Source organism: Humulus lupulus, chromosome 3 (assembly GCF_963169125.1).
Source record: "Humulus lupulus chromosome 3, drHumLupu1.1, whole genome shotgun sequence".
In the NCBI taxonomy this organism is placed as follows: domain Eukaryota; kingdom Viridiplantae; phylum Streptophyta; class Magnoliopsida; order Rosales; family Cannabaceae; genus Humulus; species Humulus lupulus.
In genome coordinates this window covers 48,295,390-48,367,478 of record NC_084795.1, presented here as the reverse complement: position 1 = coordinate 48,367,478, position 72,089 = coordinate 48,295,390, and the positions used below count along the sequence as shown (strand labels likewise).

Genomic DNA, 72,089 nt, shown 5'->3' with positions numbered 1-72,089 from the left:
TGATATTCTAGGTATAGTTCTTTTCCAAAATATTTTACAGGGCTGAATTGATGAATCATACAAGTTGTTTTTCCTACTTTTTAATTATTGCAGCTAGTCATTATTTGTTAAATCTAATGTGTATGGTTATTGAAAAGATTATTAGTTTCAAACAATTGAATGTGAGATTTAAAATACAAATTAGTCTCGATCAATTTTGTTATTTGAAGTTTCGACCTGTATAATAGTATTTTAGTGTTACATACAGGAAGGTTTGGTCTCTCAAACTAGTTCCTCATAATATTGTACTTATTATTATATAAATATATATGGGAGAATATTATTTTGGCCTTATGTTTTTCCTTAATGCACGATTAATCCTTATATTTTGTTAAATAATAATTCAGATTTTGTATTTTACAAAATTATTCTCTATATTCAATATTTGTTAAAATATTTTTATTTATACGATAAATTCTTGAGTCGTTAGAGATGAAATGAATTTGCAGTAGGAAAGAAGATGGTCGATAAGCTAAAAATGAAAAGTTATATTTGAAAATATCTTAATTAAAATCAATTCTAGGGTACTATTTTGTAAAATATAAAATCTGAATTGTTATTTAATAAACACATAAGGCATATTCGAGAAAAACACAAATACCAAATTAATATTTTCGCTTTGTATTATTAAAAAAAACTAGTCTGAGTACAAGAAGTGAGATCATCACGTACAATTTTTAAATAGAATTGGTCTTGAATATCAAAACAGGACAGGAACATCATACATCATGTCAAAGTTGGACTTTGAGCTCCATGAAAAGAAATGGTCATAATACAATAGTTTAATCAAATAAAATATTAAATAATCATCTTCTAGATATTGAGTAATTTAATTATATAAAGGCTACATATATACTAAAGTACTATAGTAACTTAATTCCATCAATTATTAAAATTAAAATGGAAAACAATTTTTTTTTAAATACACCAAAGATGTTTTCGAGTGTCACAAAAGGACAGTTAAATATAACATCTGTTGAGTTTATTCGGAATTCGCTTTTAATATGTTGGGTAAAAAAAAAGGCAGAATACTTTAGAATTTTTATATTTTTAATTTTCACAATTTTGAAAATTTATTCATTATGTGAAAATTTCAACTTTGGCCTAAATCATTTTAAATACACCAAGTTACACTCTTCTAGTGTCAACCTTTGAATATGAAATTTCGTTATTTCACAATCAGTAATTTTAATTAAATTAATTTAACGCTGAATTTCGTTAACTCAAACTACAGAAAGTCAAACATAGCCAACTATGACACTAATAATTAATTAATAATTTAAGCAAGATCGACTAAGCTGACTCAAAGGTTACATCTTATTGACACAATGTAGTTGTTGTCATCCAAGATATCTGATAGAGAATCTAGGATTTATGGCCTTTTTTAGCTTTAAATTCAGTCATTAAACTATTGATTTGGGGTGCTCATAGCTTACACTACAAGAAAATTGAGCAAGCTTGTCCACCCAATTTCGGCGGGTCACCCATAAGACCGCTGAGATTGACCTAGATATTAAAAAAAAATCTATCTTGACGGGCCTATTGGGCTTGCCGAGATTGAGTATTTTTGGGGGCCTATCTCAACGGGCCCAATAAGTCCGTCGAGATAGGCCCCCAAAAAATTCAAAACACCAGACCCAAATCAACCCATCTCATTTCCCTATCATTTTTTCTATTCTTTCCCTATCTTTTTTCTTTATTATCCTTATCACCCCCTATACCAGCCTATAAAATCACTACTTTTGGATCTTTACTCTTTTTTTTTTTTTGAAGAATATGTAACTTTCATTAAAGTACAATAAGGAGCAAAATTACATAACAATGTTAATTTTGGAAGGAATATCATCATTCCAAACTATTTCATCATCTAACCTTAAAGTCTTCCTTGCAATATTAGGTGCTAATACATTATCTTGTCTAGGTACATGAGCAATGGTGACTGAAGGGAAATAAGATAATGAGATTTTAACATCTTTGATTACATCTGAGAAATAGGACAAATCAACATTTGTAGATAAATCATGTCCACTACAGTTTTAGCATCAATTTCAACAGTTGAGATTGGTAAAAATATCAAACAGCACCATTCAAGGGCCTGAAGTAAAGCTTGGCTTTCCATAAGGTAAGAACTTTGGTTACCAGTTTTCGGACAAGAGAAGCCAGCAACTACCTTACCATATGAATCTCTAATTACTGCATCGAATCCCATCCTATTTCTTTTCAGATCCACACCTGCATCCACATTTACCTTGAGTGGGCCTCTATAAGGGGGAACCCATTTAATATTTAGTCTTTGTATTTTAGAACTGGTTTGACGAGCATTGATCCTTTGAACAACTTTTTATTCGTGTAAGTATGCACTTGCCCAAGCCGCCACCTCTGTTAGGGGTATGTGCATATTTCCATGAAGCAAGGAATTCCTATTGTTCTAAGAAGCCCACAAAATACCAAGAAAAACCTCATATTGATCAAAAGTTAAAACATTAAAAGCATATATAAAGAGGTTAGCAATATCCCTCTTTTTACGGGATTGAATTAGATTATCAAAATTGGAATTTTTCCAATTTTTTTTCGAGCTCTAGAACAAGTCAGTTGGGCATGAAAATTTGAATTTGCATGGGTACCACAATGAAAACAGAGGGGTGATGGAAGAATTTTCCTAGAATGTAAATTTAAAGTAGTTGGGAGGAGATGATAATAAGATCTCCAAATAAAGTGTTTAATTTTAGGGGGGAAGTTTTGAATGCCATAACTTGGTCCACCATCTCTTAGTAATCAATGAGTTTGATGATGAAGGACTGGAGTTTAAGGATTGAGCTAAATGATAGGCACTTTTAACTGTTAAGCAACCAGAGGGATGCAAATTCCAAATTAAATAGTCTGGTTTACTTAGAGAAGTGAAAGGAATAGCAAGAATGACATAAATGACTTCATTATAGAAATATGATTTAAGCTTATCACAGTCCCAACTATCCTAGGGAGAAAAAAAAAAGAAAGAGACAGGAGGAGAGGGGAGATTGACATAAGAATTGTAAGAAATAAATCTAAAGTTAGGAATCCAATAATCTTGGAGGGCATTGACAGTGTTACCATTGCAAAGTTTCTAAATCAACTCTTTCTTCATAAGGTCCCTTCCCCATAAAATGCTTTGCCAAGTATACAATGGAGAGTGGCCTTTTTTAGCTTCTAAGAATTGGGTGTTGTTGAAGTATCTAGCCTTAAGCAGTCTAGCTAAAAGGAAATTAGGTGACTTAAGAATCCGCCAAGCTTGTTTAGATAATAAGGCATGATTAAAATCTATTATGGATCGAAATCCTAATCCCCCAAAGAATTTAAATGTCCAAAGGTTAGACCATTTTTTTTCCAATGAATGCTAGATTTGTTTCCCATAGAATTCCACCAAAACTTAGCTAAGAGGGATTCTATTCTTTGACACACAATAGCAAGTAGTCTAAAGCAAGGCATCACATAAGTAGGAATTGATTGAATAACAGATTTTAAAAGCATCTTCTTACCTGCTCTTAAAAAATAATTGCTATTCCAAGTGGTAAAAAAGAGATTTAACTTTATCTATAATAAAATCAAAGGAAAGTTTTTTAGACCTACCAAAACATTGAGGAAGACCTAAATATTTGCTAATGAAATGTTTATTATCTAATCCTAGCACTTTAAGGAAAGGTTCAGAATCTGAGATAGAAGTATTTGGGGAAAAGAGGACCGAGGACTTATTAAAGCTAAATAATTGACCTGACTCTCTATGATAAACTTGCAAAGCATTCTTAATGGCTTTAGAAGAAAAATTTTCCACTCTAGAGAAAAGAATACTATCTCGCCAGCAAAAAACAAATGAGAAATGGAAGGAGCATTTCTAGAAGTTTTTATGCAATGTAATATCCCTTCTTGCTCCGTAAGTTTTAAAATTAAGATAAACCTTTCAAACATAAAAGAAAAAGATAGGGCGAAAGGGGATCACCTTGATGAACACCTCTAGTGGGGGTAACTTTTCCAAAAACTTGGCCATTTAAGAAAAAATAAATAGAGACAGTAGACAAACATTTCATAATAAGGGATATAAATTTATGAGGAAAATTAAAAACATTCATTATTGATTCCAAGAACCTCACTCAACTTTATCAAAAGCTTTGAGCTTTAAGGCTGCCCAACTAGATTTTCCTAATTTCTTTTGATTTATGGCATGCAAGACTTTATGGGAAATTAACACAATATCAAAAATAATTCTATAAGACAAAAAACCACTCTGAGAAACAGAAATTATATTACATAGAATAGGTTTTAACCTATTGACTAATACTCTAGAAATTATTTTGTATAAAGTAGAACACAGACTAAGAGGCCTAAAACCCTTAAGAGACTTAGCACTGGACTTTTATTGATAAGAACTAAAATAGTAGAATTGATAGAAGAGATATCAATATTATTATTCAAAAAACCTAAAATAGCATTAGTTAAGTCTCGATCAATAACATTCCAATTTTTTTTGGTAAAAAATAAGCATTGTTTCTCTAAGAATTAACATGATGATGTGGCATAAACATAAGGCACGTGTAAGGCACATGATAAGACATTTATAGAGGATTGGTCGACCCTAGACCAGGCGGGAGAAGAAAACGTGCTATTAGACACATTCAAAATTTATGTAAAGCAGCAGGAAAATAAGTTGACAAAAGACATGCGACCAAAGTTGCTCGATGGAATGTAGTTAAAGCTCAAATCTAGTTAAATTTACATATATTTGTGAAATATTTGTTATTTCAAGTATAAAGTGTATTATTTACATATTATTTTATGATTACTTGTTACACAAGTTACGCAAGGCCCATGACCCATCTATGTATATTCTTGAGTCTATAAATAAAGGACTCAATGATTCATTATTTTTTACATTGTAATTCTTTATTTTCAGAAAATTCTAAGAATGTAGTGTTGTTATACACGTTCTTGTATCCTCTCTCTTAGGTTTGAAACTTGGTTGACTCTAGTCATCTTATTGTAGGTTTTGGGAATTTACATAAATAAAAGCACCAAGTGGACGTAGGTCATTACCGATCAGCGGGGCTGAACCACTATAAATTTGTGTTGTTTCGTTTATTTGACTCAGTGTTGTTGGCCGAATCTCGGGTCAACATTTTGGTGCTCTTATTGAGAGCCGAGCTCAGGAAGAAAAAAAAAGAAAGATGGCCAAGTCTATTAGGAAAACGCAGGGTCAGCAGGCTGGTCAGACGTCTGAGAATCCTTAGAACCCACCTCCTCCATCGGGAGTGACTGAAGGGGAGCTTCAAGTAGAACTAGAGGAAGAAAGCCAATAATTGGATGTTGAAACCCTGTGAACAGGCATGAGAATGTTGCAGGATGAGTTACCCACACTAAAGGCTAACCAGGAGAATGCTGCTAAGACTATGATCATGGAACAAATGGAAATTGACAGACAAAGGCGAGAGCTCAATGATAGGCAAGCCGAGATGGATCATCGTCAGAAGGATGCAACTGTGGCCTTGGAGGCGGCTATATAGTTAGCACAAGGAATTCGACCTAAATAAATACCTCAACCTGAACCATCACAGAATCCTCAATAGCCAGAACAACACTGGGCTGCCCAACCTGAAAAACAACCCCAGAATTCTGGTAGACATATCGACAGCGTCAACCTCTCCAGCCCGGTTGAGTCAGCAAACAACCACCTCAATATAATAGGGTTGAGCAACGCCCTTGAAGCCCAAGATGTCATGTAATTGATGAGCGCATCTTACTTGAAAGAGGACCACAAAATGTTCCCTTAAGAAATAGGAGGCAGCCAGACTTAGGTTCTGCAGTCAGAGATCCCCCATGACATAATAATGTCCCAGGTGCTAGTGACCAACACATACCTCATAGGCCTCTGGTTTATCGAGATAGTTTTGGACAAAGAGAAGTTGATAGTGCATACATCAGGTTGCGCACTCACGTCACAGGTTAGAGATGGGCATGATTACAACAAAGGGGATTCCAGATACAACAGTAATCCAAGAAGAAACGCTTGTCAACCTAATGAATAAAGGTTCAAGTAGCAGGACCTTCCACCTCCTCCACCAATGAATCATTGACCAGCAAGTCTGAATGCAGGGGGGCGGCCAAGGCGGCCTAATATCTTTGATCGAATGGGAGCATCAGAGCAAAGACGAAGAAATGAAGATCTTAGGGATATGCTGACCAACCAAAGGGAAAAGTATGATGAGCATATACCTGTTGTGGCTACTCCTGCCTCTGCAATACCAGCTGCTGTCCAGACCCAAATAGATACTTTGAACCAAGCAATTCAACAGCTGGTCGGCAACAAAACTTCTCACGTAAACTATGATCAGAGGAAAGGCACTCATTTCATTAATAGAATTGTCGTGGCTGAAATCCCTAGTAAATTCAAAATACATGTGCTACTCAGCTATACTGGAAGAGAAGACCCAATATCTCATGTGAACAAATTTGAGATACAAATGGATATTCAGAAGGTGTCCAAAGGTGCTCGGTGCAGAATTTTCTCGGCCACTATGTCTAATACTGCTCATGAGTGGTATTTTAAATTTTCACAGACCAACATAACTTCATGGGAAATGCTCTTCAAGGAGTTTTATAGACAATTTTATGATGGTCGCATACATCCAACTGAAGCAAATTAGCTGGTAGATATAAGGAAAAATGAAGGAGAGCCTCTCAAAGATTATATTAAGAGGTTCATGAGAGCGGCTGCTCGCGCCAAAATGGTGGGTGATGAAGGAAATATGATGGTCATTGCAGCTAGGGTACAATGCCAATACCTGCTATGGAGTAACTTAAGGAAGAATGATGTCAAAACCACCCAATTTTTTTTAGACTGAGCAGATAAGTACATTAAGTTAGAGGAGGCTATCCTTAATGAAGGAAAAGCTCCAAACACTAATCAGAACAAAAAAGAAGAGCAAACCAAAGTTATTGGCAACCCTAGTAAGTCAAACAACAGTGGTAAGAATAACAACAAAATGGTGGAAAACGGGCAAACACTGAGTCATCTACGTCCGATAATAAATGCCCTGAACATAATAAATATGGACCAAGGTTCACCAATTATACAGCCCTAGTCAACAGCAAGTGGAAGTGTACCAGGCCAGCCACACCACCGTACCATTCAGGCGACTAGCCCCCATCAGGAAGGACATTTCAAAAAGAGACACCACAAAGTTTTGTCGCTTCCATAATGATTATGACCATGATACAAATGAATGAAATCAGGTGAAAGATGAGATTGAGTTTCTAATAAGACAAGGAAGGAGATATATTTGAGCTAGGGATAATCCCCAACAAGAAGCTAACGGAGGCAACGAGCAGGCACGTGTATGCCAACGCTCACCTCCCCTATAGCCAGCCCCGGTCGCGGGCAGTTTGCTCACAATTTGTGGGAGAACACACTTAGCTGATGATAGTGGTAAGGCAAGAGAGAGGTATGCCAGAACCATATGTCACAAGCAAGACATTGAAATGATAACCGTCGAGGAGCAAACTCCCAAAAAAGCTTGAATAAGGGAAGATTGTATAACTTTCTCTGAGCTGGACGCACAACATGTTTGATTCCCCCATACAGATCCCATGGTCGAGGATGTCCAAATCGCTAATATGATGATAAAGAGAGTGTTGGTAGACACAGGAAGCTCAGTAAATATACTTTACAAGTCTTCATTGGAAAGAATGAAGTTATCAATACAAATTTTAGAACCATGCAACCAAACCATTTATGGTTTCTTTGGTGAAGGGCTCGCTCCAACAGGGTCGATCAGACTCCCGCTCACAACAGGAATTGTCCTTGCAAACAAGACATTACTCAATACTTTTATAGTAGTTGATTTTCATTCAACATATAATGTTGTGATTGGAAGACCCATCATGGTAGAGCTATGAGTAGTGACTTTGATGTGGCATCTAGCCATGAAATTCCCAACAGATGCAGGAATTAGGTGCATGTTCAAGAATCAAAGGGAGGCAAGGGAATGTTATAACTCCTCTATTACAAAGGCAAATAAATATAGAGAGGGGAGTGGGCTCAATGCCTTGAGTTGCTCCAACAGATTAGAGAAAAGGTTGCAAAGAATAAGTGAACCAAATGCCCAATCCAGTGAACAAGTCATCAAATAGGGTGTTTCCCATAGTGAGGACTGTTGGGAAAACTTATACATGATCTTTATTTATTTTAGTGTAGATCTAATATTAAACAAATTAATATGAGATAACCTAGAACATGTTTCTAAAATTAAATTCAAAGAGAAACAAAGACAAGAATACTTACAGTATACACAGCAGAATGAAAGAGTCCTTCCTTCAGTTTCTCTAACTCTTGTATCCTCTCAGTCACAGAGTATTATCAAGAAACTGAATCGATCTTCTATTTTCTTCACAGTCTTCCAATGTATCCTTAGAATCACCTAGACTAGTGTGGGCAATTCTCAACACATGAGATAGATATAGAGAGAAGAAGAGAAAATAACAAAGAGGCTTAGAAAAAGACTTGTGTTTAGAGAGAATCTAAAACTATCAAAAAACCAGTGATTAAACTTATCTGTCGTCTCAGAAATCTTAACTGATGACTTCTCTCTAAGCACTCCTTTTATAAACTCAATTAGGCCATTTAATTTAATTAAAAAATCAATAAAATAATATCCAATTTGAAGCCCTAGGTCGAAATTATCATGGTCTTTAGGCCCGTGAAATTTAACATTTGATTATAAGCCCATTGGACTTAAAATCAAGGCCTGCATTATTTTCTATTGATTTAATTATTTAAATCCTTTATCAAATTAATTATTTATAATTTGAACCTTGATTTAAACTTATTTATTAATTTAGATACCAATTTATCTTAATTAATAAATTTGCCCTATTTTATCTTTTCTTCTCAAAATTACATAACTCTATGAAACTATCCAAAATTGACCTGGTCAACTTTGATAATTCTAATTTATAATTTAATCAATTAATTGAGACTATATAGATGATTTTATCCAAGGTACAATTGGGACCATGGGGCTGTGAAATTAAGCTCTAATAAGTTATCATAAATCTAACAAATAAATTTACTAACTTATTAATTTCTCGAGACTCCACTATAGACTTGGAATTGTACTCTTGAATTCATAGAACGCTCTATAAAAATATAGATACACTATTAATTATCCATTATTACAACCATAATTGTCACTCAATCCTCTATAGATGGTCTACAATGAGATAGGACTAAAATATTGTTTTACCCCTCATTGTATTTTATCCTTAAAACACTTAGTTCATTGTAAATGATATTTTAGTAAACTAATTTAATTACTGAAATGAGATCTCTATCATTTAACACCTTGAACCAAACTAAAAGGAAACCATCGTTTCACTTCTTCATCAGAAGCTATAGATGTTCATATCTATGTTTAACACTCCCACTCAATTATACTACCGAGTTCCCAAGATGTAAGTATGGGCTAGTCCGTAAGGTAAGCTTGTAACGAACAAGTCAAAGAACTCAAATAATACAATCAGTTAGAATACTATTGAATTGACCTATGGTCAACTATATGATATGACTAGAATAGATAATAACGGTATGTTTACTTATCTTATCAACTGTTAATATCAGTCCAGTCCAACGTAACAAATACATCCGATCTTATCTACTTTGCTAATGTTCTGGAAAGAACATAACACCATAATGTGTAAGTAGATCATATCGTAGATTGACAAGTCAGTGTAAATCCTGTGCACTGACTAATCTTAGGACTAACTTATTTTGAACATATAATCATATTTATATTCCACTATGATTATGTTACTATAAATAAGATTAGTTATATGCTTGGGATTTAATAGAAGTTTATATTAAACAAATAATCATGAAAATAAAACATGTGAGCAAAGTGATTGACCAAGTCAAAAAAATGATTTCTATTCTTTTATTGATAATAAAATGAGATTACAAAGAATTTCCTTGCTTTGGGGAGTTTGAGGAAGAAGTTGGACCTGTGGAGGTTCTTGAGGAGATCCAAATAGAAGAGGAATAATCGACCAGAGTTGTGAAAGTCGGTAAAAACTTAAAAACAACAATAAAAAGAGAACTAGAGGAATTTTTAAGAGAGAATCAAGAAGTATTTACTTGGTCGCATAATGATATGATGGGAATAGAATCAACAGTTATTAATAATGTCCTAAACATCAACAAGAACCACCCACTAGTCCAACAAAAAAGAAGTTTGATCAACAAAGATAGGTCCAAAGCGCTAAAAGAAGAAGTTGAGAAGCTTAAGGAAAACAAGCTCATTAGGGTGAAATTTTATCCATCACGGGTCTCTGATCCCGTATTAGTCCCAAAGCCAAATGGCAAGTGGAGGACTTGCGTGGAATTTATAGACCTCAATAAAGTTTGCCCGAAGGATTGTTTTCCACTGCCAAGGATTGACCAACTAGTCGATGATACATCAAGGCATGAAATGTTATCGTTTATGGATGCATACTCTAGCTACAATAAAATAAGTATGCACCCACCGGACGAGGAACACACTAGCTTTCGAACAAATACCGGGCTATACTACTTAAAGGCAATGCCTTTCGATTTGAAAAACACCGGGGCGACTTACCAATGACTTGTAAATCACATGTTCAAGGATCAGATGAGAAATAACATGGAAGTATACATCAATGATTTGTTGCTCAAGTCAAAAAAAATTGGTGGGCACGTCAAGGATTTACAAGAGTGCTTCAACATCTTGAAAACATATCAGATGAAGCTTAACCCTCCCAAGTGTTCTTTTGGAGCCGGATCAGGGAAGTTTTTGGGGTTCATAGTGAACTCATGAGGAATAGAAGCTAACCCCGAAAAAATTCAAGCACTGATCAACATGAAATCGCCCACCAAGATCAAAGACGTACAAAGTCTAATAGGAAGAATCACTTCCCTAAGCAGATTTATCTCAAAATCTACAGACAAGTGTGTCCCATTTTTTAATCTACTCAGGGGAAACAAGAAGTTTGAATGCACATAAGAGTGCAATAAAGTCTTTCAAGCACTTAAGAAGCATATGGCTCAACCTCTTGTTCTATCCAAACCAGTTGAAGAAGAAACTTTGTACATCTACCTAGTAATAATAGAATATGCTGCTAGTGCTGTTTTGATCAAAGAAGAGAATAAAATCTAAAAAGCAGTATATTATATAAGTAAGAAGCTAGTAGGCGTAGAATCACGATATCTAGCTATTGAGAAGTTAGCTTATTTATTGGTACTGGCATCATGAAAGTTGGGACCCTATTTTCAAGCTCATCCCATAATAGTTTTCACCGACCAGCCATTACGGTAAGTCTTGCAAAAACCTGAAGTCGCTGGTCAACTATTAAAATGGGTTGTGGAGTTAGGAAAGTTCAAAATTGCTTACTTACCATGAACAACAATGAAGGGCCATGCATTGGAAGATTTTGTAGTTGAATTAACTAATCTCCCAACATGCGAGCAGACACCAGGAACACAGGTGCAAACATAAATTCCCAACTGGAAGCTGTTTGCTGGTGGGTCTTCCAACGAGCATAATTCCGAGGCAGGATTGATTCTTATAACACCAGAAGGGCATCGATTTCACTGTGCACTTATATTTGGTTGTTAATTGGATCCTAGGAGAATATCAGGCCAGAGGGTTGAAAATGGTCGCGTATCTAAACAAAGAAAAATACTTGTTGATGCAATTCTAAAAGTATACATTGCAATAAGTACCATGCGACCAGAATTTCAACGCTGACACATTGACCAAGTTGGCAAGTTCCAAAGATGCAAATATGCTAAACATAGTACCGGTCAAACATTTATCTGACCCCAGCATATAAGTAAATGACTCCACCCTGGTTATACATGCAGTTGATACTAGGATGACTCCCATTATCAAATACCTCGACCAGGGAATATTGCCAACAAAAAGGAATGAATCGAAGAAACTACGATAGTCCACCTGATTTATTCTAGTGGATGGAATTTTGTATTGACGAGGATATTCTATGCCCTTACTACGATGTATTCCCAAAGAAAAAGTTAAGGAACTATTACGAGAAGTACACAAAGGGTTTTGCAGAGACCACGCTAGGGGCAGAGTTTATCAAAGAAGATTCTACGACAAGGGTACTTTTGGCCTACAATGAATGAGGATGCAACCGAATTTGTGAATAAATGAGACAAGTGCCAATGATTTTCCAAGATACCACGAGTAGCCCCAAATGAGTTGAAACAGATGCAAAGATCTTAGCCATTTGCAATTTGGGGAATAGACCTGATCGGATCTTTACCAACAAGAAAATGGGGTGTGAAATACGCAGTAGTAGCTGTCGACTACTTCACCAAATGGGTAGAAGGAGAGAGGGGCGGTAGCTTTTCACAGAGAGAGCTCTCCATCTTCAATTGAGCCAAATAGCTAAAAGCTAAATACAAATGTAATCCATGGATTGCAAGATCAATGACAACGACTAAGTGGATGTAGGCCATCTTTTTGAGGCTGAACCACCATAAAATTCTATATCTATCCATTTTTCTGTGCACTAGAAGCATCTCATATGCTTTATTTAGCTCTCACAAATCTTCTCAATATTATTCTTTGGGTGTTAGACGAGTTAACAAAAAAATGAGTCAATGTTTTGGTGCTTTCATTGAGATTTGAACACAAGGATAGAGACATTGGTGTCACTGAAATTCACCCCAGAGACTAGCTTTCCCAAACAATCTCTCTTGGGCGATATCTCAGGCATATTGCTGCAGTAGCTGGTGGTTTGGCTCATCAGCTCCCCCACATTGGTGAATAACCTTAGATATGCACATCTGAGGTAGGTCGGATATGGGAACCCATTCCCAAAGGTGTGCTTAGGTACTAGAACCTGCCTAAGGCAAAATGTCACTCCCAAGAGCTACCGCATTCTAAGGCCGCTTGGGATTATCTGAAGGGAGGAGTTAACCTAGAGTATTTATCTTGCTCGTTTCCTAAAGGTCCTTGGAACCTGGAGTAGTAGACTTGCTTGGTTCCTGGAAAACCTCGGAACCTGGAGTATTCATCTTGCTCGATTCCTAGAGGTCCTCGGAACCTGGAGCACTAATCTTTCTTGGTTCCTAGAGAACCTCGGAACCTAGAGCATTTATCTTGCTCGGTTCCTAGAGGTCCTCAGAACTTGCTTGGTTCTTGGAGAACCTCGGAACCTGGAACAATCATCTTGCTCAGTTCCAAGAGGTTCTCAGAACCTGAAGCAATAAACTTGCTTGGTTCTTGGAGAACCTCGGAACCTAGAGTTATCATCTTGCTCGGTTCCTAGAGGTCATCAGAACCTGGAGCAATAGACTTGCTTGTTTCCTGAAGAACCTCGGAACTTGGACCAATCATCTTGCTCGGTTCCTAGAAGTACTTGAAACCTAGAGCAATAGTCTTGTTTTGTTGCTGGAGAAACTCAGAACCTGGACCAATCATCTTGCTCAGTTCCTAGAGGTCCTCGAAACATGGAGTAATTGTAATGCCCTGGTTACCCCAGAACAGTTACGGTGAACGGTGGACCAGAAATTTGACTCGCTACCCGAGTCCTTTGGTCAAAAACGTGTTCTAAGTGTAATTAACAGGTTAAGGTATAAAACTAATAAAAAGGAAATTGATATTCTCATTACAAACTGCTCTACAGAGCTAATCAAAACATTTACAAGTTGTTCTCAGTACAAAATGGTCATTACTATTTTAAATTTTACAATCCCGCCGACCTAAGCGGCAAAAATAGGGTAAACCCCCTAGTTCATCTAAGAACTCCTTGGCCGTGGTGGTCAAGCGGCCGCATATGTACACATCACCACCTAAGCTCTCCACTCAAGGCTAGGTGAGCTTTTCTTTTCCTTTACCTGCACCACATAGCACCCATGAGCCAAAGCCCAGCAAGAAAACATAACATTATATGTAAACATTATCAAATGATTATCATTATAATCACACTGAGCATAAAGCTTTCAAACAAATGAGTGAACATTACATGAGGTCCTGATAAACCATACCGAGTGACTGACAAGTAAGTCACTAATTCAAATGGAAGAGTGGCTGCTAGGTAAGCCACTAGCCTTCAACAGGTTCTGGTAAACCATACTGAGTGACTGACAAGCATGTCACTGTTTCAAGTGGGAGAGTGGCTGCTAGGTAAGCCACTAGCCTCCAAGCGCTTATTTCTTTCATCGACCTTGAGGTCGGTCTGGCATTAATGCTCTTTGAGTCATTCAATGCAGATAGTCGATTAGATCTAATCTTTGTTGGCTTGCGTTAACACACCAAGGCCGTTCTGACTAATGAGTTAGTGCAACGTGACCAGTGCCCAGTACCACTACCGAACCTGACTAATAAGTCACTGCTTCACAGTTGATACTAGCACCTTTGCCGAATCTAACTAATGAGTCAGCACCATGCACAACTGAGCAACATATGCTAAGTATTCCACAATCAATTCATGTCCATATTCATTCAACCAACATGCCTCAAGAATAACCATGCATGTCACATTTGGGGTGCAGTTTTCTTACCTCTGGTTCGAGCTAGAACGAATTAAAGAACGACCCCTGAGAACGATCAACCTTTTGGTCCTTTAGCAGTTACTTGGTCATAACCAATTATGGGATTCCATCAATAAAATGAATAATAAAAGGTTCCCAAACCAAAACCTAGCCTCCGAGACATCAAACACTACTCAATCGGGTAGTAGGTTCAACCCCGAGGCCTAAGGCTTGAATCCCCAAGCTAAAAACACCATTCTGGCCAAAATTTCCCTAAGGGTCGCGGCCCGCCCTAGCTGCGCCGCGCCGCGCCCCTCAAACAGAGGCTACCCTCTCTGCCAGACGCCATGAGCCGCGGCGCACCACAGCCATGCTGCGGCTCAATACCCAGACCAGCCAAAATGACAGCACGCACCAGCAAACTTTCCCCTGCGTTTTCCCTTGGAACCAAGCCCTCGAACCAGCTCCAAACCTCCTCCAACCACCCAATTTAACCTATATACATCACCCATAACTCACCCTCATCAAAACCCAAGCTAAACTTCAAGAAAAACCTCCACAAATCCAAACTATCATCAAGAAATCATAAACTGAAAAACTAAAGGAAAACAGAGTACAAACCAGAAACTTATGGCTGAACTCACCTCAAATTCGTGATTGAACCTCCTTCAATGGCTGAACCAAATCCACAAACCCAGCCCCTTGATTTCCTAGCTTGAAACCCTACTTTGAGCTCAAAAACTCCAAAGGAGAAATGGTGAAGGATGGTGTACGGGCTGGAGAAGAAAGACCCTGTTTTGGCTCTGTTTATTCTATATCCTTCTACAGCCAACTAAAGGGTTATATAAATCCATCCAAATGACCTAAATGCCCTTAGGTCACTTAAGGCTTCTAAAACCATTTCAAGGGTAAAATTGGTACTTTCCACTTATCTCGTTAATCATAATTAACGCTTCCCAATTCCCGCTAATCTCAATATTCTCAAACACCAATAATTCACATCCTATTACCCTTTAATGCCCGGTAACATTCTAATCATTAAAACACCCCGAGACTCACCCCGAGCCTCGAGCTTAAGCCTGTTATGACCAAACCGATATTTAACATACCATGATCGTCTCATGCCGAATGGCTCGAACAAACCCACATTATAATGTGGTCTCAAAATATATCACCAACATGCATCCAAGTAAACAATTTACCCTCAACGGGCCAAATTACCATCACACCCCTGTAATTAAAAATATGGACTCACATGCATGCATTTCACATCATATTATAATATAATCAACATATACATGCATTTTATCAATTAATAACATAATTAAGCAAGTATGGCCCTCTCGGCCTACTATTCACGTCGTTAAACCATATTAGGGAATCCGAGGCATTACAGTAATAGACTTGCTTGGTTCCTAGAGAACATCAGAACCTAAAGAAATCATCTTGCATGGTTCCTAGAAGTCCTTGAAACCTGGAGCAATAAACTTGTTTGGTTCCTGGAGAACCTCGAAACTTGGAGCAATAAACTTGCTTGGTTCCTGGAGAACCTCGAAACCTGGAGCATTCATCTTGCATGGTTCCTAGAGGTCCTCAGACTTGGAGCAGTAGTCTTGCTTGGTTCCTGGAGAACCTCAGAACCTAGAGCATTTATCTTGCTCGGTTCCTAGTGGTCCTCAGAACCTAGGCCAATGGCCTTGCTTGGTTCCTAGAGAACCTTGAAACCTGGAGCAATCATCTTGCTCGGTTCCTAGAGGTCCTCGAAACCTGGAGGAATAGCCTTGCTTGGTTCTTGGAGAACCTCGGAACCTGGAGTAATCATGTTCCTAGAGGTTTTTGAAACATGGAGCAATATACTTTCTTGGTTCCAGAGAACCTCGGAATCAGGAGCAATCATCTTGCTCGATTCCTAGAGGTCCCCAGAACTTGGAGCAATAGACTCGCTTGGTTCCTAGAGAACCTCGGAACCTAGAGCAATCATCTTGCTTAGTACCTAAAGGTCCTTGGAACCTGGAGCAATAGACTTGCTTGGTTCCTGGAGAACCTTGAAACCTTGAGAATTCATCTTGCTTAGTTCTTAGAGGTCCATGGAATCTAGAGCAGTAGTCTTACTTGGTTCCTAGAGAACCCCGGAACCTGGAGCATTCATTTTGTTGGCTCCTACATGTCCTCAGAACCTAAAGAAATAGCCTTGCTTGGTTCCTAGAGAACCTCAGAACCTGGAGCAATCATTTTGCTCGGTTCCCAGAGGTCCTCGATACCTAGAGCAATAGGCTTGCTTGGTTCCTGGAGAACCTCGGAACCTAGAGTGATCATCTTGCTTGGTTCCTAGAGGTCCTTGGAACCAGGAGCAATAGACTTGCTTAGTTCCTGGAGAACCTCGGAACCTGGAGAAATCATATTGCTAATTTCCTAGAGGTTCTCGGAACCTGGAGCAATAGACTAGCTTGGTTCCTGGAGAACCTCAGAACCTAGAGAATTCATCTTGCTCAGTTCCTAGAGGTCCTCGTGATAAACAAGTTTTAGACTCATTTATCTATGTGTTTTTCAGGTAAAGTATTAGGTGTTTGTTTTGTTTTGTTCTATTTTACGTTTGTTTTTGTATGTTTTCAGGTGTCGAATGGCTTAGGTGACTTAGGTGTGGAAACATGGTGGAAAAATTGACAAAATGACAAGAATTGGTGGAAAACGTGTTTCGGAGCACTTCCTGCGACCGCAGGAAGTGTGTCTTACGGCTACAACTCCAGAGAAGTTTTTGCATTTCTAGAGCATTCCTGCGATCGCAGGATACATCTACAAATGAGAAAGATGCAGATTTTTAATTAAGGGTGTTTTGGTCCTTTCATGTTTAAAAAATCGCTAATTAGGTTTAAATTACGATTAAGGAGAGAAAAGGAGGCACTTTTTGCAGACCTAGACTAGGAGAGGAGGCTGAGGAGTGGATCTATCATTTAGAGTTTCTTTTCTTCTCTTTTTATTTTTTAGTTTATGTTAATTTCAGGTTTATGGATTTCTTAGTGATGTTTATGAACTAAATTCTGTTTAGGTTTTCTAATTGACCCTCTTGAAACTCTGTTATGATTTAATGCATTTATCTATTTCTTCTTCATCTAAAATCTATTCAATTTGTGTTTATTGTGTATGTAATTGACTGCGCACCTTTTACATATGATTTATGAATTTGGATCAAAATCTGAAAAATGAGATTTGAATATGCTAAAATTGAATATACATAGATTTCAATTTAGAACGAGAGTATCAAATTGGTTTATGTGATTTAGGGCTATATTCATTGCTTCCTATTGCTTGAATTGGCCATAGAAATATAGGGAATTCACATTAGGTCGAGTTTTCTATTTCTTAACTCGAATAGTTAACACTTTTGTATGCCTATCATTTCAGTGAGAAGAGTTTCTGTAGTAATTGCATTAAAAATTAATAGAGTGGATAGTAGAGAAGATTAGGATTCCTAATTGTTTCATAGTGAATTTAATCCTTGTGTTCTTGTTATTATTTGATTTATGCAATTTTCATTTATTTATGCGATTTTCATTTATTTCTGTTTTCTTATTTTCAAATTTCACAAATCTAGTTTTTATTAGCCAAATAGAAACTAGAAATTAATTATTTGGTAATTGATAAATCAGTCTTCGTGGGACGATACTCGTTCTTATCGAGATTTATTACAAATTGCGATTACGTATACTTGCATAGCTATAAAATTCGCAACACCTCGGAACCTGGAGTAGTAATCTTGCTTGGTTCTTGGAGAACCCCAGAACCCAGATCATTTAACTTGCTTGGTTCCTAGAGGTCCTTGGAACTTTAAGCATTCATTTTGCTTGGTTCATAGAAGTCCTCAGAACCTTGATCATTCATCTTTCTTGGTTCCTAGAGAACCTCGGAACCCTGAGCATTCCTCTTGCTTGGTTCATAGAGGTCCTCAGAACATTCAACATTCATCTTGCTTGGTTCCTTGAGGTCCTCGAAACCTTGAGCATTCATTTTGCTTGGCTCCTAGAGGTCATCAAAACCTTGAGCATTAGTCTTGTTTCATTCCTTGAGGTCCTCGGAACCTTGAGCATTATTCTCATCTATCTCAGATCTTGGAGCTGCTCCCATAGCTCGAAAGTGGGGCATCTTGGACAAAGCTGGCCCAAATAGCATACAAGCAGCTCAAATATTTTTATAGTCACTATTTTCCATGCTCAGGCCTGAGGCATTTCACATTTCTTACAAGAAGACTCATGAGGCTATGCGCACCAGAATCACTATTTAAAGACCGGCGAAGTCAAGTAACGATACGTCCAAGGCCTGAAGATCTGGTCCTTATGAAGAAGAGAGTTCACATGATAAGCCAGCCTTATGCAAGCATGAAGACTGACTTAGGGGGTAATTGTTATACCCATTTTTGGAGTGTCACTACCCATTGGCTCAGATCATGCCTAAGGCCGAGTCACTTGTTACTTTGTCTAATTATTGGGCCAAGCCCAATAACTTAAGCTCACTCAAATGTAACCTTAACTCCTCAATATAAATAAGAGGAGTAGGGAGCAAAAAATAGTGGGGGGGGCGGGGGGGGGGGGGGTGGAGTAGGAGAGAGGGGTGACAAATTTTCACAAAGAGAGCTCTCCATCTTCAATGGAGCCAAATAGCTAAAATCTAAATACAAATGTAATCCATGGCTTGCCAGATCAATGACAGTGAATAAATGGATGTAGGCGATCTTCTTGGGGTTAAACCACTATAAAATACCATCTCTAACAATTTTTTCTGGGCACTGAAAAGCATCCCATATGCTTTATTTAGCTCTCACAAATTTTTTCAATAATATTCTATGAATGTTAGACGAGTTAACGAAAAAACGAGTCAACAAGTCTAAATCCTGAGTATTCTTAAGGATTTTTAGTATAATGGGGCTAATGACTTTTGTTTTGGAGATTCAATATCATGAGTGGTTGGGAACAAGATTTACAATAATGGAATCTATACTTTCCTAATAGATCGAATATTGGTTCCCTTAAGGGTTAACTATGGAACTGAATAGTTATTGAGCTCAATTCTATAACTTGATTATAGATTAATTATTCGCTAGTGAATTAATGGTACTTGACCAGTTCTAATTAACGAACCAATAAATGGAGGACAAAATTATATTTATTGATTATATCAATGGACTACAAGAGAAAACTCTGTAAATATATTTCTATAAATACTTAGAGTGCAATTCCATATTTATAGTGGAGTAATCATGGAATTAATAAATAAGATTATTATATTAAAGAGTTTAATTAATAATCGATATATTGGAGATTCGTATTATAGGCCTATAGTCCCTAGATCACTTTTATCCTACTCTGTCAAGGGTAAATATGTCAAAAGAAAGATTTGTAGAGAGAATGACTTAATTGCAAATGAAGTAATTTTCTGCGGAAAGAAAATAATTATGTGATAATTATGGGCAATTGATTAATTATGAATTAATTAATTATTTAACTATATAGTTTTTATTTTGAAAAACTATAGGTTATAATAAATATTAATTATGTTTGGATTAATATAAAGAAAAATAAATAATTATCTTATTTAGAATAAGATATTTGTTTATAAATATATTGTCTTAAATATTAATTAAATAAAAAAATGAGAAAATTAGGGATAAACATAATGGTGTGGTCGACACACTCACTGTACAGTGAATGTGGCGCCACACACAGGGATTTCCTATCCCTGGGATTTGAATTTTGAATTTCAAATAATTTTCATAAATTTACTAATTAAATAGATTATAACTGATCAATTTTATTTTAAATAAAATAAATATTAATTAAATTAGTTAATTATCCTTATAAACTTGAAAAGAATCGATACTTTTCAAGTAGTAGTTTTCATTGGCTGTCAGACTCTCTCTCTAAAAAGAACGCAATAGTTTTTTTCTAAACATGATAAATTATTCAATATATCTTCTCTCAATCAAACCTCTCTAGATCTCATGTGTTGAGTACATCTAGAGAGTCCTAAATCAACATTTTTAATCCTACGTGTCCACACACGTCCTTGTGTGTTTGAGGATGTGTCTGGAAGATCAAGGTGTGAGATTTCAAAATCTGGATTGTAAGATCATTGATTTATACAAAAAGATTCATGGATACTTGATAGACTTCAAGAAGTAATCTCTAATCTATTTATATGTGATTTTGTACGATCTTGGCTGGTATTAATAAATTTTTTAAAACCCAATTCTTTTGTGTATCTCTGATCTACACTTTTAATACCAACGTTCTCTTCTTGGGTTAGAGAGAGGAATTGGGAAAGGGATTGCATAGCTTCTTCAATGGGAGTGGCCATCAGGATTTCTATGGTTTCTTTATGCGAACTAAAAGCAGAGCAAGTGGGAAACAAATAACAGAGAAAGACAGAAACAAAGAAGGAGAATCCACATACCTGTGCCAACAAAGAAGAGTCGAGAATCGCAATGATAACTTACTGTCACCACCTTTCCAAGATACAAGCCTAACTTTAAATATAATAATCTTTAAATCTTGAGAAGTGTAATCAACAGCATTAGTCGTCATAGTAGTTTGAAAAGCAGATACAAACATAGAAGAAAATAAGAGAGAGAAAAGGAAAACAAGACCCAACTGAGACTTAAAATCTAAAGCAATAAGTGAATTACAAAGCAATTAATGTTAGAACCACCACACTACAACAGATCGGGGTGGAAAAATCCTCTGGATTGGTACTAGAACAAAGAGACATGATCAAAACCCTATAAAGGCTCCAGGGCCGGTGAAAGAGAGAGAGAGAGAGAGTTCGGTCTTTACTCAAGTTTTTTTTTTTTTGCCTCCATTTCATCATTATTTAATCAAACATCAAAGAGGGCTATGGGTATTCGAGATTGGTAAGTTATTTTTATGTTTTTTTCATAATTTCTTACTTTTTTTTACTTTGAAAAAAGTGAATGAAAATTAACAAATTTTAGTTTTTTTTTATCTTACAGGTTCAAAATAGTTTGGGAAGTTCATACAACACTAGAAAAACTTGGAACAATGTCTTGGACCTTTGTTTGGGTAACATTTCAATTATTTTTTTTAATTTCTTGGCCGAAAATTGTAATATAAAGTTAGATTGTGTGTTTTTTTTTTTTTGTATTCTTGAGTTATTATTATTGGGCAGTGTTAATAAATAATGTTTGAAACTTTTAAAATAATGTTGAACTTTTTTGACCATTTTTTTTTTCTTTTTTGGCCAAAAATTATTGAAAAAATAGATTTAATTTTTTTAAATATTGTAAATTTTGTATTGTGTTGATTAAACTTTTTTTTTTTTGAAGAAATTTATATGTTAAATTGGTTGTTGTGGTATAATTTTCATTTGAAAAGTTTCTATTTTCTTAGGTTATTAGTTATGAAGATATGGTTTTAGATTTTTTTTTTGTTGAATGGCGTTGATATCTTAAGAAATTTTTGTTATATTTGTAGGTGAATTTGGATAGTGTTAACGCTTGTTGATTGAAAGGAATGTTATCACAAACACAAACATATTGATATATTACAAATGAGAAAGTAGAATGAATTGTTGAGAAGAATTAAGATATGTGGAATTGTGTGTTGCAGAGAAATAATGAAGAAATTTATTGTGTGATATTGTTTGATTGTTTTGTAGATATGCTAAATTGTGGATAGTATGTAGAAAAAGGAGAAACTCTGCCCAATTTTTATTAAAAAAAATTGGCCGAAAATTGTAATATAAAGTTAGATTGTGTTTTTTTGTATTCTTTAGTTATTATTATTGGGTAGTATTAATAAATAATGTTTGGAACTTTTTAGAATAATGTAGAACTTTTTTGACCATTTATTTATTTATTTGGCCGAAAATTATAAAAAAATAGATTTAAGTTTTTTTTTAAATATTGTAAATTTTGTATTGTGTTGATTAAACTTTTTGTTAAAGAAATTTATAGATTAAATTGGTTGTTTTTCATTTGAAAAGTTTCTATTTTCTTAGGTTATTAGTTATGAAGATATGGTTTTAGAATTTTTTTTTTTGTTGAATGGCGTTAATATCTTAAAAAATTCATTTTATATTTGTAGGTGAATTTGGACAGTGTTAATGTTTGTTAATTGAAAGGTATGTTATCGCAAACACAAACATATTGATATATTGCAAATGAGAAAGTATAATGAATTATAGAAAAGAATTAAGATATGTGGAATTGTGTGCTGCGGAGAAATAATGATGAAGTTTATTGTGTGATATTGTTTGATTGTTTTGTTGATATGCTAAATTGTGGATAGTATGTAGAAAAATGGAAAACTCTGCCCAATTTTTTTTTTTTTACTATTTTTATGATTTTCATATACTTATTTCTAAAAATTAGTTAGTATGACCATATATATACTAACTTCTAATAGTATTGGATTGTTTTAAGTGGTTTTAGTTTTAGATGGATAAAGATTGAAAAGACCCAAAAGATTATCTTTCGAAGCATGTAAATACTTAACATGTCTGTATAATTTCAATTTTGAATTATCAAGATGCTACTAATGTATAGTTTCATATTGAATTTTATTTTGCAGTGTTATGCATAGTTTCATATTGAGTATATGCTGACATGATTATTGTATAGACTTTCAATTAGTTTAGTTTATAGGTTAACTACTAGCTATAGTTGTTAAACTTATTTTTATTGGATCCACAATCTATATACAATTTCTACAAGTTTTTGGCTAATATTTAGGTAGTATAATGTTATAATATATATACTCTATAATTTGTTTATCAGTTGTAAATTGTTTGAGTTTATTGTAAATATATGATACAATTAATGAAATATAAGAGGGGAAACAGAAAGAAAAAAAAAAAAGAAAATTTACTCATATTCAATATCGACTGGCCTAGCACGAGATTGAAGCCTATCTCGGCGGGCTCCAACAAACCCGTCGAGATGCTCCACAGATGATCGAAAAATGACCAAAGTGTTAGCTTAGCAAAATCCCCCTTCTATTGTGAGTTATTTCTTTGTGTTGTGTGTTCCTGTTTTTTTCCCTTAAAAAAAAATCGATATTTAAAGAGAGAGAGAGAGTATATCATTAGTTGACATGTTGATCTTTTTTTTTCTTTCACAATAACGTATTTTGTTACATTGTTAGAAAATGTACACGTGATATTGCTTATAAAAGAAATATATAGACATTAACATATATATTTTTTTAAAATAAATAAGAAAATAATTTATAATATTATGACAATATTATTAATGAGAATTGCTACGAAATAAAACATATAATAAAATACTGGTTTTGTATCAAACAAAGTCTATCACACTATGATCTTAAAACAATTATACCTTCTCACCAAATGTTAGAGGATCGCTACGATGTTGGTCTCTCAAGGTAAAACAATTTATGAGCAATAACTAAGCATCTTGTTTCTACTCCTAATGAACTGACCAACATCTAAGACCACCACTAAGATCTAACTGAGGACTAAGAGAGCCTCGACACAAGATAGACTGAACTCAAAAAGAGTTTCAACCAAATGACAGAGCAAAGGAACTTCGAACAAGAGAAGGAAGAGAGAATTTTGAAAATTGAAAGAATGATTTCCTAATGGTGTGTTGAAGAATGAGGAGAAGCCCTCTATATATATTCTTCAACGATAAATGCATTTAATTTCGTCATTAATGACAAAATCTACTTGGTCGTCAAGCAAATAATCACTTCTCACACAGTCACGAAATCTAAAAGATTATGCTTGTGCTTGTATTTGGTTGTTACAAAATCTGGATGATTAGCATGAAAGAATATTCTAGAGATTTTTACTGGAATATTCTCTAAGTTTTATATATGAAATATTAATCTTTGGGTTGCAAAGAAAACCCAACACATATTGGGCATTTTGGGCATGCATTCGTGCCCGCAAGACGCACTCAAGTTGCATGCGTTTTTGCTTTACCCACGATGATTTGTATCCATTGTGTGCGCAAGAGAGAGTCTTATTGCTTATCAACTTACCACAAATCCCACTATTTTTCCTTCTCATTTTGCCAACTTTAGATAACAATTTCTCATTCACCTTATAATCATTTTGAGCATATTTATCTTTTATTTTTATGTACTCATGGAGGAGAGCAGAAATCTCCAGATTCTTACTAATAAAAGTCATGCCTCAAAATAATATAATAAAGTTTGTAAATCCTATAATTGACATTTTTATAGAAATATTTTTTTCTTAAAAGATAAATTGCTGGATTTAGTTGTTTCCCTTTATTATAATATTCGGAAATGTTTGTTTCCCTTCATTATACTTTTCAGAAATGTTTGGTTTCCCTTATTATAATTTGCAGAAATATTTGTTTCCCTTTTTGTGAATTTTGGACAATAATGTGCTTCCTTATTTAGCCTATATTGTCTCATTTTGTTTATAAAGGAAACAAAGTATATTGTAAATATTCGGTACTTACCCAAATTTGTTTTTGATTATTTGTTGATATATTTTCGTGCAGCTCAAGGATTGCAATCAGGAAACTGGTTCTTAATGTCATTAATTGTTGTTTCCTTTTTGAGCTTGTTTTGATCCGACACAGGTCTGAGCTGTCCCCATCGATATCGCATCTGTCGGATCAGCATTTTCTAAATAAGGCAACTCTTCGACAATCAAGAATAACTTCTATGATTCTTGCCTTTATTAGAAGAATTCTTTCTCAGTCTTTGTGAGCACGAAAAATGACTCTATAAATAGGGCTCTAAAGGCAGTGAGAAAAGTGAACTTTTTGGTGCATTATTCGTGAGCTTTATTGTAATATTTGTGAGAGTTCCTCTTTGTATTCAAGATCATAAGTATTCACGTGATCTTGTAGAATTATGTGTGTTTAGTTTTTAGTGGTGAGTTTATACCATGTTCATGAGTGAATACACATTGTAATTTGAACATAACTTTTGAAGTCTTCGGGAGAAGATTTTTATAAGCCTTGCGTCGGGAGGATGCAAGCACTCGCTGGCCATTGAAGGGAGTTCAAGTGGTTGAGCGTTTCAATCAAGATCAGATTAGTGAAGAGAAGTACAACAAGTTGCGGCAAATCTCAAGAGTGAGTCTTGTTTTGTTTAAGTCAATGTTTTTGTACTTGTGATTCTTTATTAATTGGTTTTATTCTCTGGGCGTGGCCCCAAGGAGTTGGTTATCCGAAAGGGTTTCTGAACCTTGTAAAAATTCGTTATGTTATTTATTATTTTGCACTGTCTTTTTATTGTGTTCAGTATCTGTCATGACAAGTTTGGTTTCTATCCCGACAAAACTGTAATATGTGTAAGCAGTTAATTACCATTACGCACTTTAATTAATTCACATTGTTTAATTAATTTGGTAATTACTAAAAACGGAATTTCAAAGTTAAGCATTTATACATTTTGGACTCTTTATTTGATCTTATTACATGTTTCTTGGACCTTATGTTTTAATATATTACTTTTTGTACTCTATGTTTTGTAAAATAGTTTAAATGTACCTCTAAACTCAATTTTAATGAATAAAAAATTGAATATAACAACATAGTTGTTAGACAGAATGATTGTGTTTTTGTTATTATGAGTTGTTAGTTTGATGAATTATTTGTGAATCAAAATCGAGTTTAAAAGTCTATTTGACCATTTTACAAAATATAAGGTCCAAAAAGTATTTTGTCAAAACACAGAATCAAAATAGATAATGAGACAAAACAAATAATCCAAAATTGTATAATATCTAAAAATAAAATAACTGTCAAAATTAAGCAATTTTTTATTATTATTATTATTGAAAGCTCCTTTCGCTTTTTTTCCTTCTTTCTTTCACATCTACCCTTGCAAAATGATATTAAAAATTATATATGTTATATGAAAGAAAGAAAGAATGTTAAATTAATATATGTTTCGTTAGTGCTTATAGATATGGTATTAAAAAAATTGGAGAAAAAAAGAAGACAAAAAAATGTCATGAAGATAAGTTCGTATATCTCTTTCATATAATAAGTGTGTAGATAACGGAAATTTTTTGTTTTTATTTTTGTTTTGTTAACTTTAACGGAATATTCTTATATATAACAGAATATTCTTATATTTAACGGTAAATTGTAACACATAATTTATACTTAAATCAAATTAAATAAATAAATAGTTAAAAAAATTAAAATAAGATATTTTACAATGACAATTATTTAAAAATAATAAAAATCATATGTTTTATAACTTAAATAAAATTTAATTAAACTTAAACTTAAACTTTACGTATTAGAATAATATCATATTAAACATATAACATAATATAATATACTATCAACTAGAAACAAACTTTTTTTTTTAAAAAAAAAACTAGCAACAAACATAAATTTAGAATCCATGTATAATATTAATATTATATTAAACATATAATATATAATCTCTTGTTGTCATTGCCAAATTAAAAAACTAGAACAAACATAAACATAAACTTAAACAAAAATTAATTAATTAAAATATGATATTTTTAAATATTTTATGATAATTTTAATAATTAAATCAGATTTATTTAGAAATAATAAAGCCATATATATTCTTTTTTTTATCTTATAAATTTGTGTGATAATATATTTTTTTATCAAGTGATTAAAATTATTTTTCGTCATCAAATTCACCAAAGGACACTGCAAGTTATATTAAAAATTAAAAATAGTTGATACATGTATACTACTCTACACTATAACTTTTTCTATTTTTATATTATTCTATTATTAATTTTTTTTAAAATATTATTGTAATTTATATATATGTCAATGTTGTATTAAGATGTCATACATGTAGATATTATTGATATAAATATTTATATAAACTATAGAACTGTAATTTATTCTATTACATATTGAAAAAAATGAACCGGTTTTTATTAAAATTACAAACAATGTTTTGCCCTAATTTTTTAATACATTTATGTCATAATTTATATTAAACATATTTTATTTATTTTTATAATATTGTTTATTTATTTAAAATTTATATGATAATTAAAAAACAATAAAAATAAATACGTGCTTGAATAAGTATGTTTATAACTTTAAAACTAAGCAAACATACATTGCACGTTATTTTTATCTAGTATTATTTAGATAAGTATGTAAGTTTTGTTATTCTCCTATCATGCAATTTTTTTATTATTATTTTTAAATAACTTTTTCTTTTTAATAAAAACTAGCCTTAAAGAACAAAAAAAATAAATGAATGTTATGATGATAAAATTGTATATATTATGTAGATAAGAGCTTGATTAAAAAAAGTTTTGGATTATCATTTAGTTTTTTTATATATGATAGTGGAACTATATTTTCATAAAACCATATATATTTTCATAAATAGGGAAGAAATAGTATATGATGCGTTGAAATTGGTGTAAATAATTTATAATTTTTGTCGTATACAACTATTTTTGAATTAAAAATTTGAGTATATTTTATTTTGAAATAAAATTTGTCTATTTTATAACAAAAAGATACATGTACATTATATACTTTTTGTGTAATATGTTATACAATAACAATATATTTATATTGCAGCTACTCAGCAAATAATACATTTTTGTTGTAAATTTATGTGAAAATGATATATGCATTTTACAAATATTTATTAGTATATGTTTCAAAGATTTTAGTTATAATTATTTAGGAAACGATACATTACATATCCAGCCCTCGACAAGTGAGTTAGGCATGTGTCTAGGACCTCCACTTGAAAGAGTCTCAAATTTTATAAAAATGTCTTTTTTTTTTTCTTTACAGAAGACCCCTAAATTTTAAAAAATACTATTTTATATGCAATATTTTATAAATATATCATATTTTTTTATAGGCCTCTCAAAGTTGAGGACCGGCGCTGAATTTTAGTTGCAGTTATTCAAAAATGGTATATGCTATATTATATATTTTTTAAATAAATAATTTTCAAAGAAAAAATACATTATAAAACCATAGAATTGACCAAAAAAATAATTAAAAAAAAAACAAAGACCAAAACCCGATTCTGAATAATGAAAATCTAATAGTCACAAGCTGAAAACATAATATGACTCTAATTCAATACTCTATTATATATTTTTAAAAAAAAATCTTATGATACAATTTTACTTTTAAATTGAATTAGTATAATTTTCATACTATATTATTTTTATTTTACATATACTACACTAAAACATATATTTCTTGCAAAAATATAACATTAATTTTATGTAATAAAAATTGAACAAATTATTATTTATCAAGGAAGTTTTATCTATCTGTTTTTAAATGGGAAATTTCAATTTGTATGCTTGATCATTTTTATAATTATAAAAAAATGCTATGCATATTAAAAATGACAAAATAATGCTATTTTTTTGCACTTTACCCAAAATGCTTTTTCCACTTCCTCCTCACTTCTCACTTCTCATTTCTCTCTTCTCTCTTTCATCTCTCTCTATCTCCCTCTCTCTCTTATTTCACACTCTCTCACCTCACAACACCACCACCACACTAAATATTATATTTTGAACATATTTGGACATGATTTTTGGGTTTTTTTGCGATTTTTTTTCAGATCTGAAAACTTTGAAATTTGCAGAAAATCGACATTGCTCGATGGTGCTCGATGCCAGCTCGATGAGACATTCAAAATCATGATTTTTCATGAAAAAATGACTTTTCTCGATGGTGGTCGATGTAATTCTTGCAAGAGACATAATTTTTCACTTGGGTGTCCGTTTGTGGTGATTTTTTTTTATTTTGGGTATTTTTTTCAAGATCTACACGCTTGACATGTTCATATGCACATTTGTGAAGTTTAACACTTATAAAAAATACAAAAGTGCAAACATACCTCATGTTTAAGACATCTTTTGGTATATTTTTAAGTTTTAAACTTCCCAAATGTGCATATGAGTATGTTAAACGTGTAGATCTTGAAAAAATACTCAAAATCAAAAAAAAAAAATTCACCCCAAATGGACACCCGAGTGAAAAATTATGTCTCTTGCAAGAATTACATCGAGTACCATCGAAAACCATCGAGCCACTATCGAGCTACCATCGAATCACCATCGAGCAAAGTCATTTTTTCATGAAAAATCACGATTTTGAAGGTCTCATCGAGCTGGCATCGAGCACTATTGAGAAACCTTTCGCTGGGGCCTTCAAGATCGGGATTTTCATGAAAAAACGACTTTGCTCGATAGTGGTTCGATTATGGCTCGATGATGCTCGATGTGATTCTTGCAAGAGACATAATTTTTCACTCGGGTGTCCGTTTTGGGTGATTTTTTTTTATTTTGGGTCTTTTTTCAAGATCTACACGTTTAACATACTCGTATGCACATTTGAGAAGTTTAAAACTTAAAAATATACCAAAAGATGTCTTAAACATGAGGTATGTTTGCACTTTTGTATTTTTTTACAAGTGTTACACTTCACAAATGTGTATATAAACATGTCAAACGTGTAGATCTTGAAAAAAATACCCAAAATAAAAAAAAATCACCCCAAACGGACACCCGAGTGAAAAATTATGTCTCTTGCAAGAATTGCATCGAGCACCATCGAGCCCCTATCGAGCTACCATCGAACCACCATCGAGCAAAGTCATTTTTTCATGAAAAATCATGATTTCGAAGGTCTCATCGAGCTGGCATCGAGCTACCATCGAGAAAAGTCATTTTTTCATGAAAAATCATGATTTTGAAGGTCTCATCAAGCTGGCATCGAGCACCATCGAACAACCATTGAACAAGGTCGATTTTCTGCAGATTTCAGAGTTTCAGATCTGAAAAAAAATCGCAAAAAAAAAACTAAAAAATCATATCCAAATCTGTTCGAAATATAATATTTAGTGTGGTGGTAGTGTTGTGAGGTGAGAGAGAGTGAAATAAGAGAGAGAGAGAGAGAGGGAAGAGAGAAAAGAGAAGAGAGAAGAGAGAAATGAGAAGTAAGGAGGAAGTGGAAATGACATTTTGAGTAAAGTGCAAAAAAATAGCATTATTTTGTAATTTTTAATATGCATAGCATTATTTTGTAATTATAAAAATTATCAAGCATACAAATTGAAATTTCCCTTTTAAATTTTATCACATGATTATTAAGATGCAAATATAATAAATAAGGTAACTATGTTAAATCTCTACAGTACCCTACATGACAGGTAAGATGCTTGAAAATAGTACATATATCATTAGATTCCTCTGTTCTTTTAAGGAAAAAAAATATATATGCACATGCACTGGTCCCTGACTTATATTTATCCAATTGTTCAATCGTAATGCCGATTCATTTTACCATTGTGGTCAATATTCTAGCACAATTTATGTGCTTACGTTTGGATTTGCATAAAAATGGAATTGGATAAGATTAGATTAAAAAATATAAAAGAATTAATAAGTATGATTTGCCACAAAAATACAATCCAAATATATACCATTGAAAAATAGGTCCTAATGTTTGATAAAGAATGCTCTTTATTTTATGTGTGCAAAGAAAAAGAAAAGGTTGGATGTAATATAGTAATTTTTTATTTTATTTTTAACAAACAAATACATAGAGATGGAGATTGAATAGGATAAAATTATCCCTAGCTTTTTAATGGGATTAAGTTATCCCAAACTAGAGAATTATTTAGAATGTTGGATTAATTTTTTAAATATTATTCTCTCTAATCCAATAACAAAATTATATTATGAAAATTATCATCCAATAATCTGACTATCGAGACCTGTATGTATTCTAGCTTACAGTCTCATTCAGAGTTCTATTCTCTTGCAATTTCAGTGTCTCCAAGACAATTATCAGTACAGGAGAGGTTGAGCTAGCAAGCAGTCAACAGTGAATACCAAAACCCCAATTCTCACCTAACTAATACTGCTACATCTACAAGACATATGAGAAGGGTTTATTCTAAAAGTATATGCTTTTCTGGTTTGGCAGATAAAGAATATACCAAGCATATACTCATCCAAATTTAATAATCATGTGTCTATCAGAGAAGAGACCCGCACGTTTTGTATTGGTAAAGCTTTGCTTCTTTTGGCTGAAAATTGGTAAAGCTTTGTTGCTTTGCTGCCTTATATCTACATTTGGGCAGTGCATACTTTGGTTGTGTATAGGGTTGGTTTGGTTATTAGCTGCTGCTTCATATTTGCAGTCACAGGCATGGTGATGGATATGTTTGTTGATGGCCATGTAACTGAAGGTGAACAACAGCATCAACACTCAACATGTACACCTAATGGTTAGATGACCATCAACAAACACTTTCATGATACACAATGCAAACAATAATATCCCACTCTTCCTTTATTTACCATATTTATATTGACTGTTCTTATTTCTACCTCTCTTTCACTAGCTAGTATTGTTCACTTTTTCACTTTACAAATGTATATACTTTTGTGCTTGTGTGATATGTCCTCACTCCTGTGTGCAACCCATTAATATTTTAACTTTCTCATTTTCAGTTGCAAAAGCAGTAAGAACTGATCAGATCAGTTCAAGAATATATTATTTTGAGGAATTTTAACTTTTGTTTCGCAGTTTGTGCTCTCCAAAGAATATTGTTGTTTTGTTTTCTTCACTGTACGATTAACTCTCGTGACTGATTATTAAAAATGCTAAAGCTATGTGTCCCGTGTGTTAAGGCCACCTTTTGATATTAAAGCTTTTTTAGTTGTGGAAATTCGGTAGATATATATCACAATTTTTCCATACCTTTTTGCTTTTGATTTGAAATGTTCAGTGAATATTGTTTGGTCGTCTTTGCTACAAGAGTTGAATTTCATTTCGGAAGAAATACAATTGTACGGCGGAAACAATACTCTATATTTCCCTTTAATTAATTCCTTTCAAATTTCAATCTCTCTTTCTCTACTCCAAACAAATCATGATAAAAAATAAAAGCAAAGTAGAGACATTAAGAATAATTAAGCCAATAAATACATTTGATTTTTGGGCAGAAGTTGAAAACTTGAATGAGTTTAACCAATTTGACTGGTTTGGTTTTAAGAAAAAAAACTCAATCATTCAAGCAGTTCAAATAAATTACACAACAAAAAGAAGAGATAATAAAAGAATATATATATATATAAAAATATGTAGAGGTTGAATTAAGCTTGGCAGCCTACACAGGAGAAGATGAACGAGCGGTGACTTCTAAAGCGCACCAATCGAGCACCACTCGGAGGAGACGTTGCTGTGCCACGGCCACCTACCGAGTTATGGCGCCGCATCTTGTAGTGACCACTACTACTAAAATCTGATGAGATGTTGTACTTGCTCTGAGCCGCATCAGACGACAGATACTCGTATTGGCGCCTTGTCTTGTTCTTCCTGATTGACTTGTAAACCATTGGCAGCAGCCCCTCCATGCTACTACTATCTTCTATATAATCTAATTTATGGCTTTCTGTTAGTTATAGAGGTTTTGATGAAGATAAGAGAAAAAAATTGAATTGAAAGATACACCTAGTGAGTTTGAATTATATAGAGTTTTTTCAAGGTAGATATCTGCGGGGCATCACATGATATATCTCATTTTCGACCTATTCGGAACCTACCAGGGAACCAACTCAATTCAAAACACGTTTGTACTTGTTTACATATTATAATATGTTTTGAAAATATGGAGAGGGAGAGAATCCATATCTAATTTTTGTTGACTTATGATTTTGCCTGGTCAAAAACAATTAGTAGTATTGGTTCTAGTAGCGCTACTCAATTATATACTTGGTCAAGTTCGGCTCCTCTTTTTGGTGATCGAGCTGTCATATGAAGAACCAGCGAGCATATGTGGTCCCTTTAACTACTCTATTCTACTAAGTAATTATTATGTTTCAATTCAAAAAAAAAAAATTAAGAACTTATTTGAACTATAAATAATAATGAAATATACTACTTTGAACAAATATTATGTTAATTAAAAGCAACAAAAACAACTAATCTTCATTTATCTTAAAATATTAGTATAAAATAAAAAGAATCAAAAGTAATTATTTAAAATAAAAAATTGTTATTTATATATATAGAATGAAATTTTAAAATATTTAAATAAAAGTCTTTTTATTGTTTTTAAATTAATTGAAAAATAATTTTATTTTTAAACTATATGAAAATATTTTTTTTTAATAATTATAATTCTAAAAGAAAATTTTAAGTATACTAAACTATTGATTAAGTTGAAATTATATAGATTGTTTTAAAAAAAAATTGACTAAAAATATATTTAGGATACATTTTGACTGAATAATTGAAAAGTTGAGGGTAAATTTGAACTATTTAGAAATCTTGAGACAAATGAAATTTTACATAAATAGTCAAGATGATATACTCTCATTAATCATGTATACGTGGATTGTGAATAATTCAAAACTTTTTTTTTATATAATTTTTTCATCTAATTTACATTTGAGATTTTAATTTTAACAAATGATATTTTAGCCTTAAATAATTATGAATCAATGGTGACTTGAGTTAACTACTAAATTCAAATATAATTAGTGAATTATAATATTATAAATATTAGTATATTATCTAATTTAGCAAAGGGGTATAAGTTTTTGTAATTATCCTCATATGTTGTCAATTTGTCACACACGGACCAAAAAACAAACAAACAAACAATCGTATCCATTTCTTATGCTTATTTTTTTAGAGTAAATTTAGTTTTTAAAATTTTATTTGTTATTATTTTGACTTGTTATCGCTAGCTGTAAATTTCATAACCGATAGCTTTAAATTTTATTTTATATTAAAACAGTAAAAAAAACTTATTTTAATATAAAATTAAAAGAAATAGTCATAAAACTCCCTTACATTTTTTTATTCACAATTTGCCCTCCTAATTTTTTCTTCTCCGTCACTGTTTATAACACTAAAAGCTATTTTGCAATCAATGATTAAACAAATTTGGAGTAAAGAAAGAAATAAATAAGCAAAACACTTGCAGGATTAAAATATAGCTGTCTCAAATTCCCTATTCCTTTACTGTTTCACCAATAAAATTCTAACAGCTACTCATTTTTTTCTTCATTATACGTTTTGATATTTTTTTCATTAATTTATATATGTTAGTGTTGACGTCGTTTTTCGTCAACTTAAAAATGAGAACAATTAAACAAGAATATACCAGAAGTGAAATAAAGAGATGAAAACAAGGTGTTTTTACGTAGTTCAGCAGTTAAAAATCTCCTTAGTCCACGAGTCTATATTATTAGTTCTTCGGAGATTCTTGGAAAATTTCAGGAAATAGCTGACCAAAGTTTTCTCTCCAAATCACAATATTTCGGTCCCTTACAAATGGAGTTTCATTCTCTATTTATAGAGAAGGTTTTAGAATTCATTCCTACATATTTCGGAAAGATATTCTGTGAATCAAATGATATAATGTCAATTAATGCATTATTTGCTACGTGCATGATAATATCCCATAGAATGTGGGATTAGATAACTAATTATATTATATCCCTTAAACATATGGATTTTACAACAATAAACACCTTCGCACGTAACTGACTAGCTTAGATACTGGGTTCATTATGCCTTTGAGACTATTTGTCTATCACGAGCTTGTCATCTTGCTTCGCCTATGCTCCCAACAAGTAACCATTGACGAAGCCATCACCTTCGAGCTTACACTTTTTGAGGGCAATAGATGCATTAGGAAACTTATACAAGTGTCTAACCCCTGCGATCGTGAATTATAAATCCAACTTTAAACCCAGAGCACTTTCGAGGCTACATACCCCTCGAGCTCGCAAGTTCGTCGTTCACAGCGAAACCATCTGTAAATAGTAGATCAAATAATTGGCTGAGTTAATTTCGAGCTTACACCTAACGAGCCTAGATTTTGAGATCATAATTACCATGCTCGAAATCTGGGTGTAACATTTTGCCCCCACAAAAGTATCAGTTCTAATCCTATGAGAAGGAAACTTTTGAACTACCCTCCTTGGAAATTAAGTCGTCTAATATACTCAAGAGTGGACACATGTCAGCCAAGGGTTGCTCAACTAGAGTACTCGAGTACTCTTGTACCATGCCCACGTTTATTCACTTGCCAGCTTTATGCCGCCATCACCACGTTCATACCCGACTGTCTGATCAGATTTTGAATCTGGCCAATGGCCCATATCAATTCGACCTTTGATCTCCTTGCAAGACACATATATATAACCATGTCGTCCCCTTCTTCTTCATTTTAACTCTTTAAGTTTCAGAAAGAAAAACTAGAGCCAAAAAATCCTCTTTCTTTTTTGCATGTTCTCCAAACCGAGAAAACAAAAATCCCTCGGTATTTACGACTTTGTGAAAGCTTTCCTTCAACCACTCCTACGATCGTCAATTTCCCTATATCCACCAACCACTATGTGTAAGTCTCTGTTCTTGCTCTCATATGTTCATATGTATATTTTCGTGTTTCTGTTGCCTGTGAACATATTTGCTAGTTTTGTCCTAGGATATTTGTAGCAATTAGTAACTTCAACCATATAGTTTAGCTGATACTGCGCAGACTTTGGGTTCAAAAAATTTCTGGTAACATGGGTTTCAAGCCCAGATTTAGTGTAGAGGATGCAAAAGTAGCTTTTTGATTGTTATTTTTTTATTACGGGTAATGTACTGTGTAGACCAAGAAATGGGGTACTGATTTAAGGTTTTAAATTGCATATTTCCCAAATTATCACATTTTTTGAGTAACCGTCAATTTTTTCCTTGAAAATCTGGGATTCTTAAAATGAATCCACTTTCCCTTCTCAGCGTTAAATACACGCTCGAAGCCCGAGCCTTATAATGGCTCAGGGATTCTTTCGAATTCATCTCGTTCCTTCGAGATTTCAATCTCGATCGAGCTTGCCTTGCGATTTCGAGCCTTCGAGCTCAAATCATCTAGAATTTTATTTTGTATTCCTTGTGTGCCTGGCCCTCACCCTTTTATTTCTTGCTAGATGTCGTAGAATCTTGAAAAATGGTGGGGTCAGTGCTCGCAATTCCCTAATCTCCGACAACTCCAAGCCCTGAATCACCCTTCACCCGAAATCAGCGGCTAATTCATGAGCATGAAGAGAGGTGTGAACAAGAAGATATTCAAGCTCACTTCCGTCGTCTAATCGACAAGGTTGAGGAGCGGAAAAGGAAAAAACTTCGAGTCACTATCTACCCAGACCCAAACCCCGAGCTCAGACCGATCCCTCTCAACCCTACACTCAAAGTAACTGTTGCCTTCAAGCCTGGTGACCTTATATTCTCGCTAATGGAGGAGTGATCAAATATTCCATCTACTTCGCAACCTGCTACCGTCCCCACATCCAGGGGGAATATTTCGAGGCCGAACATTATTGGAGCTCAGTGTCTTGATTAGGAAAAATCTCCGACATCCTGGCTCGCCACGGCCTAGGATTATCAGGCTCGCAGAGGTGTCGAGCTCCTACCTCCAATGAACGAAGCTGCTTCGCTCTGGGCGATGGCCGCCCTGATAATAAACTTAAACTCGCGGCGTAGAGTCGTGAGCATATGAAGGCAGGGGCTCTATTGCCCTTGAAGTCCTTTTTTAAGGACTTTCTGGATTTTGTTGGGCTCACGCCCTTCTAGCTCTAGACCAATTCATATAGGGTTTTGTCAGCCCTAAGGTTGTTGTACCACGATTTGAAGTGGGAAGGACCTTTGCCAAGAGAGACCCAATATCTTTTTTGTCTGAAAAGCAACCCCTCCCGAGCTCGGGGAAGAGATGGCTTCTAATACTGGTCGAGTTATCCCAAGGAAAATAAGATTTTTGAGGACATGCCCAACCATCCTCCCAACTTCAAGCTCACCTTCTTTTGGATAGATGGCCTGGCTCCTTCGAAGTTCTATTCGTTTCAACGAATCCGTAAGTATAAATTCTTCTTTCTTTTTGTGCTCGATTAATGTTTAGGCTCGAGCTAATTGTAATATATTCGATTCTCCAACCAATTATTGTTATATTATTTTATAATATAATGTAATATTATATTATATTATATTATATTATATTATAATATAATGTTTTAGATTAAATAAGTGTGACAAAGAGTGTCACATATTGTAACATATAATAGAGAGTTACAATATTTAGATATATGAGATATATCTAAATAATGTAACATATTTGGTGTTACAACTTTGTAACTTCCAAATATTACACTTTATTGTGTAAATTTGGTGTTACACAATATTGAGATGAATTTCATAAAGCCATATGTGAAATGGCTGTTAGAGAAATGATTTTAACCTCAATAATGTGTTTTGGGAGTTACAAAATCATTTGGGAGGGTTTGGAATAGTTTGGAAAAAGAGCACATTTTTAAGTGTTGAAAATGGTCAGTGGCCGCGGCCAATGGGACAGAGAGTAGTGGCCGCAGCCATAGGCCAAAGCTGACCATTTTTTTCAGTTTTTTCAACCTTTGTTGAACGGCTCAAAAAACCCAAATAACTCCAAATTCTCATTTTTAATTCCATATTAATCAAATTAAACATTGGTAACAGCCATGGGGGTTGGTGGAATTTGAAATTCAAAGGGTGTCTCTAAACTCTATAAATAGGAGCCTATAGCTCACTTGAAAGACACAACATTTCTATCAATTATAGCACTTGGCTAGAAACACCTTGAGGCTTGATAATTCCAGAAAACATTTCCAAAATCTGAGAGAGATCCCTTAGTGCTTGAGTTAGGGGAAATAAGCTTTGGGACAAAGGTTTCACTGGCCTCCAAAGTGTGGGGGCAGTACCTTGAGAAGTTCAAGGCTCGGCTTCAACAAGAGTTGCTGTCTGAAATCGGGGAGACCTCTGCTGCTGGCAAGCAGGAGACCGAGGAGGTGACGTCCTTAGAGCAGCCTAGAGGGTCTTAGTTTTTATTTTATATGTTATTTTTTTGTAAACATTTGCTACGAGGTTATTTTCCTCGAGACAATTTATCTATAATTTCAGTATCTATTTTTTATCTATTCCTTGATTTCTTTCTTATGCTTCATGACATGTACATCTACATCTTTTTTTAGGAAATGACCCTTAGGTCGAGGTAGATACTTTAATTTTGGTCGTAACCAAAAATGATGATTTATATCCTACCTGTTAAGTATCAGGCCTTGGACCTGGTTGTATCCGGGGTTTTTAATTAAAAACTTAGTTCGCATTAGTTTTATCGACACCTCGTCTTTTTTTAGAAAAAACACTGGTTAATTAATTTTACCAACTTCTAAGTTTCGGAACCTGGTCGTATCCAGGATTTTTAATTAAAACTTAGTTCGTGTTAGTTTTATTGACACCTCGCATTTCTTATAAAAAACAATGGTTAATCAATTTTACCAACTTCTAAGTTTCAGAACCTGGTCGTTTCCAGGATTTTTAATTAAGACTTAGTTCGTGTTAGTTTTATTGACACCTTGCGTTTCTTAGAAAAAACACTAGTTAATCAATTTTATCAACTTCTAAGTTTCGGAACCTGGTTGTATATAGGATATTTGATTAAAACTTAGTTCGTGTTAGTTCATTTTTTAGAAAAAAACATTAGCTAGTCAATTTTACCAACTTCTAAGTTTCAGACTTAGTTGTATCCAGGATATTTAATTAAAACTTAGTTCGTGTTAGTTTTTTGACACCTCGTGCTTTTTAGAAAAAAATCACTTGGTTAATCAATTTTACCAACTCCCAAGTTTTGGACCTGGTTGTATCCAGGAATTTTATTTAAAACTTAGTTCGTGTTAGTTTTTTGACACCTCGTGCTTTTTAGAAAAAATACTTGGTTAATCAATTTTACCAACTCCCAAGATTTGGACCTAGTTGTATCCAGGATTTTTATTTTAAACTTAGTTCGTGGTAGTTTTTTGACACCTCGTGCTTTTTATATAAAACATGTTAATCAATTTTACCAACTCTCAAGTTTTAATCCCCTTCATGGGGTACATGACCCCCAAGCGATCAGAAAGTGAAATTTCCTGATTGCTTTGGACCAACGCTATCACCCGAACTAACACGTAGATGAAACCATATAAAAACACAAGAAATACACAAAGATTGTTCTATTTCTTAAATTAAATGGCTTTTATAACTAAGTCTTACATAGTCAGGTGGTACGATCATTGATAGTACTTTTTTAAGTGGATAGCATTACAGGTCCGTGGAACTATTTCTCCATTAAGTCGAGCCAATTTGAAAGTTCCCTCCTGTATGACTTCCACTATATGATAGGGCCCCAGCTCGGACCCAAAGCACCATCTTTGGGGTCCTTGCTTGCCAAAAACACCCTTCGGAGTACTAGGTCGCCTAAACCAAAGATACGCTTCTTGACCTTCGAATTAAAATAACGAGTGATTTTTTGCTAGTAATGTGCGAGTTGTAGTTGCGAATCTTCTCATTTTTCATCAATTAGGTCGAGGGATGCGCTGAGCAACTCATCATTCTGCTCCTGGCTGAAGGTCTGGAGCCTGTTCGTGGTTATCTTGGTTTCGACCGGAAGGACGGCCTCACTTCCGAAAGTTAGGGAGAATGGGGTGTGCCCTGTTGAAGTTCTGTGGGAGGTCCGGTACGCCCACAGTACCTGAGGTAGCTATCGGGCCAGACTCCCTTGGCCTCGTCCAACCTTTTCTTAAGGCTCGCTTTGAGTGTCTTGTTTACGGCCTCGACCTGCCTGTTGGCCTGTGGGTAGGCCACCGAAGAGAAACTCTTAATTATGCCATGCTTCTCACAAAATTCGGTGAAGAGATCGTTATCAAACTGAGTTCCATGGTCTGATACAATCTTTCTAGGCAGTCCAAATCGAAAAACAATATTCTTGACCACGAAGTCGAGGACTCTTTTTGAGGTGATCGTTGCTAGGGGCTCCGCTTCCGCCCACTTCGTAAAATAATCAATGGCCACCACTGCATAGCGAACTCCTCCTTTCCCCATAGGTAGGGCTCCAATTAAATTGATTCCCCGCACCATGAATGGCCATGGGGATGAAATCATTTTCAGCTCGACTGGTGGAGCTCGGGCGACTGTGGCAAATCGCTGGCACTTGTCACACTTTTGGATATAGGAGATGGAGTCCTTTGATAACGTGGGCCAAAAGTACCCCTTCCTTTATATTTTTAAGGCCACATTCCGCCCCCCCCCCCCCCCAGCGTGATCCCACAGAAGCCTTCATGCACCTCCTGCAAAATAGTTTTGGCCTCCTCTGGCCGAACACACCACAAAAGAGGCAATGAATGGCCACGTCGGTACATCGTTCCGTCTATGATTGTATATCTTGAAGCTTGATAGAGTATCCTCCTTGCGTCTTTTTGCTCATCACGTAACTTCCCTGTCGTAAGATACTCTATTATGGGAGTCATCCAGGTCGGCCTGGTATCGATCATCTCGACCTCCATCGTACTTTCTGCGATGCTTGAATTTTTCAAGAATTCCACTGGTACTATGTTCAAAGTCTCGGCTTCCTTGGAGGTAGCGAGTCTAGCCAAAGCGTCGGCATTGGCATTCTGGTCGCGAGGAATCTGCTCTACTAGGCCATATTCAAACTCGGACAACTCCTTCTTTACTTTGGCCAGGTAAGCCGCCATCTTCGTCCTCCGCACTTGATATTCTCCAGACACCTGGTTTACCACGAGCTGGGAATCACTGTAACATTGGACAACCTTGGCCTTCAACTCCTTCGCCACTCTAAGCTCAGCCAATAAGGCTTCGTACTCGGCTTCGTTGTTGGACGCCACAAAATCGAACCGCAGCACGGAGTGGAAATAATGCCCTTCTGGGGATATTAAGATGATCCCAGCTCCGGACCCGTTCTCGTTAGATGACCCGTCCATGAAGATTCTCCATTATTTCCTGCCCTGGTTCTCTCAAGGGCTCCTCCTGGAATCCAGTGCATTCAGCCATGAAATCAACTAGGGCTTGGCTTTTGATTGTAGTTCGGGGTACGTACAGTATCTCGAACTGGCTGAGCTCGACTGTCCATTTCAACAGACGTCCTGATGCCTCAAATTTCTGTAGCACCTGCCTTAAAAGATGATCGGTCATGACGTGGATTGAATGGGATTGGAAATACGACCTAAGCTTCATGGAGGCCATAATAAGGCAGAACGCCATCTTTTCCATTAAAGGATACCGAGATTCTTCTCTGAGAAGTCTTTTGCTTATATAATATACTGGCTTTTGAACTTGGTCCTCTTCCCGGACCAACGCGACGCTGGCCGCACTTTCCGCCACAGCTAAGTAAAGAAAAAGGGGCTCCTCTGCCATTAGTTTAGACAACACTGGTGGCTCGGCCAAATGTGTCTTTAGATCGAGGAAAGCATGCTCACACTCATTAGTCCATTCAAACTTTTTGTTTCCCCGGAGCAAGTTATAGAATGGCAAACACTTGTCAGTGGACTTAGAGATAAACCAATTAAGGGCTGCCACTCTTCCTGTCAGACTTTGGACATCTTTGTGCGACCTAGGCGAAGGAATTTCTAGCAGCGATCTGATTTTTTTAGGGTTCTCCTCTATCCCCCTGGTGTTGACTATGAATCCCATAAATTTTCCCGACGCCACTCCAACAGTACACTTATGGGGGTTTAACCTCATACTATACCTCCTTAGGACCCCAAAACATTCCTCTAGGTCAGAAACATGGTTATTGACAGTTTTTGACTTGACCAGCATATCATCAACATACACCTCCATGTTTTTCCCGATTTGATCAGTGAACATTCTGTTGACCAATCTCTGGTAGGTGGCCCCAGCGTTCTTCAGCCCGAAGGGCATGACTTTATAACAGTACACGTTGGTTGGAGTCATGAAGCTAGTATGCTCCTGGTCTGCGGGGTTCATAGCAATCTGGTTATATCCAGAGTATGCATCCATGAAGGACATGAGCTCGTGCCCCGCAGTGACATCCACCAATTGGTCAATCCTTGGCAAGGGGAAACAATCCTTGGGATAGGCTTTGTTCAAATCAGAAAAATCGACGCGGGTCTGCCATTTTCCATTTGGCTTTGGGACCAGAATGGGTTGGTGACCCAGATCGGGTATTTAGCCTCGCGAATAAAACCGTATTTTAAAAGTCGAGCTACTTCTTCTTCTAGGGCCTCAGCACGGGTTGTACCCAGACGCCTCTGTTTCTGGGATTTCGCAGGCATGCTTTTGTCCAAGTTAAGCGTATGCAAGATAACATTCGGGCTGATCCCTACCATGTCTTCATGGGATCAAGCAAAAACATCTAGATTTTCTTGTAAAAATTCTACCAGCTCCGTCTTTCTCTATGTGCCAAGATTTTTCCCAAGCTTAACCACCCTCGAAGCATCTTTGGGATCAATGTTTACTTCTTCGAGTTCTTCAATAGCTTGGAGCTTGGACCTATCTTCACCTATTCGAGGATCAATATCCTCACTCAGGGTGGTTCCCCTGCAACTAACTTGCTGAGGTTCTTCCATCCCAGGATCAGCTCTGACTTCCTGGGACTCCTCGCCTCCATCCTGCACGACCATCGTTTGTTGCCCAGGTTGTGATTTTCCCTTCATGGAAATGCTATAGCATTCCCTGGCAGCGAGCTGATTACCTCGGACAGTACATATTCCCGTGGATGAGGGGAATTTGATCACGAGGTGGCAGACAGAAGTTATGGCTTCGAATGCCATTAGCGTGGGTCTACCTAAGATTACATTGTACGCGGTCGAACAATCGACGACCACAAACTCGAGCAGCTTGGAAACAGTTCGTGGTCCCTCACCTAAGGTTATCACCAACTTGATCGTTCCGATAGCTGCCGAACCTTCGCCGAAAAACCCATACAGCATCATGGAGGTTGCCTTCAGCTCGGTCACAGACAATCCCATTTTCTCCTGTGTCGACCTGAATAGTAGGTTCAAAGAACTCCTGTTAACAACCAGTGTCCGCCTAACTCTTCAATTGGCGAGCTGGACGGTTATGACCAAAGGGTCGTTATGCGGGAACTGGACATGACTATCGTCTTCTTCAGTAAAACTGATTGTTTGTTTCTCCAATCGTTGTTGTTTAGACAAAGGCTGCTCTGGGACGAACTCAACTCCATTGTGAGACCTCAGCTCATTGACATACCTCTTCTAGGCATTTTTGCTCGTGCGTGCCAGATGAGGGCCTCCAGAGATGGTGGTTATCTCTCCTCCTATTATCGGAGGAGGGGTGTCCCGATCCACCTAGGCTCAGGTTTGATTTGCAGGGGCTTCCAGAGCTGATTGAATGTTTTGCCCAGCGAGCTGATTAGGAGTGATTCAATTCCGGGCATACTGAGCCAGGGGCCCAGCCTTGATGAGCGTCTCGATCTCATCCTTCAAATGCCTACAGTCGTTGGTGTTGTGACCAATGTCATTGTGGAATGGAAATTTTTTTGAAGGGTCTTTCTTCGCCCTTTGATTTTTTAGGGGCTCCGGCTTCTTCCACGGAAGGCGAGCAAAATTTTCCAAGAAAATGCGCTCTCTGGTATCCGTGAGGTTAGCGTAAGTTTCATAGGTTGGTTTGAACTTCTCCACAGGCATATTTTTCTTTGAACCATTTTGGTCGCCCTCGCCACTTCCCTTCCTCTTGCTTCCTCCCCCTTGGTTATTCTGGGTAACGGTTTGAGTCGTAGCTGCAACGTCCATTACCGCTCCAACGGGCTGGGCAGGGTCTTGGCTGGTTCCTGCGACCGAAGCTTGCGCCTCTTCCAGGTTGATCCATCTTTGAGCCCTGTTCAGGAACTCGTCCACGGTGTTGATGCCCTTTCTCTAGATCTCTTTCCACAGGTCGCCTCCAACAAGGATTCCTATTCCTAGCTCGCGCAGCGATGTTGGCAAACCTACTCAAGTAAGATTTCAGAGGCTCTCTAGGCTACTTCTTTACATTTACAAGGGAGTCTGCCTTTATCTGAGCCACTTGGGAAGCCTGGAACGCCCTCTTGAAGTCAGCGAAGAAGCTCTTCCATGAGCTGATAGAATGCTTTTTGTATTGCTTGAACCATTGCCTAGCCGGTCAGACCAGAGTCGAAGGGAATACCAAGCACCTTAACTCAGGTCCGATGTTATGGGCCATCATCAGGCTATTGAACATCCCCAAGTGGTCGGACGGATCTCCATCTCTGTCGAATTTTGATAAATGGGCATCCTGAAACTCGGCGGGTATGGTGTTGCTGCGATGTTGGGAATGAAGAGCTCGAGCTCATCCCCTGAATCATATTCATCTTTCTCCTTTTCTGATAGGAGTCTTTTCATCAGTTCCTCCATCTGGGCTAACCTCTCGAGGGTTGGGTCCTTGGTTCCTTGAGGCTATTCAACAGCTCCCATTCGACCATACGTGTTTTGCGGGTTATTGTCCCTCCAAGTTCGAGCTTGGTTTGGTGGGACATTCCCGTTATCGCGCACTTCAGAAGAACTTCCCTCGTGGTGAGTGCCACTGACTCCATCGCGAGCTGGATTGGTTCTTTTTGAGTTTAGGCGATCCCGTAGATTGGTATGTGGATCAACTCGAGGGTTCTGAGCTGAACTCAGCTGATTCCTCAAATCTGCGCTGGTCCTATCACTTCGACGACCCTCCATCCAACAGCTTCCATTACAGAAGCTCAGAGCTTGCGGTCGAGGATGAGGATCTAGGATATTCCCGCGTGCTCGCAGGGCATGAGCAGGGGCAGCTGGAGGAGGATTCCTCCTGCTGTTTCCGTAGGTAGGAACGTCTCGAGCCGAATGAGGTGGGGACGGATGCCTTATCAGGGATGAAGGATGTCTGATTGGTGAGGCGATTCTCGTCCCATCAGGTTGGACCAAGTTAGCTCTCGGTCGCTCTACTCCACCATCTCTGGTTCTCTGTGCCTGGCGATCTGACTGCGGTACAGGGACGTCGGTTGGGACATGCTGTCTTTGTGAGTTCGTCCTTTACCGTCTGTGTGGGTTGGCATGGGCATTTGACGGTGGCGCTGAACTCAAAGTCGAGGTTCTGACCGACCGGTTGACTCGTTGATGATCCCCGGGAAAGCCACCAAACGGGGTTTCTTGGTGATTGCGCGACACAGGAGTAGAAATTGGAGTTGAGGTTCTAACTGGTCGACTTGGCCTGGGTCGACTATCCCGGCGAGACTTACGAGTCCCGCCTTGCCTTTTTTCGACGTTAACGTCGGTTGCAAGAGGGGGTAGCCGAGCCAAGACCTCCTCGATTTGCTTGTTCGCTTTGGCTAGATGGATCCTCAACTGCATGTTTTCCATTTCCATTGCAGTCAAGTAATCTAGGTTCGGGTTCGGCGGCAGAGGCGCTGAACTTCCAGTGTTGTCGTGGCCCATCGGTTGCTTTCCTTAGTGCTGCTGAATCTCTGGGTTTTGTTCGTCGGAAACAGCAGTATAGTGAGCCTCCTGCCCTCCATGCTGATCCGTCTCATTACCGTGCCTTGAACGAGTGACCACCGTGACGGACTTTGTTCTGAATATTTTTCGATAGCACTAATTTGCAGCTCTCAATGAAAGCACCAAACTGTTGACACGGTTTTTCGCCAACAGTGTATTACATAATTAGCTAGAATAAATTAGTGCTTAAGGATAAATCGTAATAAGGATAATAACACTTAGGGATGTTAACAAGGAAATATTAAGAACACTCGTTCCTTTTTACGTGGTTCGGAGGCAAAAATCCCCCTAGTCCACGAGTCAATATTATTACTGTATTCTCTCTATATTTTGACAGAGTATTTGCATTACACCGAGAAAACTCAACCCCTTTTCTATCCAAGGTCCTGGTATTTATAGAAGAACCATCCCAGGATAGGTGTAGGGGTCATCACGTGAATACCCTCCTATTTGTGACCTGTCTTGCACAAATGATGAATATTACAATATATATTAAGGTATGGTCTAATCATTAGGTAAAATTGTTCATGGGTCGTCTGGCATAATTGGACATGTGATGTTCAATCATGCACGTTTATGTTACGTGTCCGAGAATTCAGGGATAACAGACATGTAATGTCTGACTACGCACGTTTATACATAACGTATCCAAGTTTATAAAGACTCCTGGATATGGCAGATTGTCAGAGTACCACGACCTGAACATAACGCCAGCTCACACCCAGGATGCTGTGCTTTATATCCATCTCCAGCTCGTGCCTTAATGCTTCGTATTCCTCAGCTCGTGTTATTACCTGGGAAGTCGCACTGCCTTCGTAGAAGAGATATCAATTTGTAGATCCTTTAGTACTGTTCTTAGCTAGCCAGCTGTACTCGAGCTACATAAAAGACCTGGGCTGAATATCAAGGTGTACACATACTATACATTAGGATACGATCAGCAATGTCAACATTACTAAGCACAAACATATATAGTACTACTATGCATGAAAACACTCATGATAATATAATATTGTTATCCGTGATGGTGCAGGTGTGAGACTTAAATTTTATATATATATATATATATATATATGAGATTAATTGTACTCGACTAATTAATGCATTACATATATAATAACATCACTAGTTTAGAGTTTAGATTGGTGACTATATTTATACATTAGGATACGGTAACGCAAGTTATTACATACTTTTTCTTATTGTGCAATCTGCATGACCAAGTATTACCGAAGTGGCTTTTTATCACTTTTTTGTTCCTTTTAAAATAAAATTTAAAATTTGAGAATTACTAAGGAGCACTAGTGGTGTCCAACACTACAAGAATGTGACATACTGTTATTGCTGAAATCATATATCGGGTCCCACACAATTCAATTTAATAATTATTATAAAGTATCGCTAACCAATTATAGGGTGACACATCTTGTAGTGTTGAACACCTTAAGGTGTCAAATAACAACACTCTTAAACTTTTAGTCTTTGATGTTTGCAAGGGAAATAAATGCTACAATGATTTTTTTCCATGGGTTAGGTAAGTGTTAGTAGTATGTATAGTGAGGGCTACCGTGAGTGAGGTGGGCGAGGGCTACCTTGAGTGAGGTGCGTGAAAGCCTCATTGAGTGAAGTAGGTGAGGGCCTCATTGCGAGTGAGTTGAACCAGGGCCTCATTATGTGAAGTGAGTGAAGGCCTCATTAAGTGAGGTGGGCAACAATCTCATCGAGTGAGGTGGGCGAGGGCCACCTTGAAGTGAAGTGGGGGAAGTGCCCAAGTAGATTTGGTCTGTATTGTATATTTTTGACATGTCATTTGCCATGTCACTTTGCTGAAAATTAGTAAAACATCAATTATTCAAAATTTTAAAATTTTTGCAAGATATTCCAAATAACCATAATATACACCCACATATATTTTTTTTTAAAACACTCCCCATGCCAAAAACAAAAACAGGAGTATGTTATAAGTACAACCCAATAAAAATATATTATACTAAAGATTATGTACTATACTGGAGACTCTCCCTTTTATATTTTATTATGGAACATAATTGAGCTCTTTAATATATTGTGTCTATTCCCCACTAGCCTCTCTTTCTTTCCAATCCATTGTCTAAGTAGTACGGTTTTCATTTTTCTAATAAAATAGTTATAATTTTATTTCAAAGAGAAATTTGATCTCTTTCCAAATCATTGTCTACATAGTGTTTTCAATTTTTTTTTTTAAAAAGAAGGAAAATGATTATCTTTTTCCAAATATAAATTATTCAAATAACATCAAATTAAAAAAGTCTCAATATTGAATTGAATTGAATCAAACAGTATTATGCTACAACTTTTTCTCTCAGCCGGCCCTAAAACCTCTAGGTGTTTTTTTTTTCTATATTTCTTGGCTGGTGTCATCAGTGTGTCTTTGTGCATGTCAATCTCACACCCTGCCTAAGTTTGCTTTTACTGTTTACAGTTGGTGGAGTGTTGCTTGGACCTTCAGGTGTGGGACAGATGCTAGGAGGTGGGCAGATATTCTTCGTGTTCACAGTATCTCAACTGATCTCCCCTCTTCATGTCTGGTAATTGGTGTGGTGAGAATGGCGATCTCTCTTGTCATGGCTCAATGGCTTCGTTTGTCCCTTTCCCTCGCTTGGCGACATCAACTCCATTGATGTGGTTGTGTTGGAGTTCAGAGGGAGGTCTGGACCCCCATGGTGGGTCAATTCTAGGTCATCCACGAATTGGGAGGTCGTATATACTTTTGGTAAAGCCTTTTCCTTCGATTTTTAATGTTTTTGTTTGTTTAGTTTTCTCAATATTGGTGTTTACCACCTTCAATCACTACCTTACCGGTGGGGCTAATGATTGTTTCCGTGATTTCTTAGTTCGTGGTATGTCGATCTTTGGCGTCAGCTAGCGCTATCATGGATCATGTGGATTGTATCTTTAGTTTTCATATTCTTAGTCTGAATATTGAAGTTGTTAAGATCATTAACTTTTCACCGTTGTTGGGTTGGTTTTTCATTTCTCTATTTCGAAAGAAAATTTAGTTTGCTCCACACTATTTAGAAGCTTGTCTTGGACCTAATTAGACTTTTAGTTGGAGTATTCTATATGGATTTCTTTTTGTTGAGCATTGTAACAATTTGGGTAGCCTATGTTGGTTGGAGTTGCTTTATAAGCATTTATTTGCTTGTAATAGACTATATTTAATGAGTAAATACTCATTTGGTATCTGGTGTTTTATTGAAGTGCATACTTGGTACCCTATGTTTATAATAATGATCATTTGATACTCTCTATGTAACGCCCTGGATAGCCAGGACCACTACACTGTGTACTTATAAAGGTGCAAGACTTGCTAACCAAGTCATTAATTTAAAAACGTGTCACTAAACATATATAAACTAGGGTTAAAAAAGGTTTTGGTCTTAAAAGTTTCATTTTATATAATTAAACAGTTATATACATGGGATCCCAAAAGTAACAGACTTTAAAAGTTGGATTACAGACTCCAAAAAATACAGACAATAGTCAGCCATACTAAGGCAAAATGGACAATTTTTGGGTTTCGCGTCCCTATCTAAATCTCAATCGTGGCGGCTGAGCAGTTGGCCATGTACATTCTGCTCGCAGAGCTCTCGTAATCAAGACTGATCAAGCTTGCCCTTGCCTTTACCTGCACCACGTAGCACCCGTGAGCCAAGGCCCAGCAAGAAAACATATGCAACACAAACAGTAATAACAGATAACAAATTCACTAGCATGAACTCTCATCATATAACCCACATTAATCATTCAGCATAAATTCAGAATCATGGATGCAATCAAACACTTATAACATTCATATCACATAATAATCAGGGTCGACAACTTAGGCTGTACCCTTTGTTTATCCCACTGACTCCGGCCTGCTTAAACCGAGCTCAATGCATATTAAGCTGTCTTCGGCTACCAGTGGCCAAGCTGTGCCCTGTGCGCTAGTGTAACCCTTGGCACCCTTAGGTCGTTGGTTTCCTAAATAGCTTGCATGGCATAATACCATATTTTCAAGCATACACGATAGGGAACCCTTAGTCCCATTACATATATTCAACCAGGTGCAGTTTTCTTACCTTTAATCTTTGCGGTTACTGATTACGAGCAACGCTCCACAAGCACGATCCATCCCGAGCCTAAGCTTTTATCACCTAGTCACAACCAAGGTATAGGGTTCCATTAATATTCAAATAAGGGTTTCCGGATACAGAACTAACTTCCGGGAATCCGAATTCCACCAAGCACGGTGGTGAAATCGATCCCGAGCATTCTAGACCACATCCCCATGCCTAAGATCCCCAAATGTTCAAGTGTGCACCCAAGGGCTGCGGCCCTACCCTCAAAATAGAACCAAGGGCAAGCCTGAAAGAAGACACGCACCGCGACCCTTGCTTTGGGCGCCGCGGCGCTCACTCTTGGCCGAGCCTTCCTGGCTCATCTTCATCCTAGGGCCGCAGCGCTCTAGAACAGAGTCGTGGCCCTTCCCTTCGTGCCCAGAAAACCCACATTATCAACATCTACACCTCATCCAAAGCCATCCCAAAGCTTCCCAATCACAACACCTTTATCATGATTCCAACGACACATCCCAGCAGAAATACAACCCAAAAATCCACTAGAATCCCATTTCCAATTTCTGAAACTCAAGAACTACAAACACTCAAACCAACTATTCAAACTCAAATTGAAACCTCTATATCACGAATTGAGACTTACCTCTTCTGCTGAACCACTTCTCCAAGCCAAAACCAAGCTAATTCCCAAGCTTTCCTCCTTGATTCTGCCCTTAAAACATCATAACCACAATTACCTCAATACCCAGCCAAAACCTAGAATTTCTAACCACAGTAAAGGAGATTCAATGCTTACCTTAGTCCTGATTAAGTTCTTGATTGATTCTTGAGCTAAGCCTCTAAATCACTCCTGAATTCCTCTGAGTTCCCAGCTGAATTCCCCTAAGATTTCAATGTTTTCTTCCTTGTGTTTTTCCTTGAGAGAGAATAGAGAGTCAAGGCTGAGAATAAAGGTCGGTTTAATTTTCTATCTACTGTTTTCTATTTCTTTAGCCTAATCTTATCCCATTAAGTCAATCTCGAGGCTCGGGGTGCTGGAAACGTCCCCGAGGGAAAAATGGTAAAATCCCCCAATATTCCCGCCTAGACTTCCTAACCTCAAATATATCTCCATACATTTATTTTCATAACCCGATAGTCTAAATAACTACCTGATACCTAAAACATCCCTGACTTATCCAAAGTCAACTGTTAAGCTCTGTTGTGACTTTTCCCCGCTAACTAGCTTTAGGATCGCCTCGAGTCGTGCTCTGCAGATCTACCCACATAATGATATGGTTCTCACAATTACCATATATACATATCACATTAATACCAATATAATCATACAAGCATTATTAATCATATAATTATGCATTTAAATCAATATATTCATGCAAACCATATTTAACCTAATTATGCCCTCCCGACACACTAATCAAGGCCCTTAAGCCTCATTAGCGAATTTGGGGTCATTACACTCTATTTGCAATTCGTACTAGTTTGGTACCCTCTACTAGAATCTGATCAACACAAAATGACCATATTGCCCCCATTTTAATGATTTATTTGATATTCTTTTAAAATGATTTAATTTTTTTCTGAATTAATAAAACAAAAGAATGTTTTATAAATTAAACAATGGAAAATTAATTGAAAATAAAATTTTAAATAAAAATAAATTAATTAATTTTAAAATAAAAAATATTTGATAAAACTATTTTAATTGGATAAATAAACATAAATATTTTTAATTCCAAATATAAGTTTTTAAAAAAATTAAAGCAATAATTTTAAATTATTAATTAAAGTAAACTAAAAATCTAATAATTTTTTTAAGTTTCAATTAAACTATTTTGTTTGAATTCAATTTAAAATTTGGCTTTTAAATTTAGGGTGTTGATTTTAATTTTGGGTTTAAGTATAGGGGCTAGATTTAATTTTGTTAATTTTGTTTATTTTTAATTGATTAATTTTGTTTTGTTTTATTACTTTAGAAAATATTTTTAAATCATGTTAAAATAAGAAAAAGAAAAGAAAATAAAATAAATCATTAAAATGAGGGGCAATATAGTCATATTTAAAATTTGGGATGACCGGATTTCTGTGGAGGGTACCAAATAAGTACGAATTGCAAACAAAATGTATCAAGTGTGTATTTCGATAACACACATGATACCAAAATAGTATTTAATTATATTTAATTGACTTCTTTAATGTAAATTTCATTATTAAAAAAAAAAGAATAACACCATATTTACAACTAAGAATATATCATTTTGGGCTTAACTTTTTTTTAAAAAAAAAAAAAAAAAACTCGTCTGTTTAACATTGTTTTCTGTTTTTTTCTTCAAAATTATGTTTCCAGAAATGAGAACAGAAAACAATTTTTTTATTTTTTTAAAAAACAATAGGTGTTTGGTTAATGTTTTATAATTTTTTAGTTTTATTTATTTAAAAAAAAGTCTTAAATAAAAATTAATAAATATATTTACAAAGAGAAAAATCTTTTAAAATTTTGTAATAATAATGAGATAAAATAATGTGAAAAGAAAAAGTCATGAAAAATAAGGAGAGAGAAATTTTGAGAAGAAAAATTGAGAATAGAGAAATTGATCAAGAAAAAAAATGAGAGAGAAAATTGCAAGATAGAGAAAATGAGGATATAGGAAGTGATTAGAGAGAAAATAATGAGATAATAAGTGATGAGAGAGAGAATAAAGAGATAAAAAAATATGAGAGAGAAAGTGAGGAAAAATATTAATGAGAGAGAAAGTGATCTGAGATAATAATAACGAAAAATGTTATGTGAGAAAAAAATTGACAAAAAAGAAAATTTGAGAACAACTAAAAGCAAATTTTTGTTGTTCTCAAAATTTTTTATTTTTTGTAACTTTGTTTTAAAAATTGTTTTCTGAAAACAATGCCAAACACTCCTACTTGTTTTCAGAAAACAATTTTTAGGTTTAAAAAAAATACTAGTTTTTTAGTTAAGGAGTCAAACACCCTTTAATATTCATCAAATTTATATTTTAAATTAAAAAATAACCTACTATTTAATAAATTAGATAAAAATGCTACTTTAGCCAAGTTTAATAAAATATATTTTTAATATGCCAGGTTTTTATGTTAATTTTTCATGATTTAGTATTTTATGTTAGAATATTTTATCTCGACTGACATAATTAAGCATTGCTTACTCAGTATCATTATCATATTACGATAAATGTATATTTATATGCATGGTATTATGATCGGGCTATAATGGGATGGACATAACATACTAACAAGCTTGGGGCCCATGGACACACTCTGAACATCTTTCTACCAGCCCATTGGGCCAAGACATCTAACTCTCCCTCTCTTTATGTATTAAGGCCCACTAGGCTCATTTATGTTCATACAAAAGAGAGATACACCTTAGCATATGTTGGTGTGGTGTGTGTATGGTTTAGAGAGAAATTCAAGAGAGTAGTGTTCATAGACACCCCTTGCTCCTCTTGTTATTTTCGGCTTCTCTTGGCAGGTAGTACGCAGCCATTAATCACTCCATGAATGATGATGTTGGAGGTAATTTTCTAACTCAAATTCCATTAAAGACATGCCTCAATATTCTATGAGAATGTATATATTGTGATTGATATTGTAGAATATGATTGTTATTGTTTTCTACTCATCCTTCTTTAATAAGTTTAACAATTGGTATTAGTGCCAACTCATAAGAATTTGGGGTTGTCAAAATAGTTTTTTTTTTTTTTAATATTTTGACTATTTTTCGGATTTTTGGGTTTTTTTGTTGATTCTATCAATCCAAATTTTGAAATGCATAGTTTTATTTCAAATAAATGTTTCACTGAGTTTGTACATCATGGATGCGACTTGTGGGTGATATTTTTTTATTATTATTAGACACATATTTGGCCATTTCAATGAGTTTTTTCAAACTTTTTTGAGTTCAAAATGGGTTTGAAATGATATGGTTTTTTAAGCTTGTTTTAGCCAAATAATTTTTATGGTTCAATGAAAAATGAAATTTGGAGCAGAACCCCCAAAATGGCGTCAAAAATGGAGTTCTAGGGGGTCAAAACTCGACTGGTGAGACTTCTGGGTCCAAAATAGGTCGGGTTGACCCGTCTGAAGGTTAGGGATGACCTGAGAAACCGACGTGTCGTTTTTGTGTAAAATGTCGTTTATACCAAAACTACATGTCGTTTTCGTCAAATTACATGTTGTTTTCTCCCAAACTACATGTCGTTTTCTGTCAAACTACATGTCGTTTTCTTCCAAACTACATTTCGTTTTATTCTGGTTTTAGGGTTATTATTATCATTACAAATTTTTTGGGACAATTTTTTGACTCCAAAATTAATTTCTTAATTTTGGAATTGTTATCACAATATTTTAGTAAATGCATGGCTTATAATGTGTTTGTTTATGATTAATCATGTGAATATACTATGGTCTAAAGTTTAATTTTTTTAAAAACTTTTTTTATTGATTCACATAATTATTTTCATAATCTTACAAGCATGCATGTTCTCACAATTATTAATTAAATTTCTACTTGTGTATATGAAATATTCATAATTTTAATATTATAACTTTTGTAAAAATAATATTTCATACTCGTTGATATTGAAAATTGTGAGGTTGTAACAAATTTGGATGCTTATGTACTCACCTATCGTGAGTCTAAGCTAGCAAATTTTGGAATCTTATTGATTATTTTAATCTCATACAAGGTCAATCTTGATTTACTTTCCATAATTTTGTTATATGTGACATTTGTGATTTTGTGAATCATTATTTTTTGGGCATATAGTATGGATAATTTGTGACAAATTATTAATTGTTGTTGAAGCATTAATTATGTTGATTATTACTAAATGCTTTAAAGTTATTTTAATAATAAATTTGTTAGATTGATAATATGCGAATTTGACCTCATTTGATGAATATGAGATTAAAATTATACATTGAATGTGTTATGCTTACCTATCGTAAGCTTTCGCATGTCAATTATTGAACATTGTGATTTATTATTATTATTTTCTATCGTGTCAATCACAAAATACTAAGATCCATACAAACAATTTATTCATCTTGTCGATGATTTTATTGTTGGGTAGGATGCTTAGATGGTGAAAGAAACACATTAGATGTCAAAAATTGCACAATTTTTCTATCCTGTCGGTAGTAGATTGATGCAATTGGTTGTGACACTTGACCTTTTGGTGTGGTTGTCTTTACCTGCGTAGGAGTCATATGGTTTGTTAGAATGACTCTAGCATGATATGATTGTTTCTACTGATAGATCATTGAGAGACCTAAGGAAATGAGCACATAGCATAATCTTTGTTCTTACACGCTTATTGCTATTGCTCTTGGATATTTCTTTTAGCTTCAAGCAATCCTAAATTCTCTGCCATTTTGATTATCAGACGGGACAATAATTCATATGTTTTTGACATATCGATCTCTCATTAGAAAAATGGACTAGGCCTTAGAATTGATTAACCTTGATGTCATAGTTGATTTTTTAAAAGATGCCAAGTTACTCCTTAATCAGTGGGAGTATTGAGATGGGTGTCAATTGACTATAGTGAGGTGTATATGTGTCGATCGATCCTACTATGATTGATTTTATGAAGGTGAGATTGCTTAGGCAGTTCCCGAGGTATTTGAAGTGAAATTCCTATATTTTACAATAATGATTAGTTCATAAGACTAGTATTTTGATTTTATGCTTTGAAATAGTTTCGGTGGAACTAGTGAATCAATTGTTATGATCTTCCTTATAATTGAGGCTCAAGATATGACATAGATCATAAGTGGAAAATTTTTGGATGAATATGACAATAGATGTGTGATGGTCATTATCTATTTTTGAGGTAACAATCGTGTTAATTGTGGATGTCTGTAAGCACGATGAATTTGTATTTAATGGGATAATGCATGCGTACTCAATATCATATCATTGCTGCTACTAAATTTTGAGGATAGTTAAGCTATGCCCTTTGGGATATATTGATTTAATAAAATCTAAAGGGATAGAAAGTTTCCACATAGTGACATTGTCATTTTAGTCACAACTTTGGAGGAAAGGTAGAAAAGATTAGAGAGCATTAGGCGTTGAATTATTTAAGGTTAGTACACATGTTCATTATGGGATGACCACCAATGGCTGTCAAAGTTAGTGATAATAGATTTGCTACTTGTTTGTCCATAAAGATTGATCTATAATACCATGTATGAGTTTTGAGAGAGATGCAAAATATGATTATTATTTTTTGATGAGATCTCTCTAGCATGGCTATCTTGGGCACAATCTTCTCAAAGTTTTGACTCATTAAGGTTTAAAAAGGCTTTTGTCTCTTAGAAAGCTTCAAAATAGAAAATACCTAAAGCGATTAATCCAAACATGCATAATGATATGCAATCACTTCTTATATGTATTGTTTGACGAAGTGACAAGTACAAAATAAGATATATATATATATATAGTCTCAATTATTGTACTACATGAATGTTGTTTTAATGGTTGTTATTATATTTGAATATCTCCCGGGCCAAATCATGTGTAATATATGTATCTTATCGGTATGATGTTATACATGATTTATATGACTGTCTATTGGATAACAGAGATTAGTATGGTGTTTGTTAATTATATTGGTGCAAGTGGGAGAGACATTGAGATTTTGTATGGACTAATATAATCATAAACATAATTCCATATTCACAACCATGTTAGGTGTAATCAAGAGAAAATATGGGTCAAGCTCTCAAAAGGGATTTATATTAAGTCATTCATTCCTAATAGCCTCATATAGGTTATGATTGAATATGGTTTTGTTTTTATGAATTTTTCGGGAGTTTTAGAATTATGAGGCAACATGGGACCTTATGTTTGGAAATCTCAAAGTTTAATCGTGTAAGAGAAAGTGATTACTTCAAAGATTACTTTCGAGAGTGTTAAGTTTTATACATCTGTTTCTTCTAGCTACCATTGATTACAATTAAATAAAATTGTCCAAGTTGGAGTTTTATGCTGCTGTTAGTGAGGGTTCAAAAGATTCTATAATTGTTATTTATTTTAGCTTTTGTTGTTACTATTGTTGACCCTTAGCCAGAATATGATAAGAAACTTCATATAAAGGATCAAAACAATTTTACAGAATTGCAATTCTAAGCATGAAATAAGGTTGATGTCATAAACCTCTAAATTGTTAATCGAGAGTCATTAGAAATTCTTAATCCTTATTGGTCAGATGATATAATAATATCACGATTTCCAAGCTATGTTCAAGCATGAGAGTTTAGACTTAATTACATGGTAATTTTTATTCTGATGGAAGTTCATGTTAAGAACATACTATTTGATAATCAAATTAAGGTAAATTAAAGCCCATGGCTAGTCACTGTTCTAATAGAAGAGACTTGTCCATTTTGCACTATTATTTAAAGATGACTTGGAAATCAATGCTCAAGGATGTAAGAACCAAATTCTTATTTAAGAATATCACATGACTCAATTAAGCTTTGAGATGGTGATTGACAAATAAGACACTCGAGTTCAATGGATTGAATCCATTGTATGGAAATGCATCAAGACATCGACTGTTAAATTCTCAATAGGGTAAATTTGAAGCATTAATGTTAGTCAATATTATGTAATAGATCAGTGGGAGTGATGATACTGATCTATTAAAGAGACAAATAAATCCTTATTAGATAATCTCTACCAAATGAAGAATCCTTAAGAAACCTCTCATGATCGAAGTATTTAGATTCTTCATGATGATATCAACGATAGGCTGAATTGTCTCATAGTTTGCGTTGACTAACTTTTTGTTGAGATTAATGTTTCAATTTCATTGAGAATCTTGGAATAGTCTAAAATGTGTTGTGTTATAAAAGGCCTAAAGTCCACGCGTATTGATGATGACGAGAGATCAAATTTGAGATTATCCTATATATGCTTATTAAAGATAGCCTCGTGTTTACTCAAGTACACGCACCCCTTGTGATATTTTGTTGCGGGTGTGCTAGATCAGTACTTGAGTTACCATCCTTATGGTACCAAGGATGTATTGACATGCAATAATTGATTTTTTTTTTTGTGATACCGATTAGACAGGTTGCATGGATGATAAAGTCCATTAGTAAGCATTCATGATGGTAGGAGGAGCTATTTTATGATTAAGTGTCAGATCAAATGAACACCTACAAATTACTCAATCATACATAGATGTATATTGGTAAGAGAAGTTATTTTGTGATTAGGTGTTGTATGGACACTTACAACATCCTCATTCATAGAGGTAGAGTGAGTGGTGTATTACGAGGACATTGATTATAATTGCAATATTTTGTTTCAGGATTAAGAGTTGCTGACTCTATTATGAATTTACTGAACGTGTGTGATAAATGTGGCATAATGTCTTTCTCTCGGAACTTGAGAAGTCTTGTTACTCAGATAGTATTGATGACGTTCCATTTGTGATGAGAAAGTAGTGGAGACCTCTATTAGCATTATGACAAGCACTTATAGATTACATGTCAACGACTACACTGACAAGACTTACCTAAATGTGTGTACTAAGAAGACATTTCTTAGGTGGATTTTTCGGTACTCGAGATGTATTTTGTCAGTGGGAGTTACTTTTCTTCTAATGATGGACATGTTAATGATTGTTATTTGTTGTTGAATATATGCATACTTTGGATCACTCTTTGATATTGTGTATATACTCTGATAGCCAGCCTTCAATTCATCTTTGCAAGAACCCAGTTTATCATGAGAAGAGCAAACATATAGACATCAGATTGTTTTGGATAAGAGAGAAGATAGAGGAAGGGGTTATAGAACTAAACAAGGTAAAATCTGAAGATAACCCTATAGATATTGGCACCAAAGTATTGAGAGTAAATAAGTTTAGACACTGTCTAAACGTACTCAGCCTTGGAAACTAAATTGATTCTTTTAAGAACACTTTCTATTTCAGTAAAACATCAATTCCTAGCAGCTATGATTTGAAGGAAGAATGTGGAATTTGTGGTATTTTATTCCTCCAAATCATAGCTAACTTAACAGTCTCTAAGTTTTCAGTTAGAAGAATAACTATACAAGTGAGCTGGCTATGAAAAGGGGATGGTTCGGCTGAAAGAAAGAAAGAATGGGGGGGAGAGAGAGAGAGAAAAAAAGTCTAGGAAGAAGAAAGCAGTAGTCTGATCAAGAGGCAAAAGAGAGCGAAAGAGAGTGTGAGAACAAAGGGTTTTGTAAATGAGCTAACACTACTGTACGAAAGTGTTAGGCTCCAGGGAGGGGCTGAGTGTTTTGAGATTATTCTCCATTGAAGACTCTTTACTTGAAGATCTACTTCTCAACTATGTTGTACTCTTTGCTACAGATTCATTCAATAAAGGGATAGTGCTCAAACTGGATGTAGAGTCAAAGATCACATTGATCTTTGGTCTTGAACCAGTATAATTGTTCGGCATTTTTTTTTCTTTACTTACAATTTTTTTTAGATTATGTTCAATTGATTCTCTCCTAACTTTATCACTTTTTTTGTGCATAACAAAGTTTGTCTAATAGTGTCATTGGTTCAGTGATAAGTTCTTAATATTACAACAAACCAGACTATTTGATCTTGAGTTTATACAGATTTCACAACATAAACTCTTTATGAAACTGAAATTGTCAATTAAAATAATTCAAACAGTAAAATCTTAATATATGAATCAAAAGAAAAAGCCTATTATTTGTGAAATGCAACAAGCCTCCAATGATCTTCCAAAGTCTCCAAGTTTCCAATAACTTGTCAACTGGTTATTAATCAAATGGAATCAATGCAACCGTGTGTGATGAGGAAGAAATTTATCATGACATTTGTCATCCAGTCAGCCAAACCACTAAGTCTTGTCTTAAGACCAGGTATAAAAAAATTAAACAAATGACTAATTTGTATCAATTACAAAGGATAATAAATATGGGGAGATTTTTTCCAGCTAAGGAAGTTATTATTAATTAAGTGCATGCTTAGTATGTATTATGAAGAATAAGTGCCAAAAATACGCCTAAAAAAACAATACAAGGAGTTTCTAAAATCCTTTAGGATACAAAATAGAAGAAAGGATTTTGTCAAAAAAAATTGAGTTTTTTCTTTAAGTTAAACACAAGAAGAAGTTTTGCAATTAACTTAGCTTTAAATAAATAAATAAAAATTGAGAGAGAGACAGAGAATGGCGTACAGAAAGAAAGATTGGGAATATAACTGACAAATGAGGAACATCTTCAAGTACATAACCACCTTCACTGATCACAACCTTGAGCTTCTGATCACTAACTTTCGAACGGTTGTGATTTACAACTTGATTCCTCATGTATAGATAAAAGAAAGATCACGATCAACCCCTCCTGGTACCAAAGGGTAATTAGTTGAATGAATCTCATTCCTCATGTGATGAAGATTTGTATAATCAATTCCGTAGTACAATACTTTTAGTACTACATCTTCTAAATACTTTCTTCTTCTAAATGTTAGTACAGTACTAATTCAAACTCCACACTCAAGGGTTTGAATTTTGTCATCTAATTAAGCCTAACATTAATTACCGGCGAGTAGGTTAACTTCATAAATGTAATTATTTTTCTTAAATTATACCATTAGATTTAGAATTAAAAATTTATACAACTTTTCTTTTAATAGTATTTGTGTGGTGATGTGATTAACTATATTAAGCCATACAAATTTATAATTAGGGTATAAATTTAATAAGAAACATTGTGGAAAAAATTATTATGTTGTAAACGTTAACATAGCTGAAAATCGGATTAATGCCTCAAGTTGGGGCTTAGAGAAAATTAAATTATTTTGTTGAGTTTTACTAAAATTAATAAATGCTCGATCACGATATAAATTATATAGCCAAAATGCATTTTTTTTGTGTATATATATTTATAGTTTTTATATTTATAAAATTTTGTTTCGGTAAAATTGTTTTTTTTTTTCATTTGGGAGTATTTCATTTTAGATGTTAGTAATTTTTTTTATTTTGGATAAATACCAGCTCTTATTATTTAAATATATCTGAAGGCGACTCCATTTTGGAAAACTTACCAAAGTAAACCATGTACATTCGTATTTAATTTTTGTCAAACCATATCTTATCCATAATACAATAGAAAAATTGATAATAATCTTTCATTAAAAATGAACATATGACCTGACAAAAAAAATTAACATATATGAATATAATTAAAATAAATATTTATATATTTAATTCAAAAGTGAGATTAACTATAAAAATATGATAAATACTAATTCATCCCGTGGCGTACCAAATGACAGCATAAAATGTTAAACTTATTAAAGAAGGATGAGTAGAAAATAATAACCATCATATTCTACAATATCAATCACAATATATACATTCTCATAGAATATTGAGGCATGTCTTTAATGAAATTTGAGTAAGAAAATTACCTCCAACATCATCATTCATGGAGCGATTAATGGCTGCGTTCTACCTGCCAAGAGAAGCCAAAAATAACAAGGGGGCAAGGGGTGTCTGTGAACACTACTCTCTTGAATTTCTCTCTAAACCATACACACACCACACCAACATATGCTAGGGTGTATCTCTCTTTTGTATGAACATAAATGGGTCTAGTGGGCCTTGATACGTAAAGAGAGGGAGAGTTAGATGTCTTGGCCCAATGGGCTGGCCGAAAGACGTTGAGAGTGTGTTTATGGGCCCAGAGCATGTTAGTATGTTATGTCCATCCCATTATGGCCCGATCATAATACCATGCATATAAATATACAGTTATCGTAATATGATAATGACACTGAGTAAGCAACGCTTAATTATGTCAGTCCAGATAAAGTATTCTAACATTCTCCCACTTGGACTACATAATTACACAAACAAGTGCTCACTGAACAATAGTGTCTATATGCATGAATCTCAATGAACACAAAAGATTAAAAATTAGTAATGCGTCATATTACATCGATAGGATATAAATATAACACATAACTAGATGTTGGAGATTCGTAAAGTATGGCGATAACTTTCAACGTGGATCCACTCGAAACATGATAGTGATGCACATTTGTTGATGCGTAATATTGTAATAACTACATTTATTATATTCCTTTTATTGCCATAATACGCTGATATTAAGGATAATTAAGGCCCAATGGCCCATGTAACCCCCTTGAGCCTATAAAATGAGAGGGCTCAAGGAAGGGACTTTTGAACTTTTTTTCTATATACTCATAGAAAGAGCATAGTGCGATTATCCACCAAAAAGTTGTAATTATCCTAAGGCTTGTGAAACTCAAGAACCCTAGTTCTTTGATCACAGCATTGGGATTCAACATCAATAATATCACTAAGTGGACGTAGGTTATTACCGCATAGTTGGGCCCGAACCACTATAAATCATTTGTGTCATTTCTTTACCATTTGATTCCATTCTTGATTGCCTTCTTATTTCTTTGTCGTTATTCTGAATCCGTGTCATTGGCCAAATCGAGGGTCAACATTCTGGTGCTTTCATTGAGAATTTGATACAAAAACTTTAAGAAAATCAAATGGCAAAGACATCCAAGAGAGCTGGACAGGCCGCTGGCGCTGCATCATCTCAACCTCCTCCTCCAAATGTGGCTGAGAATGAACCACATTTAGAGTTTGAAGAGGAGGAGTTGGATTTAGAAACACTGAGGGAAACACTAGGGGTGTTGCAGGACGAGTTGGCCAATCTGAGGGCCAATCAGGAGAATGCAGCAGAGACCTTGGCGCTACAGCAAAGGGAGATTGAGCGTCAGCGCCAGGAGCTGAATGAGCGGCAGAAGAACATGGACTGTCGGCAGAGGGAGGCGATGGCTGCTCTTGAAGCAGCCATTCAATTGGCTCGAGGACAGGCTGCACCAGCCTCTCAACCAGATTAGCCACTGAGTGCGCCACCATAGCGGGCCCCCAAACCAAGTCCTCCGCTCCAGCCAGCAAGCCCTCAAAGGCCGAAGCAGCCACCTGTGGCTCAAGAGGATGTCCCAATTCGGGATCCTGATCAGTAGCTGCCCTCTCAGGCTGGTCGTGAAAATCCCCAGCGCCAGAGGAAGAATAGGGCCGGGCAGCTGCCCCGCAGCCCTAGACGCCCAGGGGACGAAGAGCCAAATCCACTGAGCAAGGGGCAGCATCCTTCTGCCAACAAGAGGCACAATGAGTCAGGCTCTGCGATCAGGGGCCCCCCACGACATAATAATGCATGGGGATCCAACAACCAGCGCAGGCCTCCCCCTGACGCTCGGGAGATGCCAGCCTGAGGAGGAAACATCGTGAACAGCCGATCGCGCCATAGTCGGCCACAGTTTAGAGATGGCCATGACTATAATGAGGCCGATTCTGGCAGGGGGAATGCTGGTCGGCGGAATAAAGAAAGAGACAGAAACCCCCCATTTAGAGAAAATAGGCCGGCGAGCCATAACGTGGGGGCAACCTCGACAAAATAGCGTCTTTGATCGGCTAGGAGTTAGCGAGCAGAGGTGCAGGGATGATGATTGAGGGACGTACTCAACGACCGTCGCGAGAGGCACGATGAGTACGCTCCTCCAGCACCGGTCGCCCCAGCGATCCCGGACGCGGTTCAGGCTTAAATTGATGCTCTGAACTAGGCAATATAGCAGCTGGTCGGGAGTCGAACTTCCCACATAGAGTACAACCGGAGGAGAGGCACTCCGTTTGTACAGGGGATTGCTATGGCAGAAACCCCCAGCAAATTCAAAATGCCAGTATTACCAAACTTTGATGGGTACGGAGACCCAGTATCTCATGTCAACAAATTTGAGATACAAATGGATATTTAGAAGGTGTGGGATGATGCCCGCTGCAGGATCTTCCCACCACACTATCTGATACTACCCAGGAGTGGTTCTTTAACTTTGCTCCTGCTAGCATAGTATCCTGGGAGATGTTCGTGAAGGAATTTCACGGACAATTCTATGCGGGTCGTGTACACCCCATTGAGGCCAACTAGCTGGTCAAGATATGCCAAAAGGAGGGGGAGCCCTTAAAAGAGTATGTCTAGCGTTTTATGTAGGCAACAGCTGGAGCCAAAATAGTGGGCGACGAGGGAAAGATGATGTCCCTAACTGCTGGGGTCAGATGCCATTCACCCCTCTTGTATAGCCTAAGAAAAAATGAGGTAAAGAGTATCCAGGAGATTTTGGATCGAGCTGATTGATACATCAAGCTCGAGGGCGCAATCGCCAACGAGGGGAAATCGCCTACGAAAGACAAGGGACCGAAGGAAGATCCCACCAAGGCCGCCAACGGGTCGGATAAACCCAATGGCAACGGCAAGGGAAACAGGAACAGAAATGGCAGGAATGGTGGAAAAAGGGCGGGCAATGAGTTGTCACCATCTGAGAATAAATGCCCCAAAGGCAACATATATGAGCTGAGATTCACCAACTATACGACCCTTATCAAAAGTCGAGCAGAGGACTGCCAGGCGACCAACTCTAATGTTCCTTATAAGCAACCCGCACCTATAAGGAAGGATATCTCCAAGAGAGATACAACAAAATTTTGTCATTTTCACAACAACTACGGACATGAAACCAATGAGTGCAACCAATCAAAGGACAAAATTGAGTTCCTGATCAGGCAGAGACATCTAAGGAGATATGTGCTAGCCGTAGGAGGGTCTCAGCGAGATGCTCAAGGTGGCAACGAGCAGGAGCCTGCACGCCAACGCTCGCCACCTTTACAGCCAACTCCTGTGGTAGGTACATTACTCACCATCTGTGGCAGCCCACACCTTGCAGAGGACAGTGGGAAGGCAAGGGAGCGATATGCTCAGACCTTACGCCACGACCAGGACATCGAGATGATGAGTGTGGAGGATCGAGCACCAAAGAAGGCTCGAACAGAGGAGGAATTGATAACCTTCTCTGAGGACGATGCCCAACACGTACGATTCCCACACTCCGATCTGTTGGTCGTTGACATTCAAATCGTCAACATGATGGTTAAGAGGGTGTTGGTTGACACAGGAAGCTCAGTCAACATCTTATACATGTCTTCACTAGAAAGAATGAAATTGTCCGTCAAAGACCTGGAGCCATGCAACCAAACCATTTACGGTTTTTCTGGCGAAGGGCTCGCCCCAACTGGGTCGATTAGTCTCCCGATTACAGCAGGAACTACACCTGCAAACAGGACATTACTCACTACTTTCATAGTAGTTGATTGTCCCTCAACATATAATGCTGTAATTGGGAGGCCTATTTTGGTCGACATGTGAGCCGTTACTTCAATATGGCACCTTGCCATGAAATTCCCAACCGATGTAGGGATAGGATGCGTGTTGGGAAATCAGCAGGAAGCGAAGGAGTGCTACAATGCCTCTATATCTAAGGCGAAGAAAGGTGTATCGATGGAAGTTGCCGAAAAAGAGTTCCAAATGGCTATTGATGTAGAAGCCCAATCAGGTGATGATGTCACCAAATAAGGAGTTGCCCAAAGTGAGGACAGAGACTTAGGTCCTCGCTTTGGGGATTTTGATGAAGAGATAGGACCCATCGAGGACCTCGAGGATGTCGAACTCGATGAAGAAGATCCGATCAGGATTGTGAAAGTCGGTAAAAATTTAGAGACAACAACGAAGCAAGCACTGGTGGACTTTTTGAGAAAAAACCAGGAAGTCTTTGCCTGGTCGCATAAAGACATGGTTGGAATAGACCCTGCGATTATTAGCTATGTCCTGAACGTAGACAAGAGTTTTCCACCAGTACAACAGAAAAGGAGGCTACTTGACAAAGATAGATCTAAAGCTCTAAAGGAAGAAGTCGAGAAGCTAAAGGAGAATGGATTCATCAGGGTAGCGTTTTATCCGTCATGGGTCTCTAATCCTGTGCTTGTTCCTAAGCCGAATGGCAAGTGGCGAACATGCGTGGATTTCACAGACCTTAATAAAGCCTGCCCTAAAGATTGTTTCCCGCTCCCTAGAATCGACCAGCTGGTCGATGCCACTGTAGGGCACGAGATTCTCTCATTCATGGATGCATACTCTGGATACAATCAGATTAGTATGCATCCCCCTGATGAGGATCGCACTAGCTTTCGGACTGATACAGGGCTTTACTGTTACAAAGTATTGCCTTTCGGTTTGAAAAATGCTGGTGCGACTTACCAGCGATTGGTCAATTACATGTTCAAAGAGCTGATCCACACAAACATGGAAGTATATGTGGATGACATGCTGGTTAAGTCGAAGAAGGCAGAAAGGCATATAGGGGACTTGAAGAATGCTTCAACATCTTGAACAAATATCAGATGAAGCTGAATCCCCTCAAGTGCTCCTTCAGAGTTGGATTAGGGAAATTCTTGGGATTTATAATAAACTCGTGAGGAATTTTGGCCAATCCTGAGAAGATCAAGGCCCTGATCGATATGAAATCGCCAATGAAGATCAAGGATGTTCAAAGCTTGACCGGAAGAATTGCTACTATTAGTAGATTTATTTCCAAATCGACGGACAAATGCATCCCAATTTTTAATCTACTCAGAGGCAACAAGAAATTCAAATGGACGGAGGAGTGCGAATAGGCTTTTCAAGCTTTGAAGACGCACATGTCGCAACCACTGATTCTATCAAAGCTAGTTGATAAAGAAACTTTGTTCATTTACTTGGTGATCACAGAATACGCTGCTAGTGTTGTCCTAGTAAAAGAATAAGGAGGCGTGTAAAAGGTTGTTTATTATGTAAGCAAAAGGCTAATAGGAGCGGAGCTGCAGTATCCACCTATTGAAAAATTAGCCTATTGCTTGATATTAGCCTCTAGGATGATGCGGCCCTACTTCCAAGCTCACCCAATAAAAGTTTTAACCGACCAGCCTCTACGGCAAGTTCTGCAGAAGCCAGAAGCCACAGGCAGATTGTTGAAATGGGCGGTCGAACTTGGGCAATTTGATATCTCTTACTTGCCACGAGAAGCGATAAAAGGACAGGCTCTGGCTGATTTTGTCACAGAACTTACTGGTCGTCCAGATAGCATGCAAGAAGAAGCGCCTGAAGAGCCTGAGCCTCAAAGTCAAACTCCTTCATGGAAGTTGTTCACGGACGACTCTTTTTATGAGCATCATGCTGGAGCAGAAGTGATTTTGATAATGCTTGAGGGGCATCGATTTCACTGCGCAATCAGATTTGACTTCACTGCTTCTAACAATGAAGCCAAGTATGAAGCACTACTCGCAGGAATACGGTTAGTTAGAAGCATGCACATAAAGTCACTTGAAATCTACAGTGAATCTCAGTTGGTTGTCAACCAAATCATTGGAGAGTACCAGGACCGAGGTTTAAAAATGGTCGCTTACTTGAATAAAGCGAAGGATTTGTTGGCACAGTTTGATAAGTACACTCTCCAGCAAGTACCTCGCGACCGAAATTCAAACATTGATGCTTTGGCCAAGCTCACAAGTGCCAAGGATGCTGACACCCTAAACATAGTGCCAGTTGAACGACTCTCTAAGCCGAGCATCCAAGAAGAAGGGGCCTCCTTGGTGATTCAAGCGGCGGACACATGGATGGCACCTTACATAGAGTACCTGATGCAGGGCGTGTTTCCAATGGACAGAAACAAAGCCAGGACCCTTCAGCGGCAGGCTGCTAGGTATATCCTGGTCGATGGAATCTTGTACGAAAGGGGATACTCAATGCCACTCCTCAGGTGTATTTGGAAAGAGAGAGCCAAAGAATTGATGAGAGAGGTCCACGAAGGCTTTTGTGGGGACCATGCTGGGGGGAAAAGTTTATCAAAAAAGATCCTAAGGGAAAGATACTTCTAGTCATCAATGAATGAAGTGTAATGCCCCAACTCCTGGGACCGTTACGGTGTGCCTTGTAAACAGTGCTAAACTCGCTAATTGAGTCATTTGGCCAAAGACGTGTGACTAGGTATGACTAGCAGTTTAGGGATTAAAAACTTTGGTTAGGATATAACGTTTCACTAAAACGTTTAATATGTATACATTGGGATCCCGAAAATATAAACTCAGAGTTTATTACAGAAAATATTTACAACAGGCTGTTCTAAGCGGCAAAACAGGGTTCAACCCTAGTTCCACTTTAAACCTCGGCCGTGACGGACGAGCAGCTGCATATGTACACGTCATCACTTAAGCCCTCCAACTCAAGGATGGTCTAGCTTCCTCTTGCCTTTACCTGCACCACATAGCACCCGTGAGCCGAAGCCCATCAAGAAAACATAACACTATACATAAACATTATCAAATGATTATCATTATAATCACACTGAGCGTAAAACTTTCAAACCAATGAGTGAACATCACATGATTCAAGAGGGAGAGTGGCTGCTAGGTAAGCCACTAGCCTCCAAGCACTTATTTCATTCATCGACCCTCGAGGTCGGTCTGGCATTAATGCTCTTTGAGTCATTCAATGCTGATGGTCGATTAGATCTAATCTCCGTTGGCTTGCGTGGACCACGCTAAGACCGTTCTGACTAATAAGTCAGCGCTATGTGACCAGTGTCCAGTATCACTGCCGAACTTGACTAATAAGTCACATCTTCACAGCTGATACTAACACCTTTTCCAATTCTGACTAACGAGTCAGTGCAACATGACCAGTGCCCAGTACCACTGCTGAACCTGACTAATGAGTCACAGCTTCACAGTTGATACTAGCACCTTTGCCAAATCTGGCTAATTAGTCAGTACCATGCACAAGTAAGCAATGCTATCAATATGTATCATATGCCAGTTATCCAAGAGTAGGGCATTCATCATGCTTACTAAACAGTTGCTAGCATAATCATGATCATGCACAAACTCAGAGACTCAAGCTCTGGCCAATCTCATATTCATCATTCATGGCATGCCCTAATCATACGTTTCTCGTGCATCACATGCATCACACTTAATCATCCAGCATGCCTCAATAATAATCATATGCAAATGGGCAAGATTGCCAGGCATTCATTATGCTATCAATGTTTACATTTAAACATCCAACATGCATCAATCATAGCCATGCATGTCACATATGGGGTGCAGTTTTCTTACCTTGGGTTCGAGCGAGAATTAATAAAAGAAACGACCTTTGAGAACGATCAGCTTTTAGTCCTTTAGCGGTCACCTAGTCATAACCAAACATAAGGTAACATCAATAAAAATGATCAACTTAAGTTCCCAAATCAGTATCTAGCCTCCGGGACATCAATCCCCACTTAACCGGGTACTAGGTACAACCCCGAGGCTTAAGGCTTGAATCCCCAAGCTAAAAATCCCTTCCTAGGCAAAAATGACCTTAAGGGCCGCGACCCTCCTTGGCCATGCCACGGCCCGCCCCTCAAATAGAGGCGCCCAAACCCAACTTACTCCAAGGGCCGCGGCTCTCCCTGACCATGCCGCGGCGCAACCTCCAGTTCAGCCAAAATGACAACTCGCACACCAGATTTCTCCCCTGCGTTTTCCCTTAGAACCAGCCCCTCAAACCTGACTCAAATCACAACCTAACACCCAATTCAACCACCAAACATCCTCTACAACTCACCCTCATCAAAACCCAAAGTGAACATCACCCAAACCTCCATTAATTCAAACTTCCTACAAGTGATTCACAAGTCAAAAGCTAAAACTCAAAACTGAGTATGAACCAGAAATTAATAATAGAAACTTACCCCAAACACGATTTGAATCCTTCCCAATGGCTGAACTCAAGCTAAACCTCCCCAAGCTTGACTCCCTAGCTTGCTTCCTCAAGATAGGCTCTCAAAACCTAAAGAAGAGGGTGAAGGAGGACTTGTACGGGAAGGAAGGGAGAAAGAGAGGATAGGCTCTGTTTTAATATCAATCCACAGCCTTCCTAAGGCTGATATAAATCTTTAAGGTCAAAAGACCATAATGCCCCTAGGCCAATTAAATCCCTCTAAAAGCTTCCGAGGGTAAAACCGTCCTTTCCCGCCTATCTCGATAATTATAATTAACGCTCTCCAATTCCCGCTATTCTCAATATTCTCAAATACCAATAATTCATATCCTGTTACCCTAAAATCCCCGGTAACGCTATAATCATTAATATCACCCCGAGACTCACCCCGAGCCCCGAACTTAAACTCGTTATGACTAGACCGAACACTTACATCTCATGATCGTCTCATGTCGAAAAGTCTGAACCAATCCACCTTAAAATGTGGCTAAAATTATAATTCACCCATATGCATAAAATTACACAATCACGCCCCCAAACAGCCAAATTACCAAAATGCCCTTGCATTTAAAATATGAGCCCATATGCATGCATTCACCATCATATAATAATATAATTCACATAAACATGCATATAACCATTAAATATCATAATAAATCAATTATGGCCCTCCCGGCCTCCTAATCAAGGTCCTAAACCTTATTAGGAAATTTGGGGCATTACATGAAGACTCGATGGAATTTATGCAGAGGTGTGACAAATGCCAAAGGTTCTCCAAAATTCCACGAGAAGACCCTAATGAGCTAAAATAGATGCAAAGTCCACAGCTTTCGCAGTCCGGGGTATAGATTTAATCAGATCTCTACCCACAGGAAAGGGCGGCGTCAAGTACGCCGTAGTGGCCGTCGATTACTTCACTAAATGGGCTGAAGCTAAGCCACTCGCAACCATAATGACCAAGAAGGTGCTGGATTTCGTAGTAAAAAACATCGTGCGTCGCTATGGATTGCCAAGAAAAATTGTCTCAGACAACGACACCCAGTTTGATAGTGATCTGTTCACAGATTTTTGCGAGCAACATGGAATTATCAAGAGCTTTTCTTCAGTTGCTCACCCTCAGGAAAACGGACAAGTTGAGGCAGTCAATAAAACTCTAAAGGATACTCTGAAAAAAAAAAGGCTTGAGGAAGCGAAGGTGGCATGGCCAGAGCAATTTCCTAAAGTCCTTTGGTCGTACAGAACTTCCCATCGAACAGCAACATGCCATACTCCATTTTCCTTGGCCTTGGATATGAGGCTATGCTGCTTGTTGAGTTAGATCCGCCGTCACATCGAAGAATAACATACGATCAAGGCTCCAATAGCCAGTTTTTGATGGAATCGCTAGACTTGGCTGATGAAAAGCGTGAGCAAGCCCAACTCCGAGTAGCAGCGTACCAGCAAAAGGTTGCTTGGTATTTCAATTCTAAAGTATGCGAAAGGAAATTTAGTGTTGGGGACCTAGTACTTAGAAGGGTTTTTCTCAGCACCCGCGATCCATCTGCTGGAGTACTTGGACCTAATTGGGAAGGACCGTACCAAATTGAAGAACTCCTTCAACCAGGCACCTATAAACTTGCTCGCTTAAATGGAGATCTCATTCCTCGCTATTAGAATGGAGAACACTTGCGCAAGTACTATCAATAAACAATTCTTCTTAAAGAATTGACTTGTATTAATTTTACTTTTTACAAGTTATGAAAAAGGGTTGGTCATTTTATGTGACTGATCGCTTATAAGTGTAAGGTCATTTTGTTGATCACTCGTACAGACATGTTTTGTCCATTTATTATGAGAAATAAAAGGGACTGTGCACAGCCAGTCATTCTTGCCAACTATTGTATCTATTACAAGTATTTGCTCATTATGTGTGCTATTTTGCTGTATTGTTATTTTTACAAGTCTTCATTCCGAGCAGAAATGTTCGAACAGGTTTCAGTCAAGGCAAGTGACCGAGGACCTAGAGCTCCTCAATCACTTGGGGGGCATATAAGGCATCTAGTAGGCAAAGCATATCAAAAGGTATGTAAACACATGAGCAAAATAAGTGAAAGCATGCTACGGTACTTAGAGTATTTTTCAAAATTTTGTATTTTGTTAAATCAAACCAAAGTACCATGCTAAGTTAGGTCATGCGAACATATGTTATAATAAAAGGTAAGTATTATAATATCAAAAAGGAAACCTTTTACACTGCGAGCAGTTAGTGCTCGGATGTAATTGTCTGATTAAAAGTAAAAGCTGCCCGTACAACAATAAAAATAATTTTTAAAAAAATACAAAAAAAAAAATATAAAAACATTATAATCAGGAGGCA

The 72,089-nt window shown here is 36.4% G+C and overlaps 2 long non-coding RNA genes across 2 annotated transcripts; both read right to left on the bottom strand.

The window, feature by feature from the left end:
* Positions 1 to 2,416: 2,416 nt before the first annotated feature.
* Positions 2,417 to 8,450, bottom strand: LOC133821103 (uncharacterized). The gene is made up of 2 exons (XR_009887315.1): positions 8,348 to 8,450; positions 2,417 to 2,467 (listed from the first exon to the last, which is right to left on the bottom strand). It is a non-coding gene; the product is annotated as an uncharacterized LOC133821103 (long non-coding RNA).
* A 5,239-nt stretch (positions 8,451 to 13,689) lies between these two features.
* On the bottom strand, positions 13,690 to 21,414 carry LOC133821102 (uncharacterized). The gene is made up of 2 exons (XR_009887314.1): positions 21,023 to 21,414; positions 13,690 to 13,942 (listed from the first exon to the last, which is right to left on the bottom strand). It is a non-coding gene; the product is annotated as an uncharacterized LOC133821102 (long non-coding RNA).
* Between the last annotated feature and the right edge of the window lie 50,675 nt (positions 21,415 to 72,089).